Genomic DNA, 72,089 nt, shown 5'->3' on the forward strand with positions numbered 1-72,089 from the left:
GCATGACTGGAATAAGTAATAAGGTCAAGGTGAAGATTGAGGTTAAAATAAAGACCATATTTGGTACTGAACTCCAAGCACAAGAAGGTCAAAAATTACATCTTTATCTCATCTGCCACAAAAATGCCAAATTCCTCAAATATAAAAAAAATGATTTATATACTACAACTGTGTGTATGAGAATGTATTCTGGATTTAGTCAAGAAATTGTATGAGGACATTAAGATGAAGACATTATCCCCAATATGGAACTTCATGTTATTCACCTACATGTAATCTTAAAAATAAGAATATTTCAAGTGAAAAAAGTTTTCTTTTATTTGATTTTATTCAACTACCAGCAAGATTTTTTTATAACAATAGTAGAAACATTAACATTCATAACCAATTTATATACAATAGACATTTCTAACAACCTTCACTCACAAGCAATTCATACCGGTACTTACTATATAATTCTAACAACCTGACTCATATGCAATATACATCTCTAACAACCTTCACTCTTATGGAATTTTTTTTTTAATAACCTTTAATTATATGCAATTCATACCGGTATATACTATATATTTCTAACAACCTCCAATTATAATCAGTTCAAATACAATATATATTTCTAACAACCTTCAGCCAAGTTTTGCTTTCAATTTAAAGGATAACTATTGTAAATGACATCCTGAAAAGGTAAGTTTTATCTAACTAAAACAGATATTATGATAAAACAAATTTATTATCTCTCAAAATTATGAAAACAGAAATTGTAAAAAAAAATCTTATTCACCCCTCAAAGTACTCAATTAAAATATGGCTATCTCTATTCTAATACAATGCAAGAAATCTTGAATTTTTTTATTTCAATTTTTTTTAAATTGCCAGAAACATCATGCAAGTCTGTTCCATCAATATATCATAAGTCTGTTATATGTGAATTTTACTCTTTTACAATTTTCCTACGAGAATTAACATTACAAAGTTTGAAAGAACAATGCTTTAAAACTAATTTTTATCTGATCTTTTCAAATATATGTGATTGGCTTATTTTTTTCCCCATTATTTTCAAACCTAGATAAAAATATTTTCCATTTTGAACAATGGATAACCACGATTACTGTATCCAATCTGATTAGATCTTTTGGCAAGAAAGTAATGGCCAATTTAACAACTACATATACATGTACGACTTCTGACTATTTACAGATAAAAAAGGTCATTTTAATTAATATGCATTTGTTATACATGAATCATGGATAGGAAAAATTTAAGAAGTGGAGCTTGATTGTCATTTACATTATTAGATTAATTTCAGGGTTACAATGCAAGACACACTTTCTCACAAGAAAACAGTTTTCCTGTGTTGTAAACAAACTTCATAACAATACATAGTTTTCATTTGATTTAAAACAAATAAATAAATAAATACTTTGATTATTAGAGTAAAAGGCTAACACAATTTTCAGTCTGACTCATCAATTATCTTATTAAATGAGATAGACCTTTCTTTTTATTTATTTAAGGAATGACAGTAATATTTTTTCTGTCTATGAAGAAATAACCTTAAAAATTTGTAAGGGTTCCGCGGAACCCAGTGTCTCGCCTAATTTTGCTGTTAATCGCAGGCTCAACAAAAATGAGATGAGGAAAAAATTAAATAAAATATTCCTCTCGATACAATTTTTTTATTGTAAGAAGCTTCTGTCCAAGTTTGGTAAAATTCCAGGATAGTTTATGAATCTAATAAATATTTTAAAAAATTTAACTGCAGACTGTATGTAATGTTAACTGGAAGAAAAACTAAGTCCATCTATAAGTAAAATATGGATAAACAAGTACAAAATTTTAATAAAAATTTTTTCTAGATACTAGCTTTTGATCATAAACAAACTTCTGTCCATGTTTGGTACAAATCCAGGATAGTATAGGAAAGTTATTAAAATTTAAAAAACTTTAACCACAGAGTGAATGTAATGTTTCCTGGCAGAAAAACTAAGTCCATTTATAAGTAAAATAAGGAAAAACAGGATTTTTTTTTTAAATTTACTTCTGGATACTATCTTATGATCATAAACAAGCTTCTGTCCAAGTTTGGTAGAAATGCAGGATAGTTTGAGAAAGTTATTAAAATTTTAGAAACTTTAACCACAGAGTGAATGTAATGTTTCCTGGCAGAAAAACTAAGTCCATTTATAAGTAAAATACGGAAAAACAGGAATTTTTTTTTTTTAAATTTACTTCTGGATACTATCTTATGATCATAAACAAGCTTCTGTCCAAGTTTGGTAGAAATGCAGGATAGTTTGAGAAAGTTGTTAAAATTTTAGAAACTTTAACCACAGAGTGAATGTAATGTTTCCTGGCAGAAAAACTAAGTCCATTTATAAGTAAAATACGGAAAAACAGGAATTTTTTTTTTTTAAATTTACTTCTGGATACTATCTTATGATCATAAACAAGCTTCTGTCCAAGTTTGGTAGAAATGCAGGATAGTTTGAGAAAGTTATTAAAATTTTAAAAACTTTAACCACAGAGTGAATGTAATGTTTCCTGGCAGAAAAACTAAGTCCTTTATAAGTAGAATACGGAAAAACAGGAATTTTTTTTTAACAAAATTTACTTCTGGATACTATCTTATGATCATAAACAAGCTTCTGTCCAAGTTTGGTAGAAATGCAGGATAGTTTAAGAAAGTTATTAAAATTTCAAAAACTTTAACCACAGAGTGAATATTTGTGGTCGCCGCCGACGACGCCGACGGAATGTAGGATCGCTATGTCTCGCTTTTTCGACAAAAGTCGAAGGCTCAACAAAAATGGGGTGCACACTGAATAATCCGCTTTGAAAGTGTGCACCACATTTTTTAGGTTATTTCGAATAGACAGAAAAAATATTACAGTCATTCCTTATAATTTAATTCTAAATTCCGTTTTTAAGGAGTAAATTTTGAAAAAAACGGTGGTGACGTCACGGTCACATGACAAAATTATGTCTATGAGCTGATAGACAAAACACTTCCAGCCAATCAGAAGACGTGTTACATCCAAAATTAAATTATTCATTAAAAAAAGTTGATTATATTATCTAACAAAATATTAAAAATAACAAAATGTTACATGTACATGATGTATATATACAAATAAGACATATTGGATAAAACATTTAGGGTAATAAACTATAATTTTACAAAATAATTTATGGCACAAATACTGGAATGTTTCATAGTGATATGTATATTTATTGCATACAAAAAAGTTATGAACCTAAGTATAGTTGGAATAAATAACTGTATTATAATTACTGCAGTTGTTAGATTTTGAAACATTTTTGTGTTATTTTGATAGGCTTCATGTTTTCACATTTTTGGACAGATCTTACTGTACATATATGCATGTGATTTACAAAGCACTTAAACTTATGTCCTGCCCTTCTAAAATTATACAATTATATGACCACATGAAATAAAAATCTTGATTTTTACCATTTTTGTTATGGATCAGAGCCTATTTTGAAAATGTGTGATGTTGATCAATTATATTTTTTATTGACTTTCACTAAATAGGGAGAATAATAGAGATAGTAACCTCATCCACTTAATTTAATCTGTACCTATTGTTGTATTTGTGATGTACTTTTATTTTATAATATGAATCTTCTGCCTCGTTCTAAAATCATTAATACTTTAAGGGTTTCTTAAACTCTCTAGATGATGCAGGTAAATGTCCATCTTTCAAGGAAGAGTGCTTCAATAGTTGTATTTATTCTATACATTTGGTATATTGTCTCTTGTATATCATTCAGTCAAGCTAATCCATTTTATTTATAAATGAACATTGATCCATTTTATAAAGACAACTAAAACACCAATAAATATGATAATTGTGTACAAACGAATATAGACAAAAAGCAAAGTGCATAAAACATATAAAAAAACTGTGTAAAGAGTATTATATAAAGCTTAACCTAAGAAAATACAAAACACCTTTTAAACAATGATGCAAAACAGTAATTGTACTTGAAGGTCACAAAAATTCAAAAAGTATATGAGCTAAGACAAAATGTACACTTAAATTGTGTAGATAGTTTTCTTTTGGTTGAAAAATATTGGATTATTCCAACATGTCAGAAAATATTCAATTAACATCTTCAATTCAATTGTGTTAATTTCCAATATGAGTACTGGTATTAAAAAAGTTGACATAAAAAATATTTAAAAACAAATGTTGATATCACAGCTATAAATAGAACTGGAAACTTGAGGTGTACATCTGTTGCTTGGTTACAGTAGTCTGAGTTACAGGTACATGCTGTCACAGATATACCGTCATATGTTGTATCTGTACATCGCTCACTTGTCTGTATTACACATGCTCTAGTAATTTCAATTCCTACAAAAAAGCATTATTTGTTAAGATAAAATATACAAACATTTATGTTTAATATAGTGTACAAAAACCTTAAGGTGGTACCCAACACCTTGACTAATATTAATTTGGCTCGTTTAATTTTCATAAAATTTTGACAAAACGTTTACTTCGACCCTTTGACAAAAATAAAAAAATTTCAAAAAATTTGAAACAACCACTTTATCAGAAAAATTTCATTGGTTATATAGCAGTTTGACAAACACTAATTTTGATCATTGAGAAGCTTAATATTTCCTTAACAATACAACGTGATTAAAACGTTCAGCTGATTTTTACAGAGTTATCTCCCTGTAGTGTTAGGTACCACCTTAATACTGAAAAAAGTTAGCTGATTTTGAAAATGAAAACTTTAGCAAACAAAAGATGTACAATGTATGTCAGGGTTTTTTATAGCTACTATACAGTATTGGTTTTGCTCATTGTTGAAGGCTGTACAGTGACTTATAGTTGCTAACATCCACATCATTTGTGAAATTATCCCTTTTATTATCAGCAAGCTTGAACTGGCCACAGTTTCAAAGCAAAGTCAAAAGTATAAATAACGTATATTATTTCTTTGAAGTTATATACTGTATTACTAAATTTTTTTTCTCAGTTTATAAATGCGCAAATATAATTCCAACTACTCAAATATAATCTTCATATCCCTGTATGTGCTTGCATTGATGTGAACGATATGTAATAGACATGTGCATTTCAATTTAAAAGAATGTATATATAATGCTTAAGAACTAGTGAAATTGCCTCAAACATTGAAATAATCAAATATCAAAATCAATACAATATGTAAATGTAAAGGATACAAAAAAGCACAACTGCAGGCATTTTGGATACACAGATTGTGATTGCCAATTACATTTTTTCTACATTTGTACATGAAAATTGAGAAACAGAGAGGAAAAACTTTGAACTTGTACAAAAATTTTAAAGAAGTAGAAGTAGAAAATGACATAACAAAACAATATTGAGTAAAATTCAATTTGAAAATTATTTACATTTTCATGATGCAGATACATGTATATCATATGATGAAGACATAATCTTTCAATCAGTTTAATTGAGGTCTGGAGCTGGCAAGTCAGTAACTGCTAGTAGTCCTTTGTTAATTTATGTATCATTGTCATTTTGCTTAGTTTCTTTTGTTACTTATTTCTGTGCGTATTGCTATGTGTTTCTTTATTCTACATTGGCTAGAGGTATAGGGGGAGGGTTGCGAACTCACAAAACATGTTTAACCCTGCCGCATTTTTACGCCTGTCCCAAGTCAGGAGCCTCTGGCCTTTGTTAGTCTTGTATGTTTTTTTAATTTTAGTTCCTTTATATGTTTTGGAGTTTAGTGTGACGTCCATTTTCACTGAATCAGTACACAATTTTATTTAGGGACCAGCTGAGGACCACCTATGGTTGCGGGATTTTCTCACTGCATTGTAGACCCATTGGTGGCCTTCGGCTGTTATCTGCTCTTTGGTCGGGTTGTTGTCTCTTTGACATATTCCCCATTTCCATTCTCAATTTTATATCAATATGAACCAGATATGTGCTAAGCGGTTCATTATTTTTTTACCTTACATGTAGTAATTGTGAGTAAATTTAGTTAAGTGGCTACCACACTTTTATTGTCTGACAAAAACTTGATCTATGTTTAGGATGCTTAAATTGCTCTTGTGAAAGAAACTGAAAATTGATATTTCATCAATGATTGAATTAATGATTTTCTTCCCTGAAAATAAATATTCAACAAATAATAATGTACAAATGTATATGACTGCTGAATTTGACCTGGAAGTAAAATAATAAACTCACCAGACCCACCCCTTCGTCCACGACGTTTTATACATGTGCCTTGACACTCCAAGGCATCATATGTTTGTAACTGGAAATAATCTCCACACCGGTTGTCATTTGTAGACTCACAGCTGTAACATTTTAAATAGGCGTTACCTACAAAGAAGTTTTAAGATTGTAACATTTATTAAACCTGATTAAATTAATCAAAATATACATAACTACAGATAAAGTTACAGGGAGCAAGATGATGAAGAAGTCATAGGGTTCTCATTGAACTAAGATCCTAGACAAACAAAAACCAGACTGGACATTGTTGGACTCATTTTCTATGTTCATGATGTTGGTACAAATATGCCAGTATCAGCTGGATCTAGTTAATATCATTTTATATATCTAAATGGCAATTCTATTCATTTTTTTTTATTTTATCAAAGGAAAATTTATAAAAACATACTGTGGATTTATTTTTATTTTTATCAAATTATGATGTTGATAACAATTTTAATGGTTGTAAAAATATTTGCTATTTTGAATTTTACTGTTCCCCAAATGTGACCTACCGAATAAGACTTATCACCAGATTTGTACTTACATGAGCAATAGGACAGGTGCCACATGTGGAGCAGGATCTGCTTACCCTTGCAGACCACCTGAGATCACCCCCGGTTTTTGATAGGGTTCAATTGCTCAGTCTTTATATTATGTTATGTTTTGTATACTGTTATTTGTCTTTTGCTCTTTTATCGTTATTTGCCATGGCGTTTGTCAACTTATTTTTCAACTTATGAGTTTGAATGTCCCTTTGGTATCTTTCACCTCTCTTTGAGTATGGAGAATCTTGTGGTTTGATCATTTCTCCTTTATATCATGGTACATGTAAATAAAACCTATAATTTTAAAGAGTTTTTAAATCAATGGTTTCCCATTTCCCACATTATTTGGTGTCCCACAATTAAATGTATTAATGAGTCTATTCAATAAATTTTACTTAAACTGTGACATAATTACAGAAGTCTAGAAGTTCCAACTATTTCATGGAGACACATATATCATGTAGCAGGATTTAAAAGATAAAAAAAACAAATTTTGTAATTAAGAAGTCTTCATTCATACATACTTTTTAAGAAAGGCAGTGAAAAATTACAAGTGTTCTGATTATGGAGCAACATGGATATAAATTCATCAAACATGTCAAATAAAGGAAAATGTTTTGCATTTTGGGTTAATTTAATAAGAATTGAAAATAATTGGACAAAAAGCAAAATTTTCAGCAATTTTCAATAAAGTTGTAAATTCTGTCACGTCTGTAATAAAATTTATCCAGAAATGATTTTTTCATTGCCATTGGCATTGGTGAAAATGAACATGATGGCCTATTTGGAGCAATCCCATTTAGGAGATGTTTGATCTTGATGAAACACATATGCTATACGAAAGTTACTTACATTTGTCCAGAAATATACAAATATATATAATAAAACAGGGAAAAGAAAGCAAATTCATCTTTGTAAATAATTCTACATTTCATGAAAATGTTACTTCCGTCAATAAGATTAATAACAATAGGGACAAATGCGTACGACGTGAATTATTCCGTATTTTAGGATCCACTACCAAGAATACAGCTGGGCATTTAGCGGTATCGGTTTGGAATCCAAGTATGTCCTTACCGGTTTCCCGGTCGTTGCCATAACATTCGTGCGGCATCTGGGGTGAACTTTTCTCTTATTTTGTATATATTTTGCACTTTTTATATTTGAGGATGAGCGAATCAGTTGAGTGGGCATATGTTGGGGGGGGGGGGGCTATGTTCGTATATTCTATTGTTTTATGTTTTATTCAACTTACTGGAAATGAGTCCTGTCAAGGCCAGGCTGGGGAACTGGGTGGGTAATTAATGCTCACATTAAATCTGTGCCAATACAGTGTGCTAAATGTCCTCCTTTACACCATAACTCATGGTGGTGCTTCGAATGAAAGGAGGCTTATACGTAGTATACATTCATTCATCTCAGTGTAGGTTTTTTAATTTTCATAATAACTTTTTTAAAATTTTATAGGATAGTTGAATTTTTATGTATGACATATTTGGTAAATTTTGTATAGATTCTATTGGCCGGTAGAACAGATTCTTATAGGCCGGATACTGATAACAATTTTACAAGCCTCTGGTAGAGGGAATGTGGCTAAGCGTGAAGACTGAATTGATTTTATTACAAAGTTAATTTATGATTATTTTATTATTTATATTATAGGTCTACTGAAAACTGACATATGGAAACTACACAACATTAGCTCCAAAACGGTGTAAACAGGGACACCGGAGTGTCAGATCTGTAATTAATATTACATAAACTGCTATTTCACTTATTTATATATTTTTTCATTGGAAAGGGGGGGGGGGGGGGGGGGGTGTAAAGTGTGAATAGTTTAATTGGATAACTCGACCGCCAGAAAAAAAAAATACCCCTTTGTATTTATAAATATTTTTAGAATATCGCTGTTGATACCTAAAATAGTTATTTAATAACATTTTGGGAAAAACTCTGAGTAACAGGAGTATAATTTACAAAGAAATATTAAACGCTAAGGAGATGTGGTAAGATTGCCAATGAGACAAATATGGACAACTACTCACCAGAGTCCAAATGAAGTGGAAAAAGTAGCTATATCATGTCACCGTATGGCCTGCAACAATGAGCAAAATACGCGCCGTATAGTCGGCTATTAAATGTCCAAACATGACAAAATGTAAAATAATTCAATCAAGAAAATCAACAGCCTGATTTATGATTACAAAAAACGAGGAAAAAAAACCAACGTTACAAATATGACAGACAGCAACTAGCGACAAACACTGAGTTACAGGCTCCTGACTTGGGACAGACACACAAAGAATGTGGCGGGGTTACACATGTTTGTGGGCGCTCAACCCTACCCTTGACATGGGACAGTGTGTTGTAGAAGCATGTCGTGGATATTTGTTGCCTTTTTTTGTTAATAACACTTTTTTTGGCAAATGTGTACGTCTGTTGGGTCGTTCAATAAGTAGATGTATATACGTTACTGTTCATAAGAATTGCCATTTTTCAGAGCCTGACATAGTCAAATGTTGTGTTTGTAGTTTCCATCACTGACAGTAGTAAGTAAATACTATTTTAAAAATAATACATATTGCGAAAATGCCAGTGCCAAATCAATGATATCTCTTATGTCAACGCGGGGAATGCTCTGTCCTTTACACGTGTCAAACACATTTTTTTGCCAGGTATCCTTAACCTTATATGAATGGGATATTTTTTAATGTTAATTGTCATTTGACACTTTCAGTATTTTTAGTGATCGTTAGATCATCACATGGAAGGAATTTGACCATTACCGTTATTATAATAAACAATTTAACACTAAGCTTCATACTAAATTGGCTCTGTTCTTTTCAGGGAGACTAGACTGAAGAACACATTTCTTTACAGATGAAAACCAACTTAGCTCAAATTAGCCAGAATGATATATAAAAAGAATTAGAATTTTATAAATATTTACCGAAACTCTAACGCAACGAACGCTTATAAGATCAAACTAGAAACAAAGTCAAGAATTGAAAATGAGTTATCTACCGGAAATGTAGAAATAAAGGTGATGCCATCATCAAAGATGACATCATGGATTACCGGTAGTTGCTTGAATAGGTAAAAACAGAAAAAAGTACATAAATGAATGAAATATCTCTATTATATCCTGTTTATACAGAAACATTTATTTCATTTTGTTTGTAGAACAAGACCCATATTCCATTTAAATTCCCCTACTAAGATTTCACATAATGATATAGTAGATTTCAATGGAAGAACTAGAGCAATGAGAGAACATACACAATGAATATGAAATTAGTCTTCTGCTATCGAAATAATAATATACGAATCAGCAATTTTCATGCTGCATATTATATATAGCTATTGTTTAAATTTAAAAAATTGAGGGACTTTTTTTTTAAATATGTTATCTATGTTCATAAAGTTTAATAATTTTTCAATAAGTGTCATGATGATGAGATTAATGGTATTTCTGATCATTTTTGGAATTTTGTTTACTAACTGTAGAGGAGCAAAGAAAGGTATGGGAAAATCAATTAATATGCTTTGATAGAATGGCAGCGGAGGCGGACTCAGAATTAAAATGGTCGATAAAAGGGGATCATATACTTACTAAGGAAAACATGAAGTTGTACTTATTGGCTGTGAGTTGCATTCTATAGTTTTTGGAAGAAGTAGAAAAAATATAACGACCTTGATTTAATTTATAAGCATTTCATGAATGTTTCATGTACTAATAGTGATAGATTATAATATAGAACAGCTAGCTATATACATATATATATATATATCTAACATCACTGAAGAGACATTAATTGTCGAAATCCGGATATGGTGTACAAAAAATCTTTGCACCTTTGTTTGCGGTATACCATCTTTGCCCCAAGTTTATTCTTTTCTGTTTGGTATTAAATTTATAGTTAAGATCCATTTATTACACCTTGTGATCCGTTTATTTGGCAATCGCCAATGGCAGTTAGCAGGATTTAAGAACATTTGTTGTTCGACCTGTTAGTCAAATGCGTTTTGTTAAAATATACTTTTTCACTTTTTTGGTCTTTTGGAAAATGTTGTTTGTGCTGTATTTAGACCCCTCTAACAAGAAATTTGTTTTGCATGCACACGTATAAAAATTGCGGTTTTTATCCAACGCAATCATAAGTTTGAACGTTGTTTTCAATTTAGACTTGTATTATATATATAAAAAAATTGCGGATCTAACATTGTTGGGCTGTTATTTAGACGAATTATGTATACAGAATGTGTCTTCAGCCTTGTATCACCATCACTGGTGATCCGATGGATAAAATCTGTCGTAGAGTTGTCACTGGTTCAGACGTACTTATGATATAATTATTTCTGTGACTGCATCCTACATTAATTTGTAAGATCCTCTACGATAGATAATTCAGCTGATCTGTAAAATTCCATCTTCATGCCTTATATATCATGTACTTTGTTACGACGCTAGATATAAACTGACGAGGAAAGGTAACACCCGGGGCGTGTTTTATTGGTCTCTTCAGAATGTCTTCTGGTGGAGAGTCCAAAAAAATGAATCTGGACCTCTTCTGGAGATATTCTACGGAAGACCAATAAAACAAACATTCAATTTGCCGTCGAATATAGCAGATTTTTGTTATGTTGGATGACATAAGTGAAGTTTACGATTATTTTATAGAAAATTAAGATACGTCCGGTAGACATGATTGTAAAAGTGTGCTATGTTCGTGACATTTTTTTTTGTTCTTTCCTCTAACTCAATTTTGCTAGACAAATCTGGCTTAAACCCCCACTATTTGATTTTTAAGAATAATCTTAAACTGCACAAAAATTCGTCAATGTTTGTCTATCCAATTTTTTTGAAGTAACCAAACTGGATTATTTTTGTATAAAGCAAAGATATCGGAAAGTTTTCAAAATCATTTTTCTCTGGCGGTCCTTGAAGAAAATCTTCTGGTCCTAACTATTATTTCTATTGCAAAATTTCGATGGTCAAAACCTTCGGACCACCACTTTTAAAAAATTTTCATTATATATGTATCAATATGCAAGTATACAATGTATACCAGACATTTCTCAGACTGTTTTTTTTTCTTTTTTTTTTAATAAATCCGTTGGTTGTGTACTGATTGATACTTCAGTCTGGGAGAACAAGATTTATTTCAGTACTAGTTGTTATTAGCTTTGAACAAACTTCCAGTAATTGCAAATACTCTTATTTCGGTGCTTTGTGTCTATTGTCTTAATGTAAGTTTTTTTTTGTGTGTCTCGTACCGTTCTTTTGAGTTAATCTAATTGCAATTGATTTGTGCAGGTTGTTCTTATATTGTACTGTTACACCACTGTCCCAGCTTCGGGAAGGGTTGAGCGCTCACAAACATGTTCTTGTACTGTTACACCACTGTCCCAGATTAGGGGGCGGGTTGGGCCGGATCCCGCTAAAATGTTTAACCCCGCCACATTATTGTCCGTGTAGTTCTTATATTTATCCAGCTTATCGTCCTACAGGGATGTCCTGCTAAGACTGTCATACCATAAAAACGTTTATAACACAGCTCACATTCTAATATATCTACATTCATAAATTTATTAATATCATTTAGACTAAACGACGCCATGTTTGTTATGTGCCTCTGCCGTCTAAACTACCTATCAAAAAAGAAGAGGTGGAAGAGAGCCAGAATATCTTCCCTATTAAAAAAAAACAGAAATGGACCTCTTCTGGCTCACTACCGAAGAACAAAAAAATACGCCCCAGCTGGCCACCGAAAGCTTGATTTTCTGTTGAGTCTAGGTGGTCGAGTGGTCTAGCGCGTCGGCGATTTGGTGCCACGATATCTGAGTAGCATGAGTTCGAATCCCGGCCAGGGAAGAAAAAAAAATGTTTGCTTCCGCAAATTTACAGATCTAACATTATTGGGCTGTTATTTAGACGAATTAGGATGATTTTCACTGTAACTTTATAAATTGCCACAGGAATCAATAATTTCCTAATTTGCACATTATTATAAACAATACATCACAACTCCTAGTTTAGAAATCTTTGGTTCCTCTGGAGTTGGGATACGGCATGAAAAAGCAATCAATATTTTTTTCGATTCGTACTTGATAAACCAACGGAAAAAGTAATTGCTTTGCTGTTAGAATTTCTTTATTTTCTAAATTGTACTCACATGTTCATATACTTTTGTTTGCAAGAGTTAGACATGGTCAAAGAACATTGCACACATGTATCATATCTTTTCAATTCTTTAAATTTTGAAACACATGTATTTCCACCCAGTAAACCAATAACTGTTCTCGTTCGAGTAGAAAGGGAATTTTAATTTAATTTAATCGTCTTCCAGCATAAATGAAACTAAATTTTAGAAGAATTGAACATCCATTTTGATTTTTTTTTCATGGGGTTTACAATATATATATTTATATATGAGGGTCTGGATGGGGTTTACAGAATCGAAAATATTGGGGGGGGGGGGGGAGAAAAATAGGCCCCAAAATAAAGAATAATGAATAATGGGGTCCTAAAATATAACGAAAAGAGAAAATGTTTTATTTTAAAGAATACAAAATTGAGCCCCCCCTCCAATCCAGATCATCATACATTGATTAATTTAATTTGTTGTGTTACAGATGTTATTTGGTTGGTAGATGCATCAAGTTCAATATCAGCTACTGACCATGCACTGACAATGGGTTTCATTTACAACGTGACATCACATTTAACTATAGGCGACTCTGATATTAGAATGGCAGTCGTTACGTTTGAGGTTGAGACATACGCCGAATTTGAGTTAGATGATAACACCAACAAAGCAAGTCTTCTGTCAGCTATAAACAGCATATCATACACTCAATCAACCGTATCTTCGAGGAAAACTATGGACGCATTAACATATACAAAAACACTCTATCTTACCCAAAAAGGAGGTCGCATTGATGCTGGTAAAGTTGTTATTGTGATAGTAAGCGGCACTTCGACTAGCGAAGCTCAAACTAAGAACACAGCCGGGGATCTCAGAACATCACATGGAGTGGAAGTGTTTGCTATAGGCATAGGCTCGGATTTATCTTCAACAAATACCGAATTGCAGGGAATTGCAAACGATCCTGACTCGTATTATGTTGAATATATTGGTGGATTTATAAATCTGTGTGGTATTGTTCCATCCATTGTACCTAAGATTGGTGAGTCTCAAATAAAACATTCCAATGGTTGATATGCAAACCCATGCAACATAAAGTAAAAATAAAAGATGCAGCATTTCTTTTATGTCTCTTGTGTCACCCGATATTTTGAAATGATTTCATTGATATGTTCAATTCCCCCGTCGGTTTCCGTCTTTTTTGTATATGCACTCAAAGTAATATGGAATTGTTTCAGCATGCTATTCGTTTATTCCGGAAAGTATGTCCTGCTTTTGATCGCGATATCCTCCAAGCTATATAAAATAATTCATCGTATTCTGGTGTTTAATTATTCATAGAGCACACTTGTTAACCTTTAGATAATAAGTTGTTATTGGTAAATGTAATAATCAGTATAATAATAATCAAAACAACAGAAACATTGAATGTAAATCTTAGAGGTAAGGCATATTTCCGTCTTTTTGCTTAACTTGTATGGTCAAAATCTAATACTCGTCAAACCCTACTGGAATTTGAATATTAAAGAATATTCATCGTACATTTAAAAAAAAACATGTTTTATACAATTATTACATATTACATAAATTCAAAATGTCATTCTGCGCTTCATACTGCTGTTGAAGACATGTTGATAGAAATTTGCAATGTTTAAATTTTTAGAAAAAATTGCCATCCGTAACCAAAATTAATTAATATGTATTGAAAGACAATGCACAGACCAACTTCTAACATAATGTTGGTTTTAGCAAGGAGGTTAAACCTCCTTGGTTTTAGTTAAGAATTATGTTTTTCCTGTATATTTTGTAAATAAATTCTAAAATTTACCAAATCTGTCAATGTTACAGTTTCCAGCTATCTCATGTGACCGGTTGTTACAATTTGGTGATCTTTTCAGGGAAAAACATAATATTGTTAAAGCTACAATGTAAACTATGGAGCTATGCTATTGTGAATTTAAGTTAAGATTGAATATTTGAGAAAGGGCTCTTTGCTGTGAAATAAATTTTGGGGAAATTGACCCTTTATATGTACATCTTTATTCTGGTGTTGTCTCCTGGAGATGTAAGATATGTACACACATTTTTCTTCTTTAATTTGAAGATAATGAAACAACAGCTACAATGTTGGATGGTTGTGTTGAGTGGGTAGAGCCTACGACCACAGAAATAACTACAACAGACAGAATAACAGAGGCGACAATTTCCCAAACAAACGAAGGTATTAGATTGGTTAATTTTCATCAAATACAATAACACTAATGCACATCAATACTGATAATAATCATAACAGAGGCGACAATTTCCCAAACAAACGAAGGTATTAGATTGGTTAATTTTCATCAAATACAATAACACTAATGCACATCAATACTGATAATAATCCTTCCGCCAAAATAACTTGTAAATTTTGAATACCCAACTACAAAACTTTGAAAGGCGAGGAAACCTGGTGAGTAATTAATGCAAACTGTGATGAAAGAGTTAAGTGGGTAAATATACTGGCATAGCATTTAACTACATGTTTTTCCTGATTATCATTTTATCAGTTCTGACTATACAAAATATGTGTTTATTTCACTCGAATTTATAATGAACGTCTATCTATATTACCGTTCTAATTTATTATAAACACGTTTATAACAAATCTGTATCTCAACTCACTAACATTTACCCATTGTATCCTATTTTCGAGTGCAATATTTTGACTGAGTGTGGATTCGCATGGCGGGTGATGCATACATAGCAGGAGACGACTATCAGGTGGACACACCCGTTCTCGGTCCACTAGGGTTTTTTTCCGATTACCTCAGTTTTTCTTTAACCTTGTGTTGTATCTTTGTAATAGATTCATGAGATTTGAACATCGGTAAAGTACAGTATTGCCTCTAATTTATATATATACTGTATAAAGAATAAACATAAATTGTCTCGAAATATAAATGTTATTTGTACTCGGCTCAAAACAGGATAGAAATGCTTGGCAAAGCCTCGTTTTCTACCTGTTTCTAAGCCTTGTACAAATAAAATTTACATTTCGGGACAATGTATGTTTATTCTATATATAACATTTGTATTCCACCAATACACATAGTATAAAGTATGAGAAACATAATCAGCCTTTTTTCATCTTGGCACTATGCTGTTTAAAAATATTTGTCTGATGCAAACACAAATGCTATTTTAATATCACTACTGATTAGTTGTCAAATTAAGATCTAAAAGTACCCGTATTTCTTTTTTTTTTATTTTAGGTTTAGATGCCGGTGCCATCATAGGTATCCTGTTATCATGTTTACTGCTTTTAGCACTTTCATCCTGCGTATTATACCTACTGTATAGAAGAAAAAGGTATGGTGTAAGATATTCATGTTTATCAGTAACAACGTCGGATTCCGAAAAGTCTGGAAACAGAAAATCATTTTTACATGTACATGTACATGTACTTGTTCTTTTATATATATATGTATCTAACATAGTCGGACAGTAACATAGGATTGAATTGTCTGAATATCATTTTAAACGTTCGATTGAACTTTAAAAAAATAACGAGAAAATTGTATACAAAAAAGTATAACAAAAATACCGAACTCCAAGGCAAATTCAAAAAGAGGGAAGTCCATAAAAATTGACAAAATCAAACGCTATCAGTCAACGGAACAAGTGAAAAACATCTGCCATATTCCTGACTTGGTACAAGCATTTGCCGAAGAAAATGGTGGGTTAAACCTTGTTTCATAGCTAGCTAAACCTCCCACTTGTATGACAGTTGTCTATAGTTCCGTTATATTGACAAAATTGAGTGAGCAACCCAAACAGACGTAATAGGTTATAAGATGGATGGATATTGTATCAGTGAATCGATTGTGTAACCATGCTACAGTAGTCGGAATATATACTACCACAAACGGTGGTTACAACAAACTCTTATATAATTTTTACTTTGCTCCCCACTGGAGGTATCTTTTTTTTATTAATGGAGAAGTATTGACAAATTTCAATTAGTAGCATCTAAATGATATACTAGTAATCACATGTTAACTCGTCCAGAGCTTTTTGAGATAATTTAAATGTGCTATATGCCTTTTTATGTTGTTTATAATTCTTTTTTGAAACTTTTGGCTGATATCAATACTATTGTTAATCATGTACAACTGACACAAAATCTATATACCAAATATACTTTGACCTGCAACTTTAACTGACACAATCGAGACGTTCGAGGTGAACTTTCATATTTCAGCTTTTTGTTACGGTATTCTTCTTTCTTAGAAATAAAATTATTACGACAACATTAAAATAAAACCAAAGATTACTTTCTTGAACGTTATTTTCGATTTCCAATGCTCATCAACTTCGTTTTTGATTAAGACTTCCATTTCAACTGTTTTGATTCGAGTGCCACTGTCGAGATTATGTAGACAAAACGCGCGTTTCATTTTCATCAAATTATATGCCTGGTATCTTTGATGGTTTTTTTTTAATTTTAGAAGAATAAACGCTTACTTTCAGTGAAAAGATAAAATCTGCATCTTAAGTCAAATATTTATAGTCCCTAAAATCTACTGTAAACAAAACTACATTTTTATTATTCTTTATTTCATTTAGAAGAAAAGACAAAAAAGACCAGATTAATCCTGAAGATACGATAGTAAAGGCTGTGAATGACTACAATAACACAAGTCTTGGAGAAAAAAGACACATTTACAAGAGAGACACTACCAGCCTCAATACCAAACCTACTAAAGCAATGAATGAAAATGATACACTGTCTTCAGTGTATGAAAATCTCGGAGAAAGAAGTGTTACATCGTCTATTATTAATGTAAAACTTCCTATATGAAATATTATGTGTTTTGTTAACGTATTGTTTAGCTAGACCTGTTTTACGACCACAGCAAAATAAATAAATAAATTTAAAAAAAAATGAAAAGAAATACGCTTACATACCTTTGGACTTGTTTTCAGTTTTGCTGTATTTGTTTTTTTGGTTTTTTTTTAGATAACAAGAAGATAAAATTATGTGCAATAATGTAAACTATTGTTTTTATTTGTTTTAAGCTCAACCAGTATAACTGACTCAAAAATAAATTTGGGATTCAGACGATTGCAAATAACATAAATTTCCTCTGATGTTGCTGGTCTTAACATCATTTGGTATCATACCGTACCGAACATGTACTGAAAGTGCATCCCCAATTGTTTCTGAATGGGATTTAAAACACATTTCAATACTTTTTTTTAATAAATTTGAGTTTCCTTCCTTGTTTTGGTTTCTTAATTAACTTTGTCTACTTTTTTATTTTTGTGATATAAATCACAATCAGTTGTTATACTGAGTGTAAACATTTTGATATATTAAACTGATTCAAAACTAGAGAGTATTAACAAATAATTGCAAATACTTTATGAACAACATACAATTACATCCATATGCATGATTTTATACATGCAAATTTTAAAAAAGTTACCAGGCAATGTCACAAAACTTCGATCTCCTATGCATTATGTTATTGCCTCAAGCAAAAAAGGAAAATAGAAATTAAAAATTAAAAAATCGTAAGTCGAAAATACAGTAGAGGGATACACAGGTTTACATGTACACTTAACATATGTAGAAAAGTAATGGTACACCACAGCAATAAAACAAGATAATGACGAGAAAGGGACTCGCCTTACACTCTAATGATTTTAGACGATTAGAAAAACTTAATCCATCTTTTCAAATGGTCTGAAAAAAGATTCGATCTTTTTATGTAACACCATCAGGCATAGTCGCCTATTATCGTGACGTCACAATAGGAATTCAGAGGAAAACAAGAATATATGACAAATGAAGAACTGAGATCAAACGAACCACACGTTGCTTAAATAAGAATAACCAACAGGCAAGGGAAAGAATAAATTGACTAAGATTGTTTTTGTAAATATGCCAGAAATGGAGCAGAAATTGATTTGACTGGTTGTTAAGATTATGTCACTAAGAATTGAGGTTCTTAGATTTCTATTTTTAGATATATTCATGAAAACAACTGTGGAATATCGCTTTTCTATCTGACATTTTCAGTCTACCTTTGAAAATACAATTGAATATGTGACTCTTCCGTTGGTTGCTGTCTATCATATTTGTTTTTCGTTGATTGTTTTTTTCCACAATTATTAAGTAGTTTTTTTTCTTTATTGTACTCTCCAATAATATTGGTAATTCCTGTAATCCCTTTTCTGTATCATAAAAATACTAGTATTTTTTTTGCACCATTTTTTTTATAGATTCAGATTCAGATTTTGATGTTCCGCCTATAAAAACGAGGAGAATGGGCATTATGTTTGTCAGTCTATTCGTCCATCCGTTTGTCTATCTTATAGGAAGTTAAAGTTTTGGTTGAAGGCAAGTTTAAGTTTTGATTTAATGAAGTTCAATACAACACAACCGTCATCTTAAATGAAAATTTAGTACATATTAATTATGTGAATGTTTTGAAATATATGCCATATATAGAATGAGACTGAGATTTCGCGTTTACATGGAAATGTGATAGTGCAAGAGGCTCATTATGTTTTATGGACACGGATACTTGTTTCTATTTAAGTTTATATCAGCTTTCAATTTGGAACTTTCTATTTCTATGTGGCAACATTTCAGTGCCTGCATATTGAGTATATATATATATCTCCCATTTGATATTTCAGATCTTGCGTTTCCTATCCTTATTTCATTGATAGAGGGTTGCTGCTTACAAGGTAGCTATTGAATTAAGGGTCATTCCTTCAAAACGTACGGACGCACCACCAGTTTGTTGACCGTTATGGAATATCTGTGTCACAGATGACCATGGACATGTTCCAATTGTCGCAACCATATTCCAGTCCTCTTTTCCTCGATTCTGACAATATTGAATGAGACATATCACCGGATTTGTACGTGCATGAGCAAAACAGGGGTGCCACATGTAGGGCAGGAACTTTTTATCCCTCCGGATCACCTGAGTTCACCCCCGGTTTTAGTGTGGGTCGTGTTTCTCGGTCTTTAGTTTTCTATGTAGTGTTTTTGGAATGTTCGTCTTTTCGTCGTTTCTCGTTTATTGCCATGGACTTGTCAGTTTTTTTTTCAAATTTTGACTTCTTTGAGTTTTGAATGTCCCTTTGGCCTCTTTTGAAACCACCTTGTTTTTCCATACAGTAGGTGATGTAAGGGTTTTAACAAAATAAAAGTGAAACATAATGTACGAATGTCCAATAATTTACATAACATTATAATCACTAGAATTTCAATTCATATGACTTTATATGAAAGCGTATTTTGGTACAAAACTTGATAACAGAGTCACTGCATATCTTTTTTCACAAACAATAGTTGGAAGTGTTTTTTTCTGTAAGATGTTCATGGCTAGATAACTCTTATTGTGTAAAGATTGTTTTTGTTTACCACAAATCATTCAGCAACAAAAGGATTGAGTTATCACAGTTTAAAAAACAAAAAGAAAATTGGGATTTTATTAAAATGTTATTGTTTCTTATTCAGCACGTCTAGTGTCAGGTCATGTTAACATTGTGAATATGCACACAGCATAATTAAATTTGTCTCACATTTATCCTTGAAAGTTATTGTGTCCAAAATAGTTATTTAAATTATGACTTAACAAAGTAGAAAAATTGAAAGGATATTTAATTTTGTAAGGCTATATATGACTGTATATGATTAAGAAATGTTTAATAGAAAGATGCTATTTATCACATGTAGCATATAATGTTCAAATTTGTTCACCGAAAAAAGCACAACAACGAATTCGAATGAACATTTCAGTTACAAAAGAAAGTTACAAAGAAGAAGAAGAAAATACAGAGCAGAGGATTGAATAAAAAAGGTTATTAATGGAAAAACTAGTCATCATTTTGTGTACCACGCTTTGCATAACTTTGTTTATAAACAGAACACAGTCTACAAAAAATGGTAAGTTTGTTTGCATGCGTGTTAACTTTGTATGAAATTTTATACGATTTACGACTTTGTATAAGGATTGACGAAGATATAGAAATATTGTTTTTTCTTGGATTTCTCTGTTTCCGGAAGTACAACCTTTGCTAATGCGGGGCGTCCGGTTTGTCGTTCGGGATGTATGAATACACATTCACGTCCGGTCGGAATATGGGAACGTTAAATCAAATGTAGAGAGTGTGCAATATACAATGCACGTTAAAACTCCTCCAAATCGATCACAGTGGTACGTAGGTGGCCTGTTGCAAGGCAAACTATGTGCCCTTATCCAACATACCCCATTTTCAAGTAGCAGTACAAAACACCCATCCTTCATCCCTGTCGATACTTACTTTGCATGACCTATTTATTGAATTATTTGTTCATTTGTTCTCGCCCTGAACATGTTTGAAAGATTTGCCATTGAACGTTTAGCAAACAACAATAATGAAATCATAATTTGAGGACATTAGAATGATTGCTCAAGTAATCTCTTTTTTATTTATGAAAAGTGTCAATTCTCATTTGCCTGTGGTATATAGGTTCATGTACACGTAAACGAAGTATTAAAATACATTTGATGTTTACTTTTATGGAAAAAAAATTATTTAAAAACTCATCAAAGATACCAGGCTTATAATTTTGCACGCCAGACGCCCGTTTCATCTGCACAAGACTTACCAGTGACACTCGAATCAAAACAGTTGGAAGGCCAATTCAAATACGAAGTTGAAGAGCAATGAAAACCGAAAATTTCGAAAAAGTTATCCGAAATAGATAGCAGCATTAAGTGAATGACCAAGTAAAATACCCAACAATAAATCTTTCATATGTGCATCAATGGAAATAACATACATGACACATTTCCATATTTTATATTCATATGGCAAACAGAAAACAGAGAAGTGATGGAGCTGAAAATGTGTCATAACCTAAAGCTTACCAATATAAGCTCGGTACCAAATATCAAGAAGCTCTGTTTTTGTAAATTGCGTAGAAACATGTGACAGAAATGTGTTACGAATAGACGAACTGACGGAATTACAATATTTTAGAAGACTTTTATTGATTGATGTCCTTAAGTAAACTTCATTCTCTTAATCTTTTGAGATAATCGAAAAAGATTAAAGTTTCATTGACCTTTAGATATATTATCGGTCTTTTTGCTGTACCGGTACATCTTGTATTCATTTATGCAGTTTATTCTTTCCACAGATATTACATTTTTGGTTGATACAACAGGTGACGTTACGCAAGACGAATTCAAACAAGTCATCGACTTCATTTATAACATAACAAGTAGATTGGCTATAGGACCAGAAGATAATAGGGTTGCCCTTGTCACTTTTAACACAATACCAACGACACAGTTCGATCTAAACGATATAAGTGGCAAAGTTAGTTTACTGAATGCTATAATTTCCACTAAGAACTACAATTTAACTGGGACACGTGAAACGCACAAAGCATTAAGTCATATTGAAGACAATATATATGTTTCATCATCAGGAATGAGGACGGACGCACAATCTTCGTTACTACTAATCACGTATGGACAGTCACAATCTCCAACACAAACACAATTCGCTGCATACGTTTTAAAATCGACAGTTCAAGCTATTTACGTTATAGGAGTTGGATCACTGATGTATGACCAAACTGAAAGAAGTGATTTTCCAAATATAGCTAGTTCAATAGAAAACATATTCTATATAGAAGAAGTTTCAATTCTGTGCAATTATATCTTAAGTATAACTATTAAACTGGGTATGTATGCTTTATATTGTAAACCACTTGTAAGAAAAGTAAAGATACCTGTCCGGATGTCAGTTACAAACCATCAGTATCAGAGTAAAATTTTATCTCATTAAAAAAGCTTGAACAGGTCCACAAAGATTGAAAATTCAGCGATTCAATCTTGATTAAGGGTCAATTTAAGGTTTCAATGCATCTACATCATTCTTTAATTTTTCAAAACATGCATTTCCATAATGAAAATTATGAATTCTAATATGACGTGCTTCTTTCGCTTTGTAAACAACACCGTGATAAAAGTCTCGATATATCTATACTTAGCGCAGACTCAGAGATATACATAATAATGGATGTTACAATATACCTCCCACGTAAATCCACATGTATCGAAACCTATTTGCAAACGCTATGCCGATTTTTTTTTTTAAATTGCAATTAAAAAAAAGACTACAGAACACTTATTCTTATTCGGATGCATAACAGAAAGAATTAATGCACAAGTGCTCGGCGAAATCTACAAAATCCAATTAAAATAAAATTCCGCGAAAGTCCACTAATGCTTTTGGCGCATTTAAGTCCTTTCAAAACATGACGTCATACAAATGAAAACGCTAAAGCTGAAGGTTTTTCCGTTACGTGAACCATTGAAATTCGTATAATATTGCATTAAAATGCATTTTTGAGGTAGGATTTGTTTTGCTTTCTATTCTATTGCATTATTCGCATATTTACTGATTTCAGCAAGTCAACATGGCGGCTCCTTAGTAACGAAATGTCTACTTTGGATTACGAGAAAAACATGCAAATCAAAAATGGCAAATGTTGGGTTTGAAAATTAAAAGAATTAAAAACAATTTTTCTAGCTGTTATTTACGAAATATTTATGCAAGCTACAGATTTATTAGAATGTTTTAGCCTTATCCAACAGGGAGTAAAAAAGAACAGCCCCACATACGACATACCCACTCTCGCTTCAGTTTTTTAATGACCGTATTTGTCCTCTTAGAATCGAAATAATTCATGGAAGCCATAGCTTTGTTGTAAATTTACACATGGCCTGGGCCGTGATATTCGTTAATTTTATCCCTCGCTAACGCTCAGGATAAAATTCGAATATCACGGCCCAGGCCATGTGTAAATTTCCAACAAATCTATGGCTTCCATGAATTATTTCTTAAACAATGTGTCAAAATGAGTGTACTCACGATTTAGGCGATTTGTACTATTAGTACATCGTGTCTTGCTGATAATTTTTGCTGCATAAAGTTTCTCTTCATCTATTACAGTTCTCAGAAATTTGAATAAAATGCTCGCGAAGGTCAAGGACGTACACTACCAAGAATTCAGTTACATTTTACTTGTACTTTTCTGCCCTCTAGAAACGAAAAAATAAGAATAAAATCGGCATTTAAGGGCAAAAATTACGATAAAAAGTCGCCTGACAATTTCTTTATATGTATATCTTGTCTTGTTGAACACTTTTGCTTATGAAAGTTTCTTTGTATCTATCATGCGCTTAAAGATAAAAAAAAAAGAAAATAATGGGTAAAATTGTTATTTGTTATTGCAATCACTATTAAAAGGAGTCGTCTGACAGTTTGTCCAATTAGACGGAAGGTAGATCTCATTATTCTGAACATTTTTGCCCCTGTCAAATTGTCTCTATTTATAATGGTTAATGCACTTAAGATAAAAGACAAGGTTACATCTTATCCCTGTGATTTATTTTAAGCCTTGGTAGCCATGTTGGTTGGCAGGCTGTGTATGACCAGACACATTTTCCAAACTAGATAAACAAGGATAATGGTGGTCATGTTTGGTTCTATTTAGCATAGTAGGTTCAACAGAGATGATTTTTTTTAAATGAACGGATGACGACTAGGGACAACAAGTAAAAGCAATAGCTCACAGTGGCCCTTTTGGTAAGATGAGATAAAAAGAAAGCACAAAACCTGATTTTTTAATTTGCGTATTCATGACATAAACATAATTTCTTTTTGGAAACATTTAAGTGATAGAGCATCTGCCAGACATAGTTGATCAAATGTAATGATGGTATTTCTTAAATTAAATATGGGAGATAATGATAAAAGTTTTTTTGTACAGATCTATAACATAAGTTTTCCCTCAATTGTTATTTATTATTAGAATGGTTCATAGAAAACAGTTTAGAAGGATTATGGATAAAAGAACACGGTTTTATCCGAATTCTTTTCAGTGAAAGCACAAATAGTTTTTTTTTCTATGTAAATGATTTTTTTTCTGGCAATAAATTGAAATGGAAAAAATGTGCCAAAAGCGAATGTTTTTCATACATTTAGGAAATACATATAAACAACTTATCACGTTATTTTGCAACCCATTTTGTTGATCCTTTGCATTAAAATATAGGATGTTGACCCTATATAAGTGTATGATTTTGATACTGTAAAAATGCCTGACACTTATCTATTAGAATAATATTTTCAATGAAAAACTTATTGATAGATTTAAAGGCTAACGAGTGTATTAAAAAACCGTTACAGTAAATCGTTTTTATAATGATATTGAAACCGAATTAAATGAGAATATTGTTTTTTTTAGATTTGAATGCCACACAATCTGAAGTTGTTGGTTGCTCACCAATAACAACCACTTGGACAACAATATCAACAACAATACCAACAACTACAGAAATGAAAACAACAGAGTTAACATATTCAACAGAACTAACAGATTCAACTTCAACAGATTTAACATATTCAACAGAATCTTTATCCCAAGAAAAAACAAGTCTTAAACTAGACACTGGTATATATAATTTAAATTCTTAAAGACTTAAATAATCGAAAGTTGTACATGGACAAAATCGAAATACACATAACACGAAATTCACAAACGCTCGAACAAAACACCTTTATACCTTGCTGTTATAACGTCGTAAACGACTTTTATTATGTTCCTTTGGTGTCTTTGGACTATCTCTTGCATACGTCTGACAGTCAAATGGAATGTTTTCTTTCAGACGGCGATTCATTTTCAGAATGCAAGTGGCAGAAAAATTTAGGAACTGAGTTCCACCCTGAATAGTCCAGTTGGTCAACAGTTTTTGGTTGAGTTAATAGGTTCTTGTTCTAAAAACAGCTATACAAAACCATTTACAGTGTTAGAATCCTCGTATTCATGGTTTAACATTTTAGATATTTATATGAAATATGTAAATATTTTTGCGAATATAACCCAATCATTGATGGGATGGGTTATCTAAGTTTTTGAATTATAAACTTCTATTTTATGTATATATATTTATCTTTTTTATGGCTTTTTCGTCATATTTTTTGTATCTACACAATATGTTAAGTTCTTAAACGACCAGAATCTAAAACATGTTTTGAATAAACCAAACAGAGGCTGTCAAACACATGTCATCAAAATAACAAAAATCGTAAGTCTCAAATACAAAGCAACATACATATAATTTTACGCTTGTTTAGTTTTACTTGACCTTATACGTAATCTTTTCATATATGCAATCATTCCGTGTGACCTTTTTTTCTTTAATACTGAATAGTTTTGAATTGCATTGTTTCTGTTCAGGTAATTTTTCTTGGATTAATATGCATGTATTCCTTTCCTGTATCAAATTATAACTGAATATCAATAGTAACAATGAACGTAGGTCTTAATTTTATCCTGGTGAAATAATTTTTAATCCTGATGATTTCAGATATTTGTTTACTTTCATTTAAAGATAATGGGACAACAGCTTCACACTTGAATGGTTGTGTTGTGTGCTATCCAGCGACAACGGAACTAACTTCAACAGAGAAAACAGTTTCCAAAATAAACAAAGGTACTTTAAATGATTTTAATTTTTCGACACCACTTATCAGAAATAGCATGGAAGTACATCAATGGCACATAGAATCCTGACGCTGATCAAAGTCAAGCATTAAGATAAAGAAATGATTTACATTTTTCTGATAATATATATCCAATGCCGCAGCAACGATACGCATGTCACTGAGAAATTTGTTAAATTTAACTGGCCTGGCATCTTTTTTACTCGAATTTATGAACTTGTGAATTTATCGTTTTTTTTATTCAAAATATCATGCAATATCTTATACACACAAGAAGCTTTTGTATTAATCCTTCAATTAGGATTGTCATTAAAATGTTTGTCTAATGCAGACACTACTGCAATTATAACTATAATTATTTCTTTATTTATTATCTTAATTGTTAAGATTTTTATATGTACCTGTAATTATAACTATAATTATTTCTTTATTTATTATCTTAATTGGTAAGATTTTTATATGTACTTGTATTATTTTTTTTATATTCCAGGTTTACCAGCTGTTATCATGATAGGTATCCTGTTATCGTGTTTATTGAGTTTAGTCCTTGTAGCATTGGTTTTATACCTTTTGTGTAATAGGAAAAGGTATATGTATAATTCATCTTCTTAATTTACTATGTGACATCCCGAATATTGGACAAACAGAAAGCCAATTATTTTTCCTGCATATATTTAAAGTATTAAGGCAATGTATGATAAAAAAAAAATGACCATTCTGAATAATTATTACACTTTTGACTTCAAGTAAGATAGAACCCACAATCATGTTTTACTTGCAAATAGATGATGTGACGGTGCTGCCGTGGTACGAATAGTCCTTATAGGTAATTATTACAATTCACATCAATGTTTGTTGAAAATAGCGGTAAAAGACGAATAAAATGCAAGAATTGTAAGGTGCAAACTACCTCAAAAGGTTGTTTTTTTGTGAGCAAAGTACATTACAATAAGTCTTGAACTTGCTTTTCATAGGAACTAAATGTTTCTTGAATAAAATGATGTGCTCTTGTATTTCAAGTAGAAGTTAGAATATTGTGAACAAGAAAATATTTTTTTATTATTTTTTACTAAATACAGAAGAAATAACAGAGAAGAAAAGATTGATCATGATAGTACGATAGAAAATGCAGAAAAAGTTACAATGACGCAACTTTAGGAGTAAAAGGATATATCTACAAAAAGTGTATTACCAGCTTCGATATCAAACCTACAACAGGAAAGAATGTAAAGGATATACTGACTTTCTCTTGAAGATAGAAGTGTTACCTTATCTGTCATCAATCTTAAAATATCTCTATAAAATATAATCTGTTTTGTTTACATGTATTTACTTGCCTCACATGTTCGCTACTTCGAAACTACAAAAAAAACTTCGTCAAGTGACTAAAAAGGGAAAATGTTTCAAAATCCTGTCAATCGTTAAAGGAAAAGTATTATCATTGAAAAATTACATAAGTTTTGAAATTTCTTTTAATAATGTATACAATGTCACTTGATATTGATACAACCTTTTGGTTTCATATATTTGTTGAACCTAACTGCCACCAAGCCTCCGAAAGCCCTTGGAAGGTTTTTGCATTAGCTGTTGTCCAACAACTTTTCCTGTCAATCATTGTATTTTCTACAACTTTTCCATAAAATCTTGTCCTATAAATTGAAATGCCAATTGACATCAAACTTGGCCGGAAACATTCTTAGAGGGTTATTTTAAAAGTTATATCCAATGAGCCGGTTGTCAAAGATACGGCATAAATATGCAAGTTAAACCATACGATAACATTCACAATATGTTTAATGTCAACACCTTCTCTAAAGTTCAAATTATAATGGAAAGAAAGAACAATTTACACCCCTTTTATAATCGTGGTTGTTAATCCAACACTTTGCCGCCTTTACTTTAAAGAAAATATGTCAAAATTCCATTAACAATCTGAAAATGAGACCAGAGACAAGCAACATTTCAATGTTAACCTGAAACATTTAAGGCTTTTCTGTTTAGTTCTTTTGTTTCCCCCCGAATAGGGTTAATATATTGGAATCCCAAACTTTTGGTCTCGAGTATTCCCGATGAATACTACACAATAAACATGTACCATCTGCATGTGAATCAATTATATATATAGTTGATGTGGTTCCCTCGGTTTTAGTTTGTAACCCGGGTTTGTTTTCTCTCAATCGATTTATGACTTTTGAACAGCGGTATACTATTGTTGCCTTTATTTATATCTTCCCCCTAAAACAGGCCAGGCGTGCAATTATATTATATTGTCTTATACTTTTTAAAACAACCGAAAACGTAAACTGCAACTTAATCGATTGAACATTTTCGAAAAAAAATCTGGGCTGGTGTAGTATTCTAAGAGACTAGATGTTGTCTGAAAAATGGTTTCCATTTTTCGAAAAGAAAACGTTTTCAACACAAAATATACGTAAAGCTAGTTTAAAAATGCAGAAAAGGATTGTCATTTATGTCCGTTTAACTGAAGGCTTCCGTGAGGATTTAATATGATGTGAACATATAATTAAACGATTTAGATAGTTGACTGCACCATTTAAAATTAGTTAAATTCTCTCTTTTCTATTCAAGATAATAAATTGCAAGGGCACTTTGCTTATTCAAAATTAAAGATGTCATCAATGTTGACCTGGTTTTTAATACATTGAAAAATACCTTATGACCAATAGATGATTTACACGTCGAAAACATCATTAAATTGCTGCATTTTTCTTGTTGAACATGGTGAGTGTCCTTGTAAAGAACGATAAACAAACATACCGAACTCCAAGGTTAATTCAAAAAGGGGAAAGTCCATAAAACGTGACAAAAATGAAAGCTCGACAATATTAACCAATAGAACGAATGTAAAACAACTGTGATATTTCTGGCTTGTTACAATTTTTTCCGAAGAAAAGAGTGGGTTAAACCCAGTTTTATAGCTATATAAACCTCCCACTTGTAAGACAGTTGTTTATAGTTCCGTACAGACTTTATTTTTTATATCAAAAAATGAAAGCCTGATGGAAAATTAACAGCAAACACGACATAGTTGTAATGTACACCTCAAATATGAAGGTAACTTTCTAGTTTCTACATCGTAATCAGCATGAGACATTGCCAACAGTATCATTTGCTTATGCACTAATTTTCCATAATTTTCGAAATCTGTACATAATATACTATACATTTATTTCTCCTCGCCTTTATGGGAGATGAAGATATTTTTCGAGTGCATTGTCCGATGGAAATATGATTGTTCGAGGGTGAACAAATACGAAATGAAAAAGCATTTGATACCAAAAATTCCGAAAAGTTTTGCCAAATACGGCTAAAACTCGATATTTACCATACTATCGCTGCGTTTAGACATTACATAAACCGCGTGTTGACACGATGCTTAGACGGGGAATTCGACACTTTGAGTGAATATTATGCTCAGAGGGGATCATAATGTTCTGTTAAATATTACTTTGGTTAAGATTTAATTTACAAATACTAATTAAACTATTAATACTTACATACCGTTGAATAAAATGCACTATCAAATAAAGTTGGTCTTCTGTTAGATTTCTTAATGTGAATTGGTTCTAACAAATCCTTTTTTATATAAAATTTCATTTATGACGACCTCTTTATATTCATATGAAGTATGAAAAGGACGAACAAACTCTGATAATTTGTTTAAGTTAAGGAGTATTTCCCCCATACACACGGAAAACTTAGATAGGCCTATTAACTGCTTAGGTATCGTATTCTCGGAGCTCTCGAAGACTTAAGTATATACAATATTTTACATTTTCAGAGTATTGTTGCTACGAATTATAACCTTAGAATGTCTAAAACGATTTTTTCGTGGAAACTTAAGTTCGCTTTAGTGTAGGATTTGATTGATTGATTGTTGTTAGTTTAACGTTCAGTAGCAAATAGTTCATGTATGTTCAGGACGAAAACATATTCACTCTAAAAACAATAGATAGGTTCTACAAGGTATGGATTGACCGGAGTGAAGGGCGGGTAATTTGGACTGCTGCATTGTAATGAGGCTGCGTTTGATAGCAAAAGAAACGTTGCCATGCAACAGGCCAAATACGGAAAACTCAGAGAGTTGTTACAAGGTTTTTTTAAACGTGCAGTGAGCGTAGTACTCTCTTTACACGAGGCACCAGATTCAATTCCGACAGGACGTTGCTGTGTATTAATACACACACAGCCAACTTAAGCAAGGATTTTACGTCATGAACGGGAGGAGTTCAGGTGACCAATGTTCATGCCTTAGCAAATGTTCAGTGTTGTGAAAATTTTAAAGAAGAAACTTATATCTTTGTAACGTGACTTCCACGAAGACCTTTCAAGTTCAATTTTGCGGATGTTGTCGCAATAATTATTCCAGAGATTTGCTTCTTTGACAGTCTCGAATTGGTTACAACTGTTTCCGGTTGATAAGATTGTTTGTGTTGCTTTGCGGTAAGGTTGTTTTTTACATACAACAACTGTTTTCGGTTGATAAGATTGTGTGCTTTGCGATAAGGTCTTTTTAAAATGCAACATAGATAGAGTACGCTTCATCTTTCCTCCCCCTAAAAAAAAGAGAGAATATCTTTCGAATATCTTATTTTCCACGACTACAACACCTTCAGGCAATGATTACCTGAGACATTTAAGGATTTTCTGTTCAGTTCTTTTGTTTAACTCCTAAAAGGGTTAATATTTTGGATTTTCAAACGTTTGGTCTCGAGTATTTCCAATTTTCGAAAGCAAATGTTTTCAACACAAGATAGACCTAAAGCTAGATTAAAAATGCAGAAAAATGATTGTCATCTATGTCCGTATAATTAAAAGCAGTCGTACGGGATTTAATATCGTGTGAACATATAATTATACGATTTAGATACTAGAAGTTGACTGCACCATTTTAAATTAGTTAGATTCTATCTTTAATATTCAAGATAATAAATTGCTTGGTTTTAGAAAAAAATCAAAGATGTCTTCAATTTGTACCTGATTTTCAATACATTGAAAAATACCTTATGACCAATAGATTATTTACACGAAGAAAATATCATTAAATTGTTGCATTTTTCTTGTTGTGCAAAACCTTTTATCCAACGTCAATACAAAACAAAGAAGACCCTCATAAACATATAGGAAATTTCATGCAAGTGCATATTTATAAATAAGGAAAATTTATGGCTTTTTTTAGAAGTGACCTACGTCTGTTTCTATGTGTAAGATATACCATTATAATCACGACATAATATAAATATTATTTTTTTTTTAACAAAAGATGACATGAACCCTTATATTATCAAAATATAGAGAAATATAATATATTTCAAAATACCACATGTAGATTTCGTTACAATTATACGCTGCTTGTAACCTCTTCTGTTCTCTATTGGTGTGGATAGGTTTAGACAAAAGTAGTAAACAACCCTTTTGTCATTTATTGCTAATTAACAAGTCTTTAATATAGTCAGTGATTTAAGAGTTTTAAAAATAAAAGTGAAAAAAAAAAAGATTTCAAATGATTAAATCAAGGCGTAAATAGGTACATAACTTGATAACAAAGTCACTATATACCCTTTCAGTAAACAATAGATGGAAGTGTTTGCTACTGTGTGATTTTCATGGCTACCGAACTCTTATCGTGTCAACATTGTTTACTGTGCACCACGGTTCATTCAGCAATAAAATGATTGAATTATCAAAGACTGATCACGATTTAAAAAAACAAAAAGAAAATTGAGATTTTATTAAAAGGTTATTGTTTCTTAGTCAAGCCGTCGAGTGTCACTTCATTTTAACATTCTTACAATGAACGTTGCATAATTACATTTGTCTCATATTCAGCCTTGAAATTTGATGTGTTGAAAACAGTTAATTGAAATACGACTAACGAAAGGAAAAAAATAGAGAAGGGAACATTAATTTTGAAAGGTTATATATGATTGTATATAATTCAAAGAACTCGTGTAATAGAAAGATTTCAACTGTCACATGAAGCTATAAATGTTTAGACTTGATTACAGACAAAAGAAGAACTATGTATGTCCAATGGAGATATACAAGAAATAATAAGGAGAAAAGGTGTTACCATAAACTTTGAATCAAACAAAAAGAAGAAAATACGGCACTGAGGATTCAATAGAAAATGGTTATTCATGGGACAGCTAATCATCATCTTGTGTACCGCGTTCTATTTAATTATAATGTTAACCAGTACACGTTCTGCAAAAAATGGTAAGTTTTGGCATGTTTGCCAATACATCATGAAATTTTGTATGGATTATTACTTTGTGAATTAGGATGTTTGTCTCAGTAACCAGTTTTTTCTCTTTTAAATCAATTAACACAAGTACTACTTCTCATTTGCCTTTGGTGGTATATAGGCCAATATACAAGTAACCGGAATATTAAATTGCATATTGTTGAATAGCGGTAAAAGAGTTACAACAAACTATGTAAAAGTTGACCAACCTAATAACTTACTCCTTAATTCTAAATAGTTAAATATTTGTAGACTTTTCTTGCTTGTCCGATTAATAATACAAGTTTCAAATTCAATTATTGCTAAAATTTATTTATTGTTATGCAATCGAGGAGAGTTTTGCATTAGGAGGTCTTTTTTATCTGTGGATTTAATTACAAATATTGCATAAACAATGTTTTAAACCTTTAAATGATATAACGTAACACTAACAACAAGACGTACCCTTTTTGTGTAAACTTCGTTTTGTGTCTTCTTTATCTACGTACGTCCTAAAAATGCATGAAATTTTAGCGACTATCAACAATTGAATCTATATAATTTATATGTTATGATGAATGTTACAATTTTGTTATCAGGCAATAGGATCTTCTTTAAAAACAACATTCCGATAACGAAAACCATTGTTTACTTACATTAGTATCTTGTTCACTGTCTGTAATAGCATAAAACTAAGTTTTACCAAGTCTTAGAGTAAAAATTTAAGATATTTAATATAAGTTTAATATATAATATTTAATATAGTTAATATGTCGGTCCGACTGTTGATTTTAATGTAAGTGTTGAAGTCAGATTTATTTAAAGAAACAAGCTGGTGATTTATAAAAAAGTGAAATAAAAAAAAGAACCCATTTTCTTATTTTATTGATATTAAGTTGGTCTTATTGTTGTATTATTGAATGATGAAATTTAATATTTTTTTCCACAGACATATCATTTTTGGTTGATACCACTGATGACGTTTCGCAAGACGAATTTTATCAAATCATCGACTTCATTTACAACATAACGAGTAGATTGATAATAGGACCGAATGACAGTATGGTGGCTCTAGTCACATTTAACACATCTCCTAAGACACAGTTTCATTTCAACGATATAAGCGACAAATCAAGTTTACTGGATGCTATTATGTCAATTAAAAACAACAGTTTAACAGGTACACGTGAAACGCACTTGGCATTAAACCATATTGGAGACAATATCTATGTTTCATCTCAAGGAATGAGGACAGACGCACAGTCTTCGATGCTACTTATCACGTATGGAAAGTCACAATCTCCAACACAAACACAATTCGCTGCATTTTTCTTATCATCGACAGTTCAAGCTATTTACGTTATAGGAGTTGGATCGATGATGTATGACCCAACTGAAAGAACTGATTTTCCAAATATAGCTAGTTCAACAGAAAACATATTTTATATAGAAGAAATTCCATATCTATGCCATTACATCTTAAATATAACTATTAAACTTGGTATGTATGCTTATCTAGAGAAAGAACTCGTAGGAAAAGTTAAGATTCCGGTCATAAAAAAGTCACTTATAAACTATCATTGTCAAGAGTGAAGATTCCATGGCTTAATCTAAATTCCGTATAAAAAAGGAAATATGGTATGACTGATAATACTGACACAGCTGGTTTCAGCGCACCTACTCCATTCGTACCCATGCATACCCATTAAAAATTTAACAAAACATTGCATATATGATGACAAAATATCAGTTTGTGTTAAAAAAGCATTCATCCACGACAAAATATATTAGCGCCACATTGTGAAAACTATAGGTTTCATGTGCGCCACTAAAACTGGTATACAACTTTGACAATTTGATAAATTCAATATGATTTGTATACTTAAGATATTTAATAAATGATTGACTTCACTCTACATTAACTCTGGCTTAGTCCCAACAGTCTAAACTGGTTGAGTTGAAGTTATTTTAATCATAAAAATTATTAATTTTAACGCTGAACTATGTATACCCTATTTGTAAACAGTTATAAGAAATCTCATGTTCTGTGTGAGTAAGCCAAAGGCTGTTATTTTAACATACGATGCCTCTCTGAAAGTAATATGTGAAAAACTGTTCTTAATGAAACATTTTTAGCTTTTATAAGTGGTCTTTCAAATGGGCATTAAGGATAATGTGTCGCTTTTTCAAAATTTCAATTTTTAGGAAATAAAGGGCTCATAGAACAATCCCTCCTTTGGTAGAGATAACAAAAGGACAAACAGAAAAATGTAAGAACAGAGATGTATAACGTCTTTTCAGAGAGCACTAGACAAGAACATTTTATTGGGTTCACGATTTTTTCGAAATTAATCATCATTAGAAAAGCACATGGGCAAAATATTAAAAACGAAATACGCACATAACCCCAGTGGCAAAATAAAAGAATCTAAACAAAAAAAGCTAAAATCTTTTTTTCTCTCTCTTTGCCTATGTATATACAACATGAAGCCATCAGACAATTCTTTTGTATCATCATAACTTAGTTTTCAATATACTTTTACAAGAAAAACTGTTGACAAGACGAAAAAGCTATTGGCATTTTTTATTTTAATGTATAAAATTTTCGATTACAGTAATACTTTTTCTGTGAAAATTTTAATTGGCAAATGTTATTGAGCTAATGTGAATAATGGACCATCACAGTAAACTGCTTTTATAAAGCGCTGAACATCGAGTTGAATGTGGAAAGTTCGTCATACGGCGTATGTATATGAATGAAAATTAATTTTTCAGATTCGAATGCCACACAGTCCGAAGTTGATGGTTGCCCAGAAATTACAACCACTTCGACAACAACAACAACAATACCAACAACAACAGAAATGGAAACAACAGAATTTACATATTCAACAGTATTAACATATTCAACAGAATTAACATATTCAACAGAATTAACATATTCAACAGAACTAACATATTCAACAGAATCAACGTATTCAACAGACTCTTTATCCAAAGAACAAACAAGTAAAACATTAAACATAGGTAGAAGTATATTTTAACTACTTGCAAACTTAAATCATAGAAAAGATACAAAAAGATATCGAAATGCACATGACGTGAAAATCATGAATGTGCTGAGATAGATATATTCAATAATCCAATAATCAATTATTTCTATAATCGCATATGAGCATTCAATATGTCTTGAAAAAATGGATTTTTATCAAGGTAAATAAAATAACATTTTCAATTAAATAAGATTTTCCAACGCCTTGATAATTTGCTGTTATAACATCGACTGTGTCGAAAAAATACACCGGCAAAATATGTTTCGACTCGTAAATTTCATATTTCCAAATCATCATTCAAGAGTAAAAATCCTATTAGAAGTTTACTGATAATTTCGCATATGTTTACGCAGATCTTGTCTTGCAGATAATTTTTGTTTTTTACAGTTACTCTCTATCATTTTTTGCCCAAAACATAAAAAAAGGTAAAATCAAATTCGTCATTTATGGGCAATTACTCCTATAAGGAATGAATGAAAATAACATCCCTAATTTTTTTACATCCGATACGCTTTTCTGGATTTACCTTCAAACAGAAGTACAAACAGTAAAAATCAATAACGTATCAAACAATCCTGGCTGACCGCGGCCAATGAAAGCAAACTCAACCGGTTAGAAAAAAAGTGATGCAAGTAATGTACTGATTTACGTCGAATATACAGATAATTCGAATTGATATATAAAACAACCGACGTAACATTTATTCTGTGTAATGCGGCGTTCACAAAGTGCCGATTATGGCTCCCGTTTGAGATCAGACAGCGCTAAGACACAAAAAGTGAAAAAAATTGGGATTACTATCCTCAATGATCTGGAATGTCCTATCATTGTCTGAACGCAGTCGTATACGTTCGTAACAAATTCCTACGGATCGGAAATGGTCCGGAGAGATCGGTCAAGCACCCCGACAGTTAGGTGCGTCCCGTAACATTCGGGGAAACTCAGACGATTTTGTCTAGTCGGATTACAATCGTGACTATGTCGTGACAGATTCTGCTGTATCGGATCAAAATCGTAACAATGGTCTGTGTTTTCTGGACGGTGTCCTGGGGAACGGGCATGATCTGAAGAAATTTGTCATTGCTGTTTTTTGCCGATTGAGTCCAGATTGCATCCAGATCTTGCCGAATGCGAACCGTCTTTGTTCCGGAACAGTCCCGTTAATAATACGAAATTCGGTAATAATACCCACTTCGGAGTCCCGACAATCATAGAACACGATACGACGGAGTCCCGACAAAGCCGTTTGCAACGTGGTACAGCAGACTGTATTAGGATTGCGTTCCGGTAGTACCTGATCATACCAAATATGGCGATTTATTATAATACGGGACTATCACATGAAACGGTTTTCTAACGGATATCTTCCGTCAGCGTCGGTTTACTGTCTGGTCACTGTCTGATCTCTGTCGGATCGCATACGGTATAATCGGGACGCTGTGGGAACATATTCGGTCGTTTTTTACCATGCGAAAGATACAAATCGAATTAGAATTGGATTGAGAACGGGATAATCGGCACAAATTCGGCTGGAAACGGATGAATTTGGACGCTTCCTGAACGATATCTGAATTTTGTCGTGATTAGATAAATGTTTTTACAAATTAAAGTTTGAATTACCAGCCGCGATTCACCGGATCTTGATCAGACTTTTGACAAATTTTAATCGGGAATGGTCCTATCAAGGACGGCAGTAAAAATCGTCAATGTGTGACCCCGGCTTTATACCCCATCACACTAGGACCACGATCCCGTTACGACCTCAGAAATAATGAAGTCGTAGTAAGAACGTGGTTGTCGTAGTAAGGTCGCAGTAAGGACGTGCCAAGTCTTCATGATCGCGGAGGTTCACGACTTATTTTTAAAAATTATGAGTGAGATTTTTTTATAATCACTAAAATCTGAACTATATATATAATAACACAGTTTATTTGTTAACTTTCTGCATGTCAATGTTTGTAGGTGACCGTGCAATAATAGTTGTGTCAGTTATTACTGTGGTGTTGGTACTAGTCACCGTAATCGTTGGGATAACCGTTATATATTACTTATTAAAATACAGGTGAGTACAGATAATATGAAAATAAGAAGATGTGGTATGATTGCCAATGAGACAACTCTCCACAAGAGACCAAATGACACAGAAATTAACAACTACTGTAAACCAACTTATTTTCGCGGATACTTTATTTCGCGATTTTCTAATTTTCGTCATCTATTTACATAACGGAGGACATGCATTTTATGCATTCGCAACAATTAATATTCGCGTTATTTTCCTACTCGCGAAACTCGCGAAATTAAATCTCTCTCGAAAATTAGTTGGTTTACAGTATAGGTCACATAAAATTGAGAATGGAAATGGGGAATGTGTCAAAGAGACAACAACCCGACCACAGAACAGACAACAGCAGAAGGTCACCAACAGGTCTTCAATGCAGCGAGAAATTCCAGCACCCGGAGGCGTCCTTCAGCTGGCCCCTAAAAAAATATATATACTAGTTCAGTGATAATGAACGCCATACTATACTCCAAATTGTACACAAGAAACTAAAATTAAAAATAATACAAGACTAACAAAGGCTAGAGGCTCCTGACTTGGGACAGGCGCAAAAATGCGGCGGGGTTAAACATGTTTATGAGATCTCAACCCCCCCCTATACCTCTAGCCAATGTAGAAAAGTAAACGCATTACAATACGCACATTAAAATTCAGTTCAAGAGAAGTCCGAGTCTGATGTCAGAAGGTGTAACCAAAGAAAATAAACAAAATGACAATAATACATAAATAACAACAGACTACTAGCAGTTAACTGACATGCCAGCTCCAGACTTCAATTAAACTGATTGAAAGATTATGTCTTCATCATATGAATATCAGGCACAATCCTTCCCGTTAGGGGTTTAGTATCATACCATCATAACATATATGAGAAGAACATAACCCGTGTCATGCCAACAACTGGTTTTTAAATAAATGTGTTTAGTGCCGATGCAAAGACCCTATAAGTGAATCAATATTAACGCCAAAATATGCAATCTGTAATGACCTGACAACAGTATCGTAACTATATCCCTTCTTAATAAGTCTATTTAAAGGTTTTGTTAGCTTCAGAGGTGAATACTGACATTTTTGTGCTTTACAAAGAATATTTCCATAAAAAATTGGATGTGAAATACCTGAACGTATAAGAAGTCTGCATGTTGAGCTATATTTACGAATGATGTCCTTATACCGATGATAAAATTTAGTAAATGTTTTGACTAGTTTGTGATATCGAAAACCCTGGTGTAATAATTTTTCAGTAATACATAAATTTAATAACACATGTTCTTTTCCTAACAGAAATTGGGTTCATAGTTGGTGAAATTGTTTTCTGAGGAACACATATTTGAATTAATTTAAAAAACCAAAATTAAGTCTATAAAAAACAAGCGTTGACGAGATATTTCAGTCGTACCCGTATACGCAATATACAAAATGGAAAGATATACGTTTGTTTTTTCGTCAAATACTGAATGATTGTTTAATGTGTAAAAGTAGACAAACCAATATTTTAGTGATTCGAAATTGGTGATAGTGAGTCGATTACCTATTTCAATCATTTATATTTTGGTACGTGCTTTTATCGTCTCCTGGCCAGTGCTGTCAGTGTCGTTTTGGGCTAACAGGAAGTTGGAATAACAAATGAGTAAAACCAGGAAGGCCTAAATAAGCACTGAAGACTATGTCAAATCTAATCTAAAACCCGATAATAACATTCTAAAAATATGCGTATTTATATAGATCAACAATGTTTTCTATTTACCTTTTGACATTGTTGCGACTTTCAGATGTTCTTTTTTATTCCAGTATTTATTCAAATTACAATTTAGACAAAATATTTGCCATATCCTTAGAATATTATGAATTCATTATAACATGTCCTATAGTTTCTAAATTCTACGTCATTTGGTCTCTGGTGAAAAGTTGTTCATTGGCAATCATACCACATCTTCTCATATTTATATTGACATCTAAAACGTCATTACAGACAATAGCATAGCGAACGAGCAAGGAAATACACACACCTTAGTAGGGACCAAAGGAGGAACATAGCCTTTAGTTCAATGGTTGTCGTTGGTTCATGTCGGTCATATTTGTTTTTTGTAAATTGTTTTGTTATAAATTTGGCCGTTAGTTTTCTCAATTGAATTGTTTCATATTTTTTTATATCGGTGCCTTTTATAGCCGACTATACGGTATGGTTTTTTTCTTCTCATTTTTGAAGGCCGTACGGTTGCCTATAATTGCTTACATCCACTTCATTTGAACTTTGGTGGATAGTTGTCTCATTGGCAATCATACCTCATCTCCTTATTTTTATATAGCCGTCAAAAAAAGAAGAAATATGTACAAATCATCTCTATAGTCGTATATTTGTGTATAGAGTTTGTCTTTTGAAATATCAAAATCTAGAAAAGGACAATCATTGTTGTTTATAGTTGATACATTTAAAGTCAGTTCCCTTGGGGAAATTTCTGTAGTATATTCATAACTATAAAAACCGAAATGAAAAGACCATCAAGAGCATGTAATTTATTTACATTCCATTATTTTAAAGATTGCCAGTAGAGATTAGACAAATTTAAGCTATCGTATTAAATTGTATTTATGTTTGTCTTTTATCAATAGATTTTTACGCAAAACATGCATTTTGTTTTACATAGTTGCATTATTTGAAGAAGAAGAAGAAAAAACAAAAACAAAATCAACCCGATGATTCTTTCCTTTTTTTGATTTCAGAAAACGAAAGCGATGCTTGGAACTAATAACTGTCCTTGCTCGTGAATATCCAGACATGAAAAATGGATTAGGACCTTCACGAGTGAAATATATAGAAACAAAACATGAATATAAAAATGTACATTCTACGAAGTTTCATACTTTTTTGAAACTGAGCATGATAAGCAATGGTACCAAAATAGTTTGTCGTTGAATATTAACAATGCATACAATTTTCCCTTTGTGTTCAAAAAGCATAATTTCAGACTAAGTAATTTGTATAGCTCAACTGTTCATTTCGAAACTATTATGAAAGGAAAAAAAAAAACAAAGATATTTTGAACATTATTTGTACATGTACTTTGTAAACGTCAAAATATGTGAAACTACAAAGCAATCATTTAACATAATACTGTAAATAGTATTGAAAAGTATGTCTGTAAAAAATCCTCCTCATATTTGAAACCATGTTGTATTTTCAATAAATAGTTTTAGTATGATATCGTTTCAGCAATACTCGTTAAGAAAAAAACCTTCGACAAATGTGGTCAACCAAGGTCACGGCCGGTGTTTGATTGAAATAAAAGATCTTGGAGTAAACGTCTTGTATGTTCTTTTAAGGATGTTTGGTTCTTAATTGCATGCATCCTTTTATTCGATATTGCTGTGCTTGTAAAAACATTAAAGGTACCACTTTCACTGCACCAGATACGCATTATAGTTGTATTTTTGAAATACCGGTATTATACTGTGGAGTACTTTTTCTGTATTGATTGTTTGTTCCACATCTTGTTGTTCTACTTTTCGAAATTAAAAATTGGGGTTGAGGTTTTGAGCCTAGCATATGGTTGATTATTATGTAGGTTAACCGTAAAACAACTTTTGCTAAGAAGTCAGCGGTTTTGGATGTTTAAATACGCAGTCTCGTCCATATTGATAAAAGGTCTACATTCTAATATCGAAGGTTGTACCTCGGATTGAATTGCATATATAATAACGTTGCTTATATACTTCACTATAATGACGTCATGGTTAAAACCCCCACCCCTTGCACGTGAAAAGTGGTGTATATTCAGTGAATAATAATATTGGTACAAGAAAACACGATGTTTTGAAAAGCTTAAAAAGTTTGTGCTCAGAATTTCAATGAGAAAAATGTAGTGTCTAACTGTCTCAGTGAAAACTGGTGACAAAATTTATCGTTCTTTAAAATGCTTTCAAGTATTTATCCAAAAATTAATTTTCGTCAAAGTAATGCTAATTTTCGTTTTTTTTAGGAAAATCTTTTTTACCAACAGATACATAGAAATAACTTTTAGGAAAACATGAAACTTTGTCAGTTATGTTCATCCATCACCCACTGTTTATAGATGCTACGAGTATGTGCACGCTGTTGTATTCTTTGTTATTCATATTAATAAACGATACACGTGTAGAAAGTATTGTTATAATAAAACAAAAGATCTTGTCTAGAAAAAATTCTATCAGTGCTTGATCTTATGTTAACTCTTCAAGAAATAAATAAGCTTCGAACGGATTTTATTTCCGTCCAGAAAATATAGATTTGATAGAATGTTAAAATTTTTCTCCTTTCAAACATCTGGAGGTGGTACTTCTCTGGCTGAAGGATCATTCAGGGCATTAGAATCAAAAATGGCTCTGTTTGTTCCTTGTCTGGTCATACTGTCATAGGGATCTACCTGGTTCTTTTTACCAAATAATCCCCTCCTGAAAAATGTTGAAATTCATATATCAATTTATATATAAGGGTTGAGCATGCGTACTGAGTGAAAGTTTTTTCCGCAAACACGTGACACACTGATACCGATATCATACTTTATTATCATTTATGGCAGTTGCTTCTAACATTTTCACCCGAAAATTACAATGCTTGGAATACTTTTCCAAAATTTCAGAATGTGCCATCAAGTTGGCAAATGATTTAAGTCTAGACGGTTACAACAAATCGATAATATTAGAAACATCACCGTTTTGATTGTGTAGACAAAACGCAATTCAGCTGTACAAAATTCCAAGCCTGGTATCTTTGATGAGTTGTAACAACCATTGTGTCGATTCCACTGTAAGGGTATCACCAGCCCAGTTTTCAGCACTTCAGTACTCAAATAGAATATCAATTACGCCATCATTTTTTTCAGTAAAGTTACTATTCATAAAACTTTAAAATCTTTCGAATTTTATTGTTTTCTATCCACAAGTAAAGAACGCCATGGTCAGATTTGACACAACCTTTTGGATATTTAGTTTTCAATGTTTGACTTCCTAATTACGATTTGACCTTCAAACGGATTTAACTCGAGCGCCACTGACGAGTCTTGTGTTGACGAATTGCGCGTAAAATATTATAAACCTATTATCTTTGATGAGTTTTTTTTTTTCAACATTCCTAGAAGTTTAAAAAACAAAAAATTGTAATACCAAAAAAAAAATATGCATTTAAAATTTTGAATGAAATCCAGCAGTTGCAGGAATAGGAAATGTTTTAAGAAGGAAATCCTTATTTTCACCCCAATTTCTTTTTTGGATTAAGAATAAGCACAACACTGTCACGATAACGTTAATTGAGAGTAATATCATCTAGAACCTGTGAATTATGTATGTCAAAAGAACACATTTCGAACTTATAGTATCAATAATCATTTTTGCCGTTTGTATTTTGTTGTCTCACATTGTATATTTCCTGTAGATTGCTAATTCCCTGTAGTCTCATTGTCAATATAATTCAACCTAGAGTAGGTAGTTTCACAGTAACTTTAAAGACTAGCTTTGATTGCTGATAACATTGATGTTAATAGTTCGGAAAGAGGTTTGTGGAGCAATAGAAAGACCAAGCAATATAAAAATAAGGAGATGTGGTATGATTGCCTATGAGACAACAATCCACCAAAGTTCAAATGAAGTGGATGTAAGCAATTATAGGCAACCGTATGGCCTTCAACAATGAGAAGAACCCATACCGTATAGTCGGCTATAAAAGGCCCAGACATGAACCAACGATGACCACTGAACTACATGCTCCTGATTTGGGACGGGCACATATAGAATGTGACGAGGTTAAACTAGTTTGCTGTCGCAACCCCTCCCCCTCTAACCTGGGACAGTGGTGTAACAGTACAACATAAAAGCAATCTTTAAAAATCACTATTAACGTATTTACAGTTTCTTTTCAAGTAAAGATGCAATAAGTGCGGTAAGGCCTAATCCTGCAACAGCTGCTACAGTCGCCACTGCGGCCACTACCACTGTGTTATCCTCTGTAAAAAAAAACATATCATTAAAAAATGTCTGTAGTTAATGTTCTCCTGCTTTAAATCTGTTTTTAAAAACCATTGGCTTCCCTGTTAAGGTAAAACCACTTTGTCAGCTAACATCACAATTATAAGGCTAATGTGACCTTTGTTAGCTGTTGAATTTCTTAATCATAAAAGTCGAATGGTTTCTTATTTTCAAATTGCTTTGAATTTATGTGTTACATACATGTATATGTGTACTATAAAAATAAGGAGATGTGGTATGATTGCCAATGCGTTAACTATCCACCAAGTTCAAATGAAGTGGATGTAAGCAATTAGAGGCAACCGTACGGCCTTCAACAATGAGAAGAACCCATACCGTATAGTCGGCTATAAAAGGCCCCGACATGAAAAATATGAAACAATTCAGTTGAGAAAACTAACGGCCTAATTCATAACAAAACAATTTACGAAAAACAAATATGACAGACATCTGGGGCAGTGGTTTTACAGATCAACATAAGAACAAAATATAAAAATCAGTTAAAAAGGGCTTATTTCATCAGATCGATACAAAGCAGAAAAAAATCTACCAAAAACAGACCAGACGCGACAGGGTATTTATACTTTCTAACAACAATACATGGTTATAAATAATCTTAGAATATTTTTTCCAGTTGATGTTTATTTTTTTTTCGATCCTTGAACATAGATAAATCAACAAAAATGGTAGCATCCGCTGTCAATTCAATTTACAGATACTGAGGTAATATTTAGTATATAATTGTATGATTATGCGCATTAGTTTCGTTCTTGTTGATCCCCTTCTGACCGATGTAAGTTAGTGATTCAATTAGTCTTTTGCTTCGTCGTGAAATATGGAATTGAACTATAACATACAACGTTTTTTTTCAGCGCCGAAGACATTTTTTTCTTTTGGAGGGGGAAGGGTCAAAATCGAGCAAATCAAAAAACGTTTTGTCGCTTGCTAGCGATACTTCAGTTTCACAATTTGTGAAATGTTGTATTGGCAAGAAAGAGGGGCGGAAGAACGTTTTGTCGGGACGTCGGGATTGGACCATTATTTTTGCTAGAACTCGGGATTTACACTTATCGGAAATCGGGAATTACACTAATCGGCAATCGGAAATAGATAATAAGGAATCCTGGAAATATTGCTATTCCTCCCCTCCCCCGGGAATTCGGGATTCGGCGTTAATTTTCCCGGGAATTCGGGATACAACCCGTCCTAGCCCCCCCCCCCCCCCCCCCCCCCCCCCGTTTCCAGGAAGAATTTTGATTTAACAGATAAGGTCAAGATGGGAAGGTGCATTGTAATTGAATAATAGCATTGCCGTTGTATTGTGCCATGAATTAAGAAAAACGTAATTCGAACAATGATCCATTCACCCTGTTTTCTCATTGCTCCTGTATATCAAAGGAAGAGATTCAGGTTTTAATTTACAGAAACATCTTGCTTTCTGTGAGTAATTTGATGATCACGAGTGGCGTTCTTTAGCCCAGTCTTCGGTTGCACATAAAGCGAATGTTATTCTCTTCTTGAAATTTTTACCACCTTCATCCCCTTTCACTTTAAATGCGTTTTATTTGTAGATAGAATGGTTCAGTTTCATCATATTAAAGTCGTCCTTGTGAGATATACCGGCGCAGACGGCAGCTTATTTTCCATCCGGCAACCCCGTTATCGCTCACTTCACCTCGTTCTCTATTCAAGGTCCGAAAATCAATGTTGTGACGATTTTTCAAAGATTCTAACCAACAATTTTTCGCTTTGAATGTTCCCGATTAACAAACTTTAATCCCTTCTCCTGTATTATAGACAGATAGCGTTTATGCGCCAAAAGCATCGTTATATACCATTTCCAGAACAGAACATATATTTTCTTATTGTCAGTCGGTCTAAGTTGTTAGTATCTGTGAATGGGCACATTGCTTTCGAAGTCTGTCATAACTTCGGCTTTTTGGCTCAGGAAATGATTAATTTGAATATGCCCAACTCCCATTAGTATCGCTTTTTTTCGGTATGAAATTTTGTCAACTTCGGACTTTTCTGATAACTTCTTGACGCCGCTCTAACGTTAAGGTATTGACTTATTGTATGTCATTTTCACGGAATAAATAAAATTAACACATACATTAGTTGCATCATAAGCGCATTTCTTGATTTTTCTTCATCAGGAACGCCCAAAGCCAAGCCTTTGAAAGCCCAGTGTACAAGTACTTAAGCTGAGGAGCTAATAATTTAGGGTAATCAATTATTTGTTGAAGAATATAGCTTGCAAGTTTCTACATTTAGAAGAAAAAAACCCAGAGATGTCATTCTTTACCAAATTAATAAAATCAAAATATATTTGAGAATTTAAGCATATTTAAAAAAATAAATAAATAAACAAGGCATAAAATAAGTTGGTATACATAAGCGAACAGAAAAGATGATTTTAAACACGATACTGCGACGTTTTCTCTAAAAAGACACCATTGGCTAACATGAGTACAGAAATACATATTTCTTTAAGTACCAAGTGATCTGGACTTTTCCAATCCCGAAACCCTCTACTCAGAACCTGTCTCGTTAATTTCTTGTATCTAAATACAAAATAATTGACCAATAAATGATTTATAATATCACCTTCCAACTTTCCATACGAAAAATGATTTCTTGTTTTTGTATAAAAGAAACACTGTCTTGTATTACATGTTTAGTTCTAAACATGTTTAGGATTATGTTTAATATCTAAACACATTTATCAGTAAGCACATTAAATGTACATGTAGGCATGTCTAGAATTTAAACACTTTTAAATGTGTTTTAGAATTAAAGTGTTTAGGATTAAAACACTAATGCAAAGCCTAACTCGATCCTAAACACAATCCTAAACACATTGTCAACCTAAACATATTTAGAACGGAGTCATGTTTAGATCAAAACGTGTAAAAAAAGTGCACAAAAGATATGCTTAGAATTCTGTTTATGCTCTAAGCACAATTTTACAGTGTAGTGTATCAATAAATGTTTCATAAACTCATATTCCAACTGTCCATGCGAACAAAAAGATTACTGTACTATTATCTTTAGTGATATGTTATCAATCAAACTTGATTTGAGGAAAGAAAAAGGTGGATAGCAAAAGTCTAATATGCATGAAATGGATACTTAGTATATCATTCGCGTTTTTTTTACAAGTACAATGTACGGTTTTTGTTTTAAAAGTTTGAATATATTTTTTATTTTTCTACTTTCACAGTGTCATGTTATATACTTTTGATCCTTATAGATTCTGTAAACAATCTGCAGAAAAAAATGAGGCAGATGATACCAGAAGGGATAAAATCACAGATGATACCAGAAGGGATAAAATCACAGATGATACCAGAAGGGATAAAATCACAAGTCGAAGTTAAACTGACAACACCATCATGGCAAAAAATAAAATCTATGTAAAGAAAATCAAAACTCCACAAAACAGAAAACGAAGACTGAGCAGCAAGAACCCAATCAAAAACACGGGATGATCTCAAGTGCGTCGGAAGGGTAAGCTGACCCTTCTCTGAATATTAATGATATTGCAAAAAGGATTTGTAACTTTTCCTACGATGTTAAGATTACCTGGAGATGTTGATGTTGATGCTTGAGTCGCCGGACATCCAGTAACAGCCTGAGGAGTAACCGTTGGATCTAAATAAAAAAAAACACATAATTTAATTTAAGCCACGATATTTAGTTTCCTCAAATGTAGTAAATGCATACATCTTTTGAAGTATCAACAACAAAAATTTGATGCATAAAATTTCAGACTTTATATCTTTGTCGCTTATCAAACAAAATTTAATCACGTGATTTTATGTTGGCTGTTTACGTTCCAGGAATGATTAATTCATACATACAAGCGAAAATATATCAATATGTGGGATCTGATGTGACATTTGATTATGTCGTAGATTTTTGGTAAGGTACGAAATTAGCTCCAAGTCGACTACAAACATTTCTGGATAGTCGATGGTCTTGTTCTTTAAGAGCAAAGAAGGGAAAGTGTGGAGCTCTCTACAATTAAAAAAATCGTAGCAACTCCTTTCAGCTCCTATCCAATATGTCTTTCCCCCCATAATTCATCCTTAATTACTCTCTCTTCAGACAATACTTGTTTGATTTATTGATTAGTTCTCGTCATGAATATGCATGAAAGATGTGCCAATGTGGATTTTAAACAAAAACAATCAAATCATGTATGCGTTAAGAATGTTGCCTCCGAGACATATAACGATTAGAACAGGAAATTATTAAAATAAAAAGGATGGCGAGGGGCTTAGTTATAAAACCGGTTCAATCCACAATTTGAATTTTTAAACAATGGCTGTGCAAAGTTAGGTAATATGTAGCATATAACCTACCAATTTTTCTAATGTTGAAGAGTTGCTATCCGAAATTACTAGTAACAAGTTCCTTAGATATTGATTTGGATTGTAATGTACATGTCATCCACTATATTTCAAACGACAAACAGACCCCTTAAACGTTTAATCATATTCAACATAACTGTCCTATTTCATGTCATTCAGTTTTGTTATATCACGTTGACAATTCTATAAGATCTAATTTTGGATAAATTAAAACAGATTTGAAACACTAGTCCTGATTGATATTCTGGTCTTGGAAAACATTGTACGTTTGTGCTTCGGTCAGCGAATACTCTGAGATTGGAATCTGTACCAAGTCAGGAATATGACAGTTGTTGTCCATTCGTTTGATGTGTTTTATCATTTGATTTTGCCATTTGATTAGGGACTTTCCGTTTTGAATTTTCCTCGGAGTTCAGTATTTTTGTGATTTTACTTTTTTCAGTCAAGATAAAAATAAGGAGATGTGGTGTGATTGCCAATGAGACTACTGTCCACCAAATTTCAGATGGAGTGGATGTTAGCAGTTAAAGGCAACCGTTTGGCCTTCAACAATGAGAAAAACCCATACCGTATAGTCGGCTATAAAAGGCCCCGGCATGAAAAATGTGAAACAATTGAATTGAGAAAACTAACGCCCTAATTTATAACAAACATTTACGAAAAACAAATATGACAGACACGAACCAACGACAACCACTGAACTACAGGCTTCTGACTTAGGACAGGCACATAAAGGATGTGGCGTGGTTAAACGTGTGTGCGCATTCAACCCACCCCTAATATGGGAGAGTGGTATAACAGCACACCAAAAGATCAAACTGTAAAATCAGTAGCAATTGACCATTTCAAGGCCATTTCAACTGATTCTTACAGTTTATTCTAATGTCGTGCTGTTAAAACACTGTCCCAGGTTAGAGGAAGGTCGAAATTTCAACATGTTAAACCCCGACATACCAATTATGTGCCTGTCCCAAACCAAGGATCTGTTGTCTAATGGTTGTCGTTGATTGCCGCTTGTCTTTACAGCTTTGTTTTATATATCACGGGGCATTTTATACGTGTAGCTTACTATACGATTAGTCTTTGCTTAATTATGAGGTGTCCAGTAGTTACAACCAGGTCTTTGGCCTTTATTGGATAGTTGTTTCTTTGGCAACCACACCACACCTCCTTATGTTCATACAAACTATTTGGTAGATTTTAAAATTGTGTCATTGTGCAATTGAAAAGTTTACTTTAACAGCCCAAGACAGTCTTTTGTCACATTGTGTATATATTATGTATTGCCATAACATTTCATGTATGCGCTTGTAAATAAACGTTCACCAATTACAAATATAACAAATAGAACCTATAAATTGCGTTCACTACAAGAAAATGTTAAATTATAATTTTCTACTTACCAATCTTAGGAACAACGGTCGGAATCAGACTACACAGATCGACATATGACTCCACGTGATGGGAGTAATAAGAATCAGGGTCACTGGACATACTTAATAACTCAACATTACTTGCGGATATAGCTGAGCCAATTCCAATGGAGAATACTTCCGCACCGAGATTAGTTTTGAGTAAATCAGCTTCTGCTGCAGTTCTCGGATAGTTCACGGATTGTCCATCGGTCAATATAATAACAGTCTTATCTGCATTTGAACGACTTCCTTTTGAAGATATAAAAGAAGACGTCCGTACAAAAGTTAAGGCATCGTATGTGTATGTGCTACCACTTGGCGTGATACTTTTGAGGCCACTGATGGCATTTAATATCGTAGCATTTGTTGAGTAGTCGTTCAAATCAAAACGTTCTGTGATATCGCTAGAAAACGTCACTACCGAGAATTGGGTCGCAGTTGAACCAACTGCGATAAATTTAGTCACATTGTATATAAAATCTACAGCTTCTGAGAAATCCTCTGTAGACAAACTGGCTGACTTATCCACCACGAATACTACATCTGTAATATGTGTACATTTATATAATGTTAAATAAGTCATATAACTGCAAATTCCTTAAATGGAATTGGAACAATTTGATTTCCCTTTGTCTGTTTTATGTTGAAATCTAACACATGGTTTGACATTAATCTTTAGTACGCGATATTTATTATTTAAGCAGTTTGAATAATTATGTATGGACACCTGTCTATTGATGACTGTATGTTACCCTCTATATATCTAATAGATATTTTGTGTTGTTGGGTTGCTTGCTACCTCATTGACGTATACCCACATACTCTGAAGATCGCAAAAATACATTTTAAGTATAGTCTTTATAAATGTTAAAACAATGAAAACTTCTTTAAATTGGTTGAACTGGTACAAATTTTAACATAACTGGTAACAAATATTTTTTTCATGTGTTCTTAAATTTTATTTCTGGAATGAATTCTTTTTCTATACAGGAAGTCTTACAAACTTCTGTTTTATGCAATATTGATAATCTATAAACGACGACACAGATATCATATATATAATTCATAAGTTGTTGAATGAATATATGTTTAAATCTTCTATATATCTTTATTCTCATCACCAAATATAAATGGAATACAGAGAAGATATGTTATACATTACATTAAATACATAAACATAAATATACAATATATACAAAAACAACAACAATAATTTCAATTTATTCAGGAGAACACTCGCTTGTTTATAATTCTTCTGAACTTTCATAAATTCATGAGATCTGTCCTATTCATAGAAGACATATTTTCAGTTAATAGTATAATAATTAGCCTTCTATTTAAATTTTGTTTTATAAATTTATTTCTCTCTTCTACTAAATCATTAAAATCATGTTAAGTATTGTATGTTTAGTTTGGTAGCGATGATTATATTGTTATTATTCTGCTCTCATGAGGACATACTTTGGTTAATTAATAGAATTACTGTATACCAGATAGTATCTATATATATCTTACCTTTTAACAAGTAAACATTCGATGGAAATATTACAATCCAAAGAAAAATCCTATTTGAAATCATGTCATTTAAACTAATAATTCATATTTTTATCATAATTTTTTCATACTTTCCTTTACACAATGTAATCATATATCATAAAAGTTTTGTTTTGACGTTGATACTAATAAAATACACAGAAGTGGAATTAGTGTTTCACATTGAACAGATTAACGGGATTACATCGGATTAAAGGTGCACAGAGTCATTGGTGCAATGTACATTTAAATCTTCATTATAAACTTACCATACATTAATTTAAAACTAATATTATTAATCACTATATTGTAAATCTTGATGGATTTAAAGACGTGTTTTTGGCTGGGTGTATTTAATTGCAGGTGGAAAGCTCTTCGTCTGCAATATGCTAAGTCCAACGTCACTATATTCAGTATGCATGCAATTATTGTTTTTTTTTAAATAATTTTGATCAATATATACACATATATGCTGTGCTGTTACACCACTGCCCCAGGTTAGGGGAGGGTGAGTCGCATGCAAACATGTTTAATCCCGCCACATTCTGTATGTGTCTGTCCCAAGTCAGGAGCCTGTAATTAAGTGGTTGTTGTTAGTTGCTGTATATCATATTTATTTTTCGTTCATTGTTTATTGTTTTGTTATATGCATAAATCAGATCGTTAGTTTTTTCGCTGATTTACATTTGTCATTTTGGGGACGTTTATAGCTGACTTGCGGTATGGGTTTTGCTGATTGTTGAAGGCCGTACTGTGACCTATAGTTGTTAACTTATATTTGGTCTCTGATGGAGAGTTGTCTCATTGGCAATCATACCACATCTTCTTATTATTTTTATTGATACGTATTATATATTCAGACAGGGATATTTACATGCAAACACATAATTCTTCCTCATCATCTATTGGACTATAGAGTATAGTTTATTATTTTTTTTTATAATTTAAGTACCAAAATGTAATGTTCTTTATCTTATGTTGCATACTTCATGTGTACTACACATTTTGATGACCCTCAGATGATAAGGCGTTAGCCCTATGGAGTGTATCTTATTTACCCCAATGATTTAATGCTTAATGCAAAATGATGAATTCTAATTATTTAGAAGAAGGTTTTTTTTACGGTAAAGCATGATTGTGTAAATATACTAAAATAGGCTGAATTGTGTTTAATCATGAAGAATAGGATTTACCGATCTCGTTTTCTTGATAGATATCCTCATCAATGCATTTTGTATATCAATTTTCGAACAAATTAAAGCTCTGTTTGTTTGGTATAAAAATATCACGATAAGAGAAGGTTAACAAGGATGTTTTCATATCAAAAATATTCTAACAACGGACAGTTTTTCAATATCAGAGAGGGAAAATGTCCTACCATCAACCATGGATCCCACTTTCGAAGGAAGATTAATAGAAAATATCTGTATCCATTTTCTTTAGACTAATTTGTCTTGTTTCTTGGACGTACTTAAATATACGAGATAAAAAAAAAACTGAACGAAGCAAGATTTATGCTAGTCCTAGATGACCTTATATTTCATGTGCTTCCATATTTGAATATGCACGAACTATTTGACACGCACTGGACTTACTTTTATTTCATAAACTTTCCAAAATAGCTATGAATTTCTCTACAAATTTTTTTAAAAGACAGTTAATCTTTTTAAAATCGTCACAAGTGTAACAAGGATGTTTGCGCGTATAGATTGAGAACTACACTCGGACTACAGGCACATCGAAACTAGTTAGTGATAAAAGTATTTCTATACCTATACTGTGGTTAAAGATCAAATAAATGTATATAAAAGTTTGTTTAATTGAATATCAACTTGGATGTTTTCATATCAAAAATATTCTAACAACGGACAGTTTTTCAATATCAGAGAGGGAAAATGTCCTACCATCAACCATGGATCCCACTTTCGAAGGAAGATTAATAGAAAATATCTGTATCCATTTTCTTTAGTCTAATTTATCTTGTTTCTTGGACGTACTTAAATATACGAGATAAAAAAAAAAACTGAACGAAGCAAGATTTATGCTAGTCCTAGATGATCTTATATCATGTGCTTCCATATTTGAATATGCACGAACTATTTGACACGCACTGGACTTACTTTTATTTCATAAACTTTCCAAAATAGTTATGATTTTTTCTACAATTTTTTTTTAATAGACAGTTAATCTTTTTAAAATCGTCACAAGTGTAACAAGGATGTTTGCGCGTATAGATTGAGAACTACACTCGGACTACAGGCACATTGAAACTAGTTAGTGATAAAAGTATTTCTATACCTATACAGTGGTTAAAGATCAAATAAATTTATATAAAAGTTTGTTTAATTAAATGTCAACTTTTTGAAATGTAAATTGCGCAAATCAATAACCAATAGATTATAAAATCACCGTTTATCTCAAACGGAAGGCTAATGTTGAAGGAATAACATTATGAAAACATGTACCGGATAATTGCTGTATTTATATTCAATATTGTATGTTCTGTTATTGGAGTAAAGAAAGGTATTGTATCTTTTTCTAGTTTAAATAAAGAGAGCGTAAAAATATACGAAAATTCTGTATTCGAAAGGTTTTAGCAATTGTATTACAAAAATGATACAAATAAAGACATTGATGCACTTTCATACATTCAAAGTGTAACCAATGGATTTCCCGAGTCGTACCTGTTTTTCGAAGTTTATGTTTGTATCTTGAAAAATGGCTATTTTAAGAATTAATACATTTGATTAAACTCATAAAGGTACAAATTCAGCAAACCATTCTAAAAAAAAAAATCGGAAAGAAACGCATGGATTTTGAAAAAGAAAATTGAAGGGGAAGTGTTCATAAGAATATGATTTTCGTCATTCAAAGTGTGTAATTATGATTTCACAATGACATTATAACTGCTGTAGTGTTGCAAAACTGTTTTTTTTATTGTATGTGTTTCAGGAACTGTTACAAATTTTTGTATCAAAATTTATATTTAAGACTATTGCTAGCTATAAAACCAGGTTTAATCCACCATTTTCTGCATAAGGAAATGTCTGTACCAAGTCAGGAATATGACAGTTGTTTTCCATCCGTAAGATGTGTTTAAGCTTTTAATTTTGTCATTTTATAAAGGACTTTCCGTTTTGAATTTCCTTTGGAGTTCGGTATTTTTGTTATTTTACCTTTTACTACAACCAAGTCGATGTCAAGTTTCTTACCAGAAGAAACTTTTCTGCCGGTGGATCATTCCCCGAGGGCATCATTAACTTGGTAGCTTAATGCATGGTGAATAATAGTAAAACAAAGAACAAACCGGCTAGGACGTCGCTCTCGTTACCAAGGTCTTCTTTTGCTACACGGAACACTGTAGCATTTGATTTGTGTGTTCCACGGAACATCCTACGGGATATCCCTAATTTGACCCATGTACAGCTAGAAGGTAATTATTACTTTAAAAATTCAGATACTTTTAAAAAATTAAAACCATGTACTGTAAATATTTTCGACTGTTTAAAGACACCCGCAACTGGTGAATCAACTATCATTTCTACTTGTAAACATTAAAAAGGAAAGAAGAGCACATGTAAGACATGTAATATGTTAATCACTTCGACAGATTTCACTAGTTACTTAACAGGAAAAACTTATTATACAAAATCTTTTGAGCCTCTGGACTGTTCCGTACAAACAACGGTACATTGCCGGCTCATCTGCATGTTCTACAAAGAAATTGTCCATTAGGTTGACAAAAATTCTGGCCGCAGTGAAAGAGGGTCTTCAGAAATACTGTGAAACTGTTTACTCGCGTAGTGGTATTAACCATAAGTGGATTCTAAAAACTCTAAAGAACTTATTGATAATTTTAAATCTCGATCTTTCTCTGAAATAAATTATATCAAAACTTTTGATTTTTTCAACCCTGTATACCACCATTCCCCATGTGAAATTAAAAAATCGTCTAAAAGAAATAATCAACAATGCTTTTCAATATAAGAATAGCAGCATTCGCTATACATTTATTGCTTTGGGATACCATACGGCATATTTTGTTAAAAATGAACAAAAAGGTGAAAAATGCTACACAGAGGAACAAGTGATCAGTATGCTTGAGTTTCTCATTGACAACATATTTGTTGAATTTGGAGGTAGACATTTTCAGCAAGTTGTCGGTATTCCTATGGGAACGAACTGCGCGCTTCTCCTTGCCGACCTCTTTTTATTTCATATGAGTTGGAGTTCCTTCAGACACTTATCAAAAACAAGAAAATCAAAGAAGTCCGATCATTTAATTTCACATTCAGATATATTGATGATGTTCTTTCCATTAACAATCCAAACTTTTCTGATTGGTTTCCATTAATATATCCTCCAGAACTAGAAATTAAAGAAACAACAGACACGGCTTCCTCCCCCTCATTTTTTAGACTTATACCTCGAATTTGACATAAGTGGTCATCTCAATACCAGAATCTATGACAAGCGAGACGATTTCAATTTTGAAATTATAAATTTTCCCCACCTTAGCAGCAATATACCAACTTCACCTGCATATGGGATATACATTTCCCAACTCATTCGGTATTCAAGAGCTTGTAGCTGCTACTCAGACTTTATAAAAAGTCACCAGTGTCTGAGCAGAAAATTGATGAGTCAAGCTTAAAGTTATGTCAGAGAACGTCTCGTCCTGTTTCTAAAAAAGATACCAAGACCTTGTTGATAACTATTCCGTATCAACTTCACAAATAATACATGATGGTCTTGGAGTATAGATTCTAGGTACTGACTGTGTTTATCATCTTAATAACTTGTCAAAGTTCCTCTTTTTTGTCCTTGTATATTTTTAATCTTTACTGTCCATTATCCATTTTTGATTAAATACTTATGACTTGGATCGGTAATTATACATCCCGCCATTGTGTTATTGTGCTATGGTCAATTTTGGGTTCTTGTCTTTCATTTTTGCTTGTATGCTTTGTCTATATGCCATTTTGTGTTTCTTTGTTGAAACAGTTATTTGTTTTTATAGTGATTAAGATTATATTACAATGTTGACTGCTGTACCCACATTTTTGACGTTTTAACCTACTTTGTCTGTTTGTTTTGCTCACACATTGTTGTCAATATAATGGAATTCCATGCGATTGTCATAAAAGTGAGAGGTTTAGCTAGCTATAAAACCAGGTTTAATCCACCATTTTCTACATAAGGAAATGCCTGTACCAAGTCAGGAATATGACAGTCGTTTTTCATTCGTAAGATGTGTTTGAGATTTTGATTTTGCCATTTTATTAAAGACTTTCCGTTTTGAATTTCCCTTGGAGTTCGGCATTTTTGTTATTTTGCTTTTTGCTAAGTTAAATTGCAAGGAATATAAGAGTCAATATTGAATCCTCTTGAATCTTCCAATTTTTTCATTTTTATGGTTATCTTCCCGGTACACAATTGTTTCTTAAACTGGAATCGACTTGTATTTAAGCTACATTCAAATCTACGAACAAAGGCTAGTTGTCAGCTTAAATTGTTCCATAGCTGTTTTTTTATACCTTTATTGTAAACTCCAAAACTGTGGCGACGTTGTTTTGCTTGACATACTCAAGTCAGGGTAGCGTAGCAGAGACGACGTTATCATTTTTCCGGAGTTTGGCCTTTGTTTGTGTTATTTAGTTTAGTTTCTGTTCAACGTTTGGTGTACTTAAATTTCAATATTTCATTTCGACAACTAACGTGAGGGACCCAAATTGCATCTATTTTGATAGTTTTTTAACCTACTTTTATTTATGATTCAGACAAAAGTTTCCATTCTGTGTTTATTTGGAAGATGTATCCTTATTTACTATATAGTTCCACCAATCTAATTCTAAATCCATATTCAATCATAGAAAAAGAAAAAAATGAGTTTGAACCCACCTTCAAATGATCCATGATTATGTTATGAGGAGTACCCAAATTGCACCCATGCTTAAATTCACATCCGTAAAAATCGAATAACTGATGTTTTGTTTAATTTCTCCAAATATTTAGAACAATTTGACAAAAGTCCATGTTTTCTATACATTTTTTAAGAAATGGATGCCTGTAACATATTTTAATTGCTCATTTTTAAAAGTTGACTTTTTGTGGACGTCGCAAGGCCACGTTTTCGTAGATTGTACTTTTTCCGTTGGATACTTCGTCTGTTGATATATGCTGTGAACGTTTTGTGTATATTTAAATATATTTAGCTATGTTTAAAGACGTGCATAAAGTCATATCATAAAAATACAAATTGTTTAGTCTCTAAGAAAACTTGTAAGACTTCCGCTTCTATTTTTGCTAAATAGGTGCAATTTGGGTATTCGGTGCAACCTGGGTACCGTGCACGTGACGTTACCAACTATCATTTTTTTCCAGTTCTTAAAATTGTACATCACATTAACATCTATTCAGTAGGTTTGAAGGTTTCCTGGATAGTTTTGGTTTTTTTTCTTTTGTCAAATATGAATGATCTTTATTAAGAAATGATTTTTAGAAAGAAAAAGAAGAATGCGTCGTTGCTTACCACTTGTCCGGATGTATTGATTTGCATCATTTGTCTTTGTGAATTATTGGCCATTGCTGTTTTGTCCATTTTAAGTAGTGTCCTTTTGGCGTGGATCGGTGCGTATATATCCCGTTATTGTGAAATTGTAAATATGAAGATGAGAACGGTAATTAATGTTGAAATCAGGGTACCATACTTTAATATAATTGTTTATTTAACGAGAGACGATTGTTGTTAATGAATGACAAATCTATCCCCAGAGACATATAATACAATACACCAGACATCGCGGGTCTGTGACTGAATTAAAGTACCTACGCCTTATTTTGAGTCTGGATTTTTAGTTTTCGTATCGTCAATGAAGTAATCGTAGATCAGCGGAATACAACGACTGAATTATTCGGGTTAGGAATGGTGTAATTTTTAATCAACACAATTGTCCTATATTAGTTATATATAAAGTTGAATTCTTTGATTCGTCGTTTTTGCGTCATGGCGGCTAACAAATTTGACCTTCTTTATTTTAGTAGCATAGAAATGCCTCTGTTATCACTACAGCGATAGGGGAGGTGTTTTAAATAGCCTATTTTGGCGATAGTAATATTCGTTTTTCAGAACAATATCCATTTTTAATGCATTCTATGATGGCCGGATGCGGCCATTTCGCCTTTTTTCGTTTTCGCGTTTTCTCCTTTCACTTTGCAAACGCGAAATCGAGAAATCGAGAATTCGGGAAATCGGGAAATCGAGAAAGCGAGAAAGCGAAATCGAGAAATCGGGAAATCGAGCAATCGGGAAATCGAGAAATCGGGAAATCGAGAAATCGAGAAATCGAAATCGAGAAATCGGGAAATCGGGAAATCGGGAAATCGAGTAAGCAAAAACGCGAAATCGTGAAATCTATTTCCCGTTTTCGCGTTATCGCCTTCGCGTATTCTTGTTTTCGCTTTCTTGATTTCTTGATTTCTCGATTTCTCGATTTCCCGATTTCCCGATTTCCCGATTTCCCGATTTCTCTATTTCCCGATTTCCCGATTTCTCGATTTCTCGATTTCGCGTTTGCAAAGTGAAAGGCGAAAACACGAAAAGGCTAAATGGCCGCATCCGGCCACCATATCATTCGGTAATTTTAATTGTTAAACAGTGCTTTGGTTGTATGATGTTGAATCGTTCCTACATTTACATATGTTCAATATTCTGAAGAACAGGCGTAAATCTCACGCTTCAGTACGTTTCGAATATACCCCTTCCAATATATACATGAATAACAAAAGTAGCAAATACACTAAAAATTATAAGAATTTATAGTGGGAAAATATATGGCATAAAACACGAAAAACTGAATGGTATAAGCACAAATGCATAAATATGTATAGTCAAAGATATGTACACAGACAGAAAGCATGAACGCTAGTTTCAACTTATTTAAAAAAATTAAAAAAAAAAATCAGCATGTCCTATTTTATAGTGATCCAAAAATAAATATCATGTTTACCTTTAATATTCATTTATTTTACTTATTCGATTTTAGTCAAGGATAATATGATATAAACTTATCAATGAACAATCATAATGACTAATATTTACAAAATTGCAATATAAAGTTTAATTATGCTAGTGCTTTTCGGAACCAAATATTCATCCATATAGTACAAAAGAATCTTTTGAAAAGCGATTGCGTGACTACTTAATGAAGTCAAGTTGGTAATTTGAAGTAGGATTATGCCTGTTCCTACTGGACAATTAGTGAAAGCAAATATGTATTTATTCAAAACCCAGAGAACTCTTTCTTCATAAGGTAGGATTAACAATCATATATATAATAATAGTTCACTTTGTTTCGTCGACAGTCTGAAATGCAATTGTTTCTGAAATACCTTGATTTCCAATGTGAAAAATCATATATAGTGGACAAAAGTAGATCTAAGTAATTAGATAATGCGGTACCAATTTTATTGCAACAGATGCAAATTTTGACAAACAACGTAACGGGAGCCACACCCGGAGCAGGATCGGGCTACCTTTCCGAAGTACTTGAAATAACAACTGGTTTGGATGGGGTCCTATTGCTCAGTCTTTCAACTAGTTTTCTATGTAGTGTTTGTGGACCTTCTTTTCTGGACTTTCTTTTCTTTTCGTCGTTTTTCGGGGTTTTTTTCAAGACGTTGTCCCCCTTTGTATTATTTTTTATTTTAGTCATAGTTTATTTTTTTTGTTTAGTCGAATTTTAAATATGTTTTAAAATGTAAAGAAGATAATGCATGTACAATAAATGTTGCATACAAAAATCAATTTTATAAATAAAAACCACAATACTGAATTTTACGTTTTATTTGTATTTTGCAGATATTGTATTTCTCATTGATACGTCATCAAGTATCAGCCAAACGGAGTTTGAGCATTCAATAGATTTCGTATACAACATTACAAATTTCTTAAAAATTGGAACCCAAGATATTCAAATTTCTGTGGTTTTGTATGACAAAAAGCCTATTGGTGTGTTCAACTTTGATACATATCTAACCAAACAGTCGCTACTAAATGCTATTAAGAACATTAATAAAGGCATTGGAGCCAGTACAAATACTGCACTAGCATTAGACTATTCCCGGGCATTGTTCAATTTCCAAAACGGAAGTAGAAGTAACGCAGAAAAAGTGGTAGTGACTTTAACTGACGGAGTTTCAAATGATCCAATTAGTACTAAACATGCTGCGGAGTTGCTTAGAAAGAACAATATTACTGTGTATGGAGTAGGCGTTGGTAATTTTCCACATGGATCTGAAATATTCAACATTGCAGGCGAAAGTGCAAATGTTTATACCGTTAGTGGATTTGAGTATATATGTAATTTAGTTCCAATTATGGTACCAGTTTTAGGTGAGTGACTTTGATTAGACTCACATAACAATAATAGGTTGCTGGTCAGCAAAGTATCCTTTAATATTTTTGTAAAATTTTGTTATCAATCTCGAAACGTTACAGATATAGAAATGAAACCGAAATTTTTGTCAACGTTTTGATTTACTAAACGCAAACGCATCATTAATCCAAGGCGTTAATTTCCATTTTCCTCATTTACAAACACCAATGAAAGAGTTTCCCAAAATTCAAATTGTTCATGCTTGATTTTCAGTAACATCTCATACACACTTTAAACCTGCAAAGATATATTGACCACGATTAATTGCCAAACTAAGGAAATGGCATCGGGACATCGTGAAGTGTTCCTATGCATGAGATCTTTAACTGAACGATAGACTATTTTATTTCCAAATACGTGTTGATTAACAGTCCCGAAAAATTACCTTAATTATTTCTATGTGTTAGTCATCTGTCATTTTATTTTTACAGATCCCAGTGCTACACATTATATTGTTAACAACTGTCCTCAAGAACCAAGTACAACACCTTATAGTACCACAATTCTCGCTACTAATTATTCAGCTAAAACTGCTAGCGAAGATAAGGGTAAATAACAACAAGTTTAAAGTCCAGAGAATCGATCTTAGTCAAAACATGATTGATTAATTGGTTGGTGTTTAACGCCACTTTCAGCACTACTGTGCTATTTCGTGGCGGTCAGTTTTTATTGGTGGAGGAAGGCGGAGTGCTGGCAGAAAACCACCGACCTTCGGTAGGAAAACTGACAATCCTAGTTTAGATTGGAGTCGAGCGTGTGGGATTAGAACTCGTCAAAAAATGAAAGATATGTTATATTTAATATATATATATAAAATTACATTCAACGTTTTTTTACTTCACAGAAACATATAGCCGCTTCAACAGATGTGTTTTAATTGACCTGTATCATTTATCATTACGTAAAACGGATGTTAACATATCATTAACAATTATTTTAATGTAGATATTGCAAACAGCTAATACATGACCTACTACTATCAAATAGCAACCAATATATTACCAGCAGAAGTCATTATTATAGAAAGCTTGAATAACAACAGCAGAATGAAACCCATACATGCCTTTTATTGTAGGGAAGACAGGAGTTATCGCTGGTGTAACTGCATCCATAAGTCTTTTGTCTTTGTTATTGCTATTTCTCATATTACGACGAAAATGTTCAAGGTATGTGTATATATCACATGATACATATATGTTTCATACGATTTAAAACTAAAAAGTCCGTTTTGATACGGCATGCTCTATGGCACATGTATAACTTCTAAAGAGTCCATACCAATTGTTCATTTTATAAAAGAAAAAAATGACATCATCAAAAATATTGAAGTTCATAGCACATGATAGTCAAACAATAAGATTCTCAGCCTTCGTGGTTAGTTTATTAAAATGTTCCACGAAGTATAAATGTTTTCAAGGCTTTAATGCAGACATTGGCACAATCATGAAATCAAATATCCACGAAAGCACATTTTTTTCGTAATCCATGAAAATAGATATCTACGACAATTAACGGATCTTATTTGATAACGACAAACCGTATTCAGATTAAGTGTGCTTGAAATAAACTTAACCTAGATACTCAAAATTTTGTACGCCGGACGCCCACCTCGTCTACAAAAGAATCACCAGTGACTCATGAATCAAAAAGTCAAAAAAGGCCAAAAAAAGTACGAAGTTGAAGAGCGCAGAAAAAGATAGCAACAATAAGTGCAGTCAATTAACTGAAATCAAGTCGGTGGCCGAAAACCTGCAAGTTAGCCAATGAAACCCTACCAATTATAAATCACACGCAACGTTAAAGCCGAAGGGAATTACATGATGTAAAGAGACTGTGTTTGTCTGTAATTCAAACTTAATCAAATAAGCTCAAAGCAATACTTCTTATATAAGCACTCATTTAAACGCAGCGTATGCCATTAAAGTAATATGAAACGAGTTTCTTGAAATTTTAATGTTATCGAAATTATTGAACCCAATGTATGCATATATACTAAACTAAGTCTTGTATGCACGTTTTTTTTATATATCTATTACGAATCTATAACGTAATATATTTCATTTAGTGATTGTTGATCGCAAGCTAATTATTTTTCGAGTTTGTTGCCGAAGTTTACCGGATCGTGACATTGATAACCAATAAAACAGAGCACGTGGAAAACGTGACAAATAAGTGAATTGAAAGAGCCATGACATTTGTTTTTAGCTCACCTGGCCCAAAGGGCCAAGTGAGCTTTTTTCATCACTTGGCGTCCGTCGTCTCTTGTCGTCGTCGTCCGTCGTCGTTAACTTTTACAAAAATCTTCTCCTCTGAAACTACTTGGCCAAATTAAATCAAACTTGGCCACAATCATCATTGGGGTATCTAGTTTAAAAAATGTGTCCAGTGACCCGGCGAACCAACCAAGATGGCCGCCATGGCTAAAAATAGAACATAGGGGTAAAATGTAGATTTTGGCTTATATCTCTGAAACCAAAGCATTTAGAGCAAATCTGACAGAGTAAAATTGTTTATCAGGTCAAGATCTATCTGCCCTAAAATTTTCAGATGAATCTGACAACCCGTTGTTGGGTTGCTGACCCTGAATTGGTAATTTTAAGGAAATTTTGCCGTTTTTGGTTATTATCTTGAATATTATTTTAGATAGAGATAAACTGTAAACAGCAATAATGTTCAGCAAAGTAAGATCTACAATTAAGTCAACTTGACCAAAATGGTCAGTTGACCCCTTAAGGAGTTATTGCCCTTTATAGACAAATTTTAACCATTTTTCGTAAATTTTTGTAATCTTTTACAAAAATCTTCTCCTCTGAAACTACTAGGACAAATTTAACCAAACTTGTCCACAATCAGCATTAGGGTATCTAGTTTAAAAAATGTGTCCGATGACCCCGCCCGCGAACCAAGATGGCCGACATGGCTAAAAAATAGTACATAGGGTAAAATGCAGTTTTTGGCTCATATCTCTGAAACCAAAGTTTTTAGAGCAAATCTGTCATGGGGGAAAATTTGTATATCAGGTCAAGATCTATCTACCCGAAAATTTTCAGACCAATCAGTCAAATCGTTGTTTGGTTGCTGCCCCTGAATTGGTAATTTTAAGGAAATTTTGCCGTTTTTGGTTATTATCTTGAATATTATTATAGATAGAGATAAACTGTAAACAGCAATAATGTTCAGCAAAGTAAGATCTTCAATTAAGTTAACTTGACCAAAATGGTCAGTTGACCCCTTGAGGAGTTATTGCCCTTTATAGTCAATTTTTAACCATTTTTCGTAAATTTTTGTAATCTTTTACAAAAATCTTCTCCTCTGAAACTACTAAGACAAATTTAACCAAACTTGTCCACAATCATCATTAGGTTATATAGTTTAAAAATGTGTCCGATGACCCCGCCCGCGAACCAAGATGGCCGACATGGCTAAAAATAGAACATAGGGGTAAAATGTAGATTTTGGCTTATATCTCTGAAACCAAAGCATTTAGAGTAAATCTGACATAGGGTAAAACTGATTATCAGGCCAAGATCTATCTGCCCTGAAATTTTCAGACCAATCAGGCAACACGTTGTTGGGTTGCTGCCCCTGAATTGGTAATTTTAAGAAAATTTTGCAGCTTTTGGTTATTATCTTGAATATTATTATAGATAGAGATCAACTGTAAACAGCAATAATGTACAGCAAAGTAAGATCTACAAATAAGTCAACATGACCAAAATTGTCAATTGACCCCTTAAGGAGTTATTGCCCTTAATAGTCAATTTTTTACAATTTTTTCATAAATTTTGTAATTTTTGTAAATTTTTTACAAAATATTTTCCACTGTAACTACTGGGCCAAGTTCATTATAGATAAAGATAATTGTAAGCAGCAAGAATGTTCAGTAAAGTAAGATCTACAAACACATCACCATCACCAAAACACAATTTTGTCATGAATCCATCTTTGTCCTTTGTTTAATATGCACATGTACCAAGGTGAGCCATACAGGCTCTTTAGAGCCTTTAGTTATATTTTCCATGCGTTCCGATTTGTTAATTAAACTTTTCATAAAAAGTTGCTAAATGATTTGTTCTATTAAATTTGTTCTTTAAGAATCTGTTATTACTATTTACCTTCCAGAGCACGATTGTTTACATTCTTTCATCACGCTTTCCCCTCGCACTTGCGCTGTGCGCTGGCCGAAGTTATAACGAGAGGTCTCGTAGTTAAGGTCACTGCATGCGGGAAAATATCGGCGAATTAGTGTCTGGAAGACAATAATTCAATATCGGTACATTTATGAAGATTTTGATAACATACAGGATTTTCTTTTAAAAAAAAGTTCACGTTCTCTTATTTTAGAACTTAACCATTCAAGTATATAAAACATATTAAACTTTTTTTTAAATTTGAAGTTTCATATGACTTTAAAACAGCAAGGTAGGTCTCATTGTTTTAAAGGTCGTTTGACATTTTATAAACTTAATGGTAAGCCATCAATTTTGGTTAGTAAGCTTTAAATATCTGCACACACTATGTCACAGTTTGTTATCAAACCCGAAAGTGTGACTTATTAAACGTGAAAGAATTCTATGGAACGATTTTTATTTTTATGTTTTACAAATATGAAACGGGCGAATAAAAATCAACTGACATACACTTGTTATCTTCTCATGCTTATATTGGTATGATGTTCGTGATTGTTTTGTTTGTTTGTGGGTATTGTTTGTTTTGGTTGAGTCGGGTATTGATGCTTGGTTTGGTCTATTTAAATGTCTAATAATTTTTGTCATTCCTATCATCCTTTTTATGCAATATGTATTAATAATACATGTATTTTATAAAGTCGTCATTAATTTTTAAGTAAAAACAATACAATAAAACTCATGCTTATATTTTTTTTCATTTTAGAAAAAGAAAAATAGAATCTCCGCCAAACGACATTATAATTGGACAAGCACCTCGAAAAACAACATTCATCAAATGATGCATCATGTCCCAGGAGAAAAAATCATTCTCAATAGAAATAAAAATATTACATTACTTTATTAGAAAAAATCCACTAATTAAGACGACTTTGTCTTTTGTAGAATTGTATTTTGCAGTAGTTTGTGAGAGCAATACACAATGCATAGATAGAAAATGGGAAAATAACAAATATCAGTTTATTAGAAGTATATTTTTTTATCGGAACACCAAAAACACATAATAAAATTTCAAAAGTCGCTGAAATGTTGCAGTGATGGAGTGGGGCTGTATAATCGTTTTGTAATAACAATTCATGATTACTATTGTAATTGCAAACAAAATAAAATGTATCAATGACCAGTTGTAAGTACTTCTTCCAAAGATATGCACTTTCTGCTTCTTAAAAGTGTTCTGCCCCCTTTCCATTTTACATTGACTTCAATGCACCTTTCTTATTTCTAATTGGTTATCAAAGGTACCAGGATTATGATTTTATACGCCAGACGCGCGTTTCGTCTACATAAGACTCATCAGATCAAAATAGTTATAAAGCCAAACAAGTACAAAGTTGAAGAGCATTGAGGACCCAAAATTCCAAAAAGTTGTGCCAAATACGGCTAAGCTAATCTATTCCTGGGATAAGAAAATCCTTAGTTTTCCGATAAATTCAAAGTTTTGTAACAGGAAATTTATAGAAATGACCAAATAATTGATATTCATGTCAACACCGAAGTGCTGACTACTGGGCTGGTGATACCCTCGGGGACGAAACGTCCACCAGCAGCGGCATCGACCCAGTGGTGTAAATAGTTATCAAAGGTACCAGGATTATAATTTTATACGCCAGACGCGCGTTTCGTCTACATAAGACTCATCAGTGACTAAACCAGTGCTCTTTTCGTACATTTTGTGGACTTACACAAAGATACACGTTGCATAGTTTCTTTGATGTTTTTCTCCGTTTCCTTGTAAAGTTTGATAATTCGACTAAGGCAACATAAAACTAACATTTATTGTATCGAATATGACATCAAAATTTGATACCATCACTATAATGTATAATCAATCATTTACATCCACGGACCATTATATTCACGACGTCATTGGTACTTATAGACGTCACTGCTTCCAAGTTTATTTTGTGTCATTTGGCAGGAATACAAAATGTGGCGTATACGACCATGAAACAGCAACCTAACGAAACAAAAACAAAAAACCAAACTATTCGTTCGATGTCTAGATTTACTTGTGTACTATACGAACGATTTAACTTTGTTGCCGTTTTTGTGTCAGTCGTTCAGCCATACCAGTGTAAGCCGGTCAGTTCTATATTTTTATGCCCCCGCCGCGGCGGAGGGGGTAATAAGCGTTACCCTTGTCCGTCTGTACGTCAGTCCGTACATACGCCCATACGTACGTCCGAAAATTAGTTTCCGTTCTCTAGCTTTAGTTTGCCTCAACCAAATGTTATATAACTTGTACATAATGCTTATTACTACATAACACAGATCGTGTTTGAATTTGGGTGACGTCACTTTTATCGTTCTTGAGTTATGCCCCGTTATTAATGGAAAAATTGCTGAATTTTTCGTTTCCGTTCTCTAATTTTAGTTTGCCTCAACCAAATGTTAAGACACTTATACGTAATACTTATTACCATAAAATACAGTTCAAGTTCGAATTTGGGTGACATCACTTTTACAGTTCTCTTGTTATGTCCCTTTATAAAGTTATATGCAAGCGTGGGCATCAGCTGTGTCAATGGGACACATTCTCCATTTATTTTACATGATATATGATCAGCATGAGCCAACAAACAACATGTGCAAGTGAAATCAGGGGGAAACGGATGAACAGGTTTACCTATAAACGACCAATTGTCATGTTGTAAAAATGCGTGAAATTGTGAATTTTAGCATTTTCTTCTTTTTATGTCGTGTTTGGTATCAAAAGTAATTATTTCGCATAAGTAATTAAGTTTCAATATTTTTATTAAGCAAGAAGTGCATTTTGTTCGGGAAACAAGATTTTGGACTATTTTCAAATAATTTAATAAGAGACATTTATTAGTCGTGTTCGCGTTACTAGGAAATATTTATGGATCAAGATTAAGATTATTTCGTGAGAACACTTTTTGACAACAATGGTCATCAATGTAATTTATTTGTCAACACACAAACTGTATATAGAGTGAATAATGTCAATTAACACTAAGTATTAATTTAGGGTGCATTTCTTTCTAACCAAAATTTTGTAAACGTTGTGTGCCGTTTGTTATCGTTTGCTAAACGCTACAAAAGTAGAAACAAATACAGCGTTTAATCAGTATTTACTGACCCTGTTTGAACTTTCAATAATGCATGCAAATGTTGTTGGTAAACAGACTTATTACAAAAGTTGAAACAAACACATCGTTTAATCAGGCTGAAGTTAGAAACAAATGTAGCGTTTGTACTAACAAACGATGAACGACAAACTGTAGAAGCAGTTTTAGCGAGTGCATAGTTTGTCAAAGTTTAGGTAAACTTTGCAAACGTATGTTAGAAACAAATGATCAAAACATGTGCGCGCTTATCCGTTTGTATCGTTTGTGTTAGAAAGAAATGCACTCATTATCTGCTTTTGATATGTATATGTAAGAGAATGATAATCCCTTTCTTCATGAAGTAAGGGATTATCATTCTCTTACAAACTTAGAATATTGTAAAGTTCTCAAGGCTTTAATGATCTCTTGATTGGTTTTATTCATGAATTAGTTTCTTTGTCAGTGCAATGTTTATAATTGATGCATGACTTCCTTTTTCGGCATGTCATTTATGGATTAGTTTTAGTGATGTAAGGACTTTCTTATCATTTGGGAAATATTTTTAACAAAAATGCGTTATAGATATAAGTTGACACAACAGTACAAAGAAAATGTTGGAATTGTATATATTTACTGATTGTGAGTATGAATGTAAATCATGTAATATTTTAGTGAGGAATTATCCTTTTTTTATTATTTACTAATACATTTGAGTTACAACTAAATTTTATTTCACAGCCAATATTTTGGTCCGGCTTTTTACATCAAATGCTATTTCATTATGTCAGGGAAATGTTCAAATAAAATGCCTTTAAAAGTTTTTAATTTGTTCAAAACTTAAATTCCTTTTTTTTTAAAATTTTATCGGACTATTGGAAATAACTAATCTTCCCGACAGCTGATCCAGTAATCAAAGTTTTGGAAAGCTAAAGATTTAGGTTATTTTTTATTTTAAACTTTTTTTTTTCTTTTTTTGTATTGCTTTGATATTATTTAATTTCTTAGTAATTTGAGGTTATTAATATTATCATTATTACATTTAGAATTCACGGTACCAATTTTACTGCACCAGTAAACTTCAACTTATTTTAAGTTTGTTGTTTGTTTCACGATTCAATTTTTAGTCAGTTTCAATCACTGTGTGATAAATCCTTTCAATCTGATCATGCTGATAAATGTGCTTCGGGACAGTTGTAAATCATTTATAGAAACTCTTTGTTTTATAAAGGTTAATTTTGAAACGAAAAAAAGGGAGGTAGAGAAAAGAGAGAGAACCATGTGACGCATCGGTTCGCCCCGCTCTCGATCTGCGAGTAGCGGCGGGTTAATGTATGTTGCCATGATTACTGTTTTGTAAATATGTTTTATGAACTGACTGTATATATGTTGGATGGAAAAATAAAGTATGTGAACGTTCATGTATCCAGTCTTCTGTATTGATATACAACAACGTCCTAGTATGGATTTTTTGTCATCTGAAATTGGACTTAGTTGTTGGATTGTAAAACACAGCTATTTGTCTATGATGGAATGGATTTACCAAAAACGAAACACACAAACGAAACAAACACCATTTTATAATCAACTATTTTAGTTACGCCGAACAAAGGATTTTCTAAACACGTCAAATACTAGGATTTTCAATTATCACCCTTTTACGGACAGCCTTGTCCATTGGAATGTTGTCTGACCTTGTTTAAATGTGGTATTACATCATAACAATGTATGCTCATTAGGCATCCTGATTGACTGAGTGATTGGTACTTTTTTACTGAGCGTCCAGTGACAAATATTTCATGATAATCAGTAAGTGATGTGTTCAAATGGGTTTGATCTGAATGAATGCCCCGGGGAAGAGATGACATATTGGTAATGAACTACAATCCAAATGGTCCCACAGTGTAATCAAGCGTGTACAAACCTAGGTCTATCACAAAACGGCTCATTGGATTGAATATCTTGAATAAAAAAAACGACAGGACTGTGTAATTGTTCGCCAAGAAATCGTAATGCCTAAAGGGAGAGGTAGAATTACAATATAATGCTCTAATTACCCTTTGGGTCTCGTAGTTAACAGTCATCCTCTTCATAAAATAAAAGAGCCTATCTGGAAATATAGCGCCAGAAGAACATAGCTTTGCCAAAACAATTTTTGTCTAGATCTGTGATGATTTGTTCTCTCGTAGATGTGCGAGTATCAAACATTCCTCCTAAATCACCCACTGCTGTAAATATGAAACGTCTTAATACAGATAATATAGGCATCCAAGTACAGAAATAATTAATTAATAACAACCATATAATTTCAAAAGGCATAATGCAAATGAATATGCGTTTCTAAATTTGGTACATTTTATTCAGATGGGGCCTCGGTGGCCGAGTGGTCTAAGTAGTCCCACTACTGTATCACTAGCCAGTCAACACTGAGGTTGTGAGTTCGAATCCCGCACGTGGCAGGTGCACTCGACTGCAATCCTAATTGACTAGGATTGTCAGTTTTCCTACCGAAGGTCGGTGGTTCTCTCCTGCTTCCTTCACCAATAAAAACTATCCGCCACGAAATAGCACAATCGTGTTGAAAGTGGTGTTAAGTACCAATCAATCAATCAATCAATCATTTTATTCAGATAAAGCGAGCGTTTGAATTTGAATAAGAACCGTCCTTCACCATACCGGAGTACACTAATACAACACTTTTAAACTTTAAAAGGTGCTTTGTGCAGGTTGAATTTCCCTCAAACTTTAAACTTGACTGCGAAGTATAAATCAGTCAAAAAATTGCATCAAAATGATGTTGGATTGAAAATCAGCTTATCAGCTACACCACTAAGAAAACACAAAATTTTCAAATAAATTTGTCACTTCAATTGTAAGTTTGTTTGTTGATGAATACCACATGTTTAATGTTTTCTTGATAATAGGTGGTAATTGTTACATGAAGGAATTAATAGTAAATACACACTATTTATAAATGTGATTATTTAGTTAATAAGAAACATAAACATGTAAGACAAATTAAAATTATAGGAAGACAAATTAAAATTTGTTTTAATGTGCAGGGAAATATAACTACACACAATTTCCATCATTCTTTTTTAACATCTATTTCCATGATTAGTTATAAAAATGTTAAAATAAACAAAATTTGAATTAATTTTATTGTTCCTGTCCTGGAGTGGTAATATCAGAAACTGGACACATTGTGTATTATCATCTCTACTGTGAAGAAACTCTGTTTTTTGTTTGTTTTAAACATCTGTTTGTTTAGTAATATTATCTGTCCCTTTATCTATATCAGATGACAGATTTACAGCTCTAGTAAACCATTTTATAATTGAGAGAAGATATGAAAGTTTCACTTTGAAGGGCTTAGATGTAAGACTGAAATTAAATTTTATCAATTTTCATGCATCACAATTTCCAATTATCAAAATTTACTGACCTTAATGTAAATGTACGCTCCAAATAACAATAGCAAGGCACATATTTTTTTTTATACATAATTTGAACAAGCTGGTGTGCAGTTCAGATTTCACAGTAGAAGACGTCATATTCATAAAACAGCTATCATACCCCCTCATCAATATTAACATGAAAGGATCCAACCAGACATTAAATTCTTAAAAGTTGATGCTTATCTCATTTACTTTAATACTTCAGTTCCGATATCACTATGTCCATATGGAAAAAAGTACAAGAACAATATCTCAGCGTAAAACAAATTAGAACATAACGACATGTCTATCAAATGTTAATACTAGTCAGATCAAATATGGATTTAGTGATGAACGACTAATACCTACGCGATGTAAGGCACCAGATAAATAAAAGGAGATGAGCCGACTAAAAAAAATATATTTTACATTTTGAAGTTTTCAAGTTTTAAAAAGGACAACCATTAACGCTTATCGCATAATGTGTGACGATTCATTGTAGATCAGCTCAATAATTGAGAGGAATTGTAGAAATGTAAGGTCTGTGCTCCATTCCGCTGTCTAAAAATATAGATTATTAAAAATTGAGTTCAAAGAAAAAATGAATGCCTTCAAGATAACGGTTTTTATGTATACTTTTTACACGAGGATCTAGCCATAAATCGATTAATGAATGGACTTTTGAATTAATAAATTTTGCAAAAATAATAAAAGAAAATACGTCCAATTATACCACCCGAAAATGATTTAGTTTAGT

General features: G+C 32.5%; 4 protein-coding genes and 2 long non-coding RNA genes across 9 annotated transcripts; 4 read left to right on the forward strand and 2 right to left on the reverse strand.

Moving 5' to 3' along the window:
• Nucleotides 1–293: 293 nt before the first annotated feature.
• On the reverse strand, nt 294–4,162 carry LOC127715687 (uncharacterized). The gene is made up of 2 exons (XR_007988539.1): nt 2,364–4,162; nt 294–1,983 (listed from the first exon to the last, which is right to left on the reverse strand). It is a non-coding gene; the product is annotated as an uncharacterized LOC127715687 (long non-coding RNA).
• A 6,035-nt stretch (nt 4,163–10,197) lies between these two features.
• On the forward strand, nt 10,198–18,215 carry LOC127715658 (uncharacterized). Its single transcript, XM_052221820.1, has 5 exons — nt 10,198–10,320; nt 13,436–13,990; nt 15,053–15,169; nt 16,203–16,299; nt 17,557–18,215. The coding sequence occupies exons 1-5, from the start codon at nt 10,203–10,205 to the stop codon at nt 17,789–17,791; spliced, it is 1,122 nt and encodes a 373-aa protein (XP_052077780.1). The 5' UTR covers nt 10,198–10,202; the 3' UTR covers nt 17,792–18,215.
• Nucleotides 18,216–20,557: 2,342 nt separating this feature from the next.
• LOC127715656 (collagen alpha-1(XX) chain-like) lies at nt 20,558–27,838 on the forward strand. Of its 3 annotated transcripts, none has more exons than XM_052221817.1 (6): nt 20,558–20,899; nt 22,139–22,690; nt 25,262–25,468; nt 26,385–26,510; nt 27,011–27,107; nt 27,600–27,838. In XM_052221817.1, the coding sequence occupies exons 1-6, from the start codon at nt 20,821–20,823 to the stop codon at nt 27,676–27,678; spliced, it is 1,140 nt and encodes a 379-aa protein (XP_052077777.1). In that variant the 5' UTR covers nt 20,558–20,820; the 3' UTR covers nt 27,679–27,838. The 3 variants fall into 3 exon arrangements, with proteins under 3 accessions (XP_052077777.1, XP_052077778.1, XP_052077779.1); XM_052221818.1 differs by having other exon boundaries at nt 20,562–20,899; nt 26,409–26,510; XM_052221819.1 differs by lacking the exon at nt 20,558–20,899 and adding an exon at nt 21,075–21,170.
• A 4,465-nt stretch (nt 27,839–32,303) lies between these two features.
• Nucleotides 32,304–41,085, forward strand: LOC127715653 (collagen alpha-1(XII) chain-like). 2 transcript variants are annotated; one of them, XM_052221815.1, is made up of 5 exons: nt 32,304–32,760; nt 33,717–34,268; nt 35,543–35,776; nt 37,783–37,882; nt 40,607–41,085. In XM_052221815.1, exons 1-5 carry the CDS (start codon nt 32,682–32,684, stop codon nt 40,797–40,799), a joined length of 1,158 nt encoding a protein of 385 aa, XP_052077775.1. In that variant the 5' UTR covers nt 32,304–32,681; the 3' UTR covers nt 40,800–41,085. The 2 variants fall into 2 exon arrangements, with proteins under 2 accessions (XP_052077775.1, XP_052077774.1); XM_052221814.1 differs by having other exon boundaries at nt 32,305–32,760; nt 35,543–35,794.
• Nucleotides 41,086–41,334: 249 nt separating this feature from the next.
• On the reverse strand, nt 41,335–51,291 carry LOC127715665 (collagen alpha-1(XII) chain-like). Its single transcript, XM_052221828.1, has 5 exons — nt 51,189–51,291; nt 49,662–50,216; nt 47,468–47,536; nt 43,764–43,860; nt 41,335–42,313 (listed from the first exon to the last, which is right to left on the reverse strand). The coding sequence occupies exons 1-5, from the start codon at nt 51,250–51,252 to the stop codon at nt 42,178–42,180; spliced, it is 921 nt and encodes a 306-aa protein (XP_052077788.1). The 5' UTR covers nt 51,253–51,291; the 3' UTR covers nt 41,335–42,177.
• Nucleotides 51,292–61,112: 9,821 nt separating this feature from the next.
• On the forward strand, nt 61,113–65,921 carry LOC127715702 (uncharacterized). Its single transcript, XR_007988556.1, has 3 exons — nt 61,113–61,191; nt 61,719–61,809; nt 65,537–65,921. It is a non-coding gene; the product is annotated as an uncharacterized LOC127715702 (long non-coding RNA).
• Nucleotides 65,922–72,089: the final 6,168 nt, after the last annotated feature.

The sequence above is a fragment of the Mytilus californianus genome, unplaced genomic scaffold (assembly GCF_021869535.1).
Source record: "Mytilus californianus isolate M0D057914Y unplaced genomic scaffold, xbMytCali1.0.p SCAF_9, whole genome shotgun sequence".
NCBI lineage: Eukaryota > Metazoa > Mollusca > Bivalvia > Mytilida > Mytilidae > Mytilus > Mytilus californianus.

Coding starts and splice junctions, on each gene's coding strand:
- LOC127715653 (XM_052221814.1), top strand. CDS start 32,682: ATGGGACAGCTAATCATCATCTTGTGTACCGCGTTCTATTTAATTATA. Junction 32,761..33,716: donor TACACGTTCTGCAAAAAATG/GTAAGTTTTGGC, acceptor TTTTTTCCACAG/ACATATCATTTTTGGTTGAT. Junction 35,795..37,782: donor AAGTAAAACATTAAACATAG/GTAGAAGTATAT, acceptor CAATGTTTGTAG/GTGACCGTGCAATAATAGTT.
- LOC127715656 (XM_052221817.1), top strand. CDS start 20,821: ATGGAAAAACTAGTCATCATTTTGTGTACCACGCTTTGCATAACTTTG. Junction 22,691..25,261: donor AAGTATAACTATTAAACTGG/GTATGTATGCTT, acceptor TGTTTTTTTTAG/ATTTGAATGCCACACAATCT. Junction 26,511..27,010: donor AGTTTCCAAAATAAACAAAG/GTACTTTAAATG, acceptor TTTATATTCCAG/GTTTACCAGCTGTTATCATG.
- LOC127715665 (XM_052221828.1), bottom strand. CDS start 51,252: ATGATTTCAAATAGGATTTTTCTTTGGATTGTAATATTTCCATCGAAT. Junction 47,537..49,661: donor GACCGTTGTTCCTAAGATTG/GTAAGTAGAAAA, acceptor TTTTTTATTTAG/ATCCAACGGTTACTCCTCAG. Junction 42,314..43,763: donor TCTTTACTTGAAAAGAAACT/GTAAATACGTTA, acceptor AACATTTTTCAG/GAGGGGATTATTTGGTAAAA.
- LOC127715658 (XM_052221820.1), top strand. CDS start 10,203: ATGTTATCTATGTTCATAAAGTTTAATAATTTTTCAATAAGTGTCATG. Junction 13,991..15,052: donor ATCCATTGTACCTAAGATTG/GTGAGTCTCAAA, acceptor TTTAATTTGAAG/ATAATGAAACAACAGCTACA. Junction 16,300..17,556: donor CTACTGTATAGAAGAAAAAG/GTATGGTGTAAG, acceptor TATTTCATTTAG/AAGAAAAGACAAAAAAGACC.